Below are 50,945 nucleotides of genomic sequence, written 5' to 3'. Positions count from 1 at the left end.
TTTATTGATTTTTTTTATTCAATTGGGCAAATCTTCCATATTTGTGGTAAACCTTTTACTTCAAAATTAGAACTGTTTACCTTCGTTTTTAAATACAATTTTATTTTTTAATATAAGCATTTTTTTCTTCAATAAAATAATACATTCCATGTATTAGTTAAAATTTTCCTATATATCTATGTACCACTATACTACAGAATGAAAAAATTTAACTGAATTGAATTCATATGTGGAATGATTTTATTGATTTTTTTATTCAATTGGACAAATCTTACATATTTGTGGTAAACCTTTTACTTCAAAATTAGAACTGCTTACCTTCGTTTTTAAATACAATTTTATTTTTTAATATAAGCAATTTTTTCTTCAATAAAAGACATATTTTATTAATATATTAAATATATTTATTTAGAATCAACAGCATTAACTTGCCTTGAAATATTAAAATGCATTTCTTCTTGTAGTACCTTTCACTTTTAATAAGTTGATATTTTGTCCTCCTTTTACAATTTCAATACCTATTCAATACCAAATATAAACAAAACAAGTAAGTAAAGTAGAAAGTCGGGAGGGGCCGACTATATCATACCCTAAACCACCATTACAGAATTAGTAATCATAAGCTTTTGTGGGGAAACATATAGGTCTGAGAGATAAACCGCAGTTGAATATTTAAGAAAATTAAGGGGTACATGTCTATGGGTGCTTTGTGTCAATCTGACTATAGCTCATAGTCAATGTTGCCACGGAAAATGTTCGGTTTACCCTACAAGGACAATAAAGTTCCCTACTTTCCCATACATTCCCAAACAATTTTGCCCACTATATTTTTCGTTAAATTTAAAAAAAATTACAAAACTAAAATGGTTCTAAGTACTTTATTATCTTAAAACATGAATATGCAACGTATATAACTTAGAATATAAATTTGTATTACCACCACGGTTGCCACAGTTGGTAGAATTCTTCCCAAATTAGTAATCTTTTTTGTTAAAACTCTATAAAAATAAAATTTTGGAAAAAGTTTCTATAAACAAATTTTTGTGAAAAATTTTTCTATAGAAATAAAATTTTGACAATAAATTCTATAGAAATAAAAATTTGAGAAAAAATTCGACAGAAATAAAATTTTAAGAACATTTTTTATAGAAATAATATTTTGAAAAAAAAATCTATAGAAATACAATTTTGACAAAATGTTATATAGAAATAAAATGTTGACAAAATTCTCTACAGGAATAAAGTTTACCACACATTGTTAAAGAACAAGCCTTGTCGGCTTCTAATTTCCTCCTCTAGAGCCAGCAAAATGTAAAAATTATTACAAATTTTGTTGAGTGAAAATGTCCTACATTGTGGCCCTACGTCCCTACAAGACGCTAAATATTAGAAAAACCCTACATATAGGGAATTTCCCCTACTTCTAGCAACACTGGCTGTGTTGATATTGCGCCTACGGAGTTAGTATGCCACTAATATTGAGCCCATTATTAAAAAAAGAGAAAATCGTTAAATTAGTGTGGGTAATAAATACAAATTTGTAAAAATCGAGCAATATTCTTATGTAAGAGCTACAAGTACGTATAAGTACGATCGGCTAGTACATCAAAATTTGAAATTTGAGTAACATTGGTTAATAAATAAGAGTACTATGGCCAAATTTGGGAAAATCGAGCGATGCATATATATGGAAGCTATATCTAAATCTGAACCAATTTGCATAATATTTTGCGGGTTTGATTAATACCACAAAAGGTTACCTTGTGCAAGATTTGAGTAAAATCAGTTAAGAAATGAGGCCTGTATGGTCAAACATAAGGTTATTAGGGGCGAATTTTCCAAAATCGGGTGATACATATATAGGAGCTATATCTGCATCTGAACCGATTTCGATGAAATTTTGCACATATAGTTAGTACTATATAGGACTGGATCTAGCCAACTTTTAGTAAGATCGGTTAATAAATAAGGGTTCTATGGCCCAATTTGGGATAATCGGGCTATACATATATATGGGAGCTATATCTAAATCTGAACCGATTTCGATGATTTTTTGCACATATATTTAATGCTATAGAAGAATACATTTAGCCAAATTTGGGTAAGATCGGTTGATAAATAAGGGTTTTTGCGGCCAAATTTAGAAAAATCGGGTGGTACATATATATGGGAGCTATAGCTAAATCTGAACCGATTTCGATGATTTTTTACACATATAGTAAGTGCTACAGAAGATTATATTTTGCTAACTTTGAGTAAGATCGGTTGATAAATAAAGGTTTTGTGGCCAAATTTGGGAATATCGGGCGATACATATATATGAGAGCTATATCTAAATCTGCACCGATTTGGATGAAATTTTGCAGACTTGAAGGGCGATGGATCCCTTTTGTCGAAATCGGGCGATACATATATATGGGAGCTATATCTAAATTTGATCCGATTTCTTCCAAATTCAATAGCGTTCGTCCTTGTGCCCAAAAAACTCCCTGTACCAAATTTCATCAAAATCGGTTAATAATTGCGAACGGAATCCTGTGAACAACAAATACATGGACAGACGGACGGATGGACACCAAGCGCTAGATCGACACAGGAGGTGATTCTGAGTCGATCGGTATATATTTTATGGGGTCTAAAATCAATATTTCTGGTAGGCACATTTTTTGGTCGATCAAACTTATTATACCCTGACCACTATGTGGTTTAGGGTATAAAAATCCTAACCCAATTTTTTCACAAAAGGTTAGCGTCACTGAATATTACCTGATAATTTTGTTAGAGTTTTTTGAATTGCTTCGAAAAGTATACACTTGTAGCACCAAAAAAAATCGTTTGTTACAAAATTTTTATTTTTCAATAAAAAAAGTTATTTTTGAACCAACAACACACTCCATTTCGTTTATATCAAACACTATTCTTTTCTGACTTTAGGTCTTTAATAAGACACATTTTACAGTTCATACACTCAAAAAAGTGAACTCTCTATTTCACTAAAGCCAATTTAACTTTATTTTAGTTCATAGAAATATTATGTTTGGAGAAAGTTTTCTTTACTCTAATAATTTTTTGTGTACGTTAGTTAAATTAACTAAACCCGAGGAAAAAATATACTCAAATGAAGCATAAAGATTAACTAAATTCGTGTCTTCCACAAAATAGTTCAAAATTTCTTTAAATTTGTAAATTTTACCAAAAATGCGTCCATCGTGAACTTCGTATGTCACTAAAGACATTCTTGCAATTTTGAACTCCAAGTTGTTTCTTCAAACTACAAAATTTTCTTTAACAAGTGAAAAAACTTAGTTATGTCTAATAAATTTTCTTGTATTTGTCGAAAAATATTTACTTATTTTTATGACATCGGCGTGATGTCAACGTTTGTAATACTGTTTAGTTAAAATTTTCTACAAATATTCAAAATTTTCTAAATTTAACCGAAAGTTTTCTTCCTGGTGGGTTCACTGTTTTTTCAGTGTAGTAAAAATTTTATATAGTAGAATGTAATGTTGAACATTTTCCAACCATATCTGGAATATATGTAAAAAAAAAACTTTGGTCGAAGCAGGAATCGAACCCACGACCCTTGGCATGCAAGTCGGACGTAGCAACCACTGCTCCACGGTGCCCAACTAAATGTATTTTTCTGTTAAATAAACTTTGTTTAATCGGCTCGTGGGCGCCGCAAGCTATGCTATATAAATATAACTTATATGGGTAATTGTCTATTGATGACAATAACGGCTACATAGCTCAGTGGATAGTGTGTTGGCTTACAAATTGCATGGTCCGCGGTTCGATTCTCCGTCCAGGCGAAAGGCAAAAAAAAATTTTAAATGTATAAAATCGTATAATTTCTTCTACATTGTTTGTATTACAGAAAAGGGTGCTAAGAACTAAAAAACTTCGTGGAAGTGAGAAAAATGTGAGGGAAAATGCAATTAGCCAGAAAAAAAATTTTTTTGAGTTAGTCTTTATGAAATTGTTTTTACATCCTGGAAAATAATAAACGTTTATCACAAAAGGTATATACTTTTCTTCCAAATACACTTCCTTTCAACGAAAAGCAAATGAGAAACGAGCTTTGTTTGTCTAAAATTTCGTTTGGGAGGAAAGAATTATTTTTTTTGCGTGTAGTGTGTGGTTATTTCTAGTCGCCGCTCGACTTTACTTAATTGTTAAAGTTAGACCTAACTTCTTACTTACCCAAATTGTTCTAACAATATCGATTATTTATTTACAATTTTTGCTACTCAGCAGTGGCGATTTTACAAGGATATTGGTTAGATCTCGCCAAGATATGTGGTCAAGTGTGGGTTGTGATATATTATTTGGTCTAGTCGGGCGACTTGGAGCCTTATTTAAAAATCATCCGTTCTATGGAAATTTTGGCATTGCAGTGTGTAGGATATGGCTAAGATATGGGGAAATAATCACAGAATTTTGTGTAAAGTGTGATCCAGTCAATTGGAGGAAAATCCCATTGAAAATGGGTCTAAAATATGAAACAGTCTACCATATTTCCCCAACTCTGGTGTACGTATATATGGGAGCTATATACAATCTGAACCAATTTTGACTAAATTTGACATGCATAGTTAGAATAATAATTCTGCTATCTATGCGAAATTTCACGTAAATGGGAGTATAACTTTGACCCCCCTGGTCATATGAGTGCAAATCGGACGGGAGATATATATGGGAGCCATATTTAAATCTGCACCGATTTCAACCAAATTTGCCACAATTACCTATACTACTAAACGTACTCCTTGTGCAAAATTTGAACCAAATCACGGCAAAACCCTGGATTTTGAGGCCATATAAGTTCAAATCGGACGAAATATATATATGGGAGCTATATCTAAATCTGAATCGATTTTGACCATATTTGGCACATACAATAGTACCGTTAAAAGTACCGCTTGTGCAAAGTTTGAAGTAAGTCAGGGCAAAACTCTGGCTTTTGAGACCATATAAGTCCAAATCGGGCGAAAGATATATATGTGAGCTATATCTAAATTTGAACCGATTTTAACAAAATTTGACACACTTAATGATACTATTAAACGTACCCCTTGTGCAAAATTTGAAGCAAATCACGGCAAAACTCTGGCTTTTGTGGCGATATAAGTTCAAATCGGACGAAAGATAGATATGGGAGCTATATCTAAATTTGAACCGATTTCAATCAAATTTACCAAGCATTGGTAGAATGTCAATACTACCCTCTGTGCAAAATTTCGCGAAGATCGGTAGTAAACTTTGGCCTCTGTGGTCATATGAGTCTAAATCGGACGAAAGATTTCTTCCAAAATCAGTAGGGATCTATTCTGAGCCAAAACACATACTTGTGCCAAATTGACTATCGATTGGACTGAAACTGCGACCTAGACTTTGATTACAAAAAGGTGTTCACGGACAGACGGACAGACGGACATCGCTATATCGACTCAAGAGCCCACGCTGATCATTTTTGCCAAGGACACCATGTGTCTATCTCGTCTCCTTCTGGGTGTTGCAAACATATGCACTAACTTATAATACCCTGTTCCACAGTGTGGCGCAGGGTATAAAAAGCTGAAAAAACGAAAAATTAAAATTTGTTTCCTAGAAGCAAGTACACAAAATCCAAATTTAAAAGAGAATTGTGTCTTAAAAGTATCCTTACTTGTATTCTCCGCTTCTTTGGCTCGGAATCAATACCAAAATTTTTATATTAAAGGCAAAATCTTTGGAATCGGGCATGCATTTTTTCAGTGCACTTAAATAAGGAATTAAATTAGCTTGGCTGTTATCCTTTTCGTTTATTGCTCAATGAGCAACATTCAATAGGATTGTTGAACAAATCGATCGGAATTTATAAGCTGCACTTTCTTTATTTGATAAATAATATGTATGCGTATATTAATATATCTAAACATATTTAAATAATTTTATGAGGAAAAAATTGTATTTTAATACGGTTTCCAGTATTAATAAGGTTGGATAACACAACTGAATTGTGAAGGTAGCAGCAACCTATGCCATCGGTTTACACAACCAATAGCTCATGTTGTATTATTTGCATTGATCGAATTATTTGGAAGACACAACTGCCTTTTGATAATTGCTGTAACTGTCAAAAGGAGGTTGCTAGTAGAGGTCTGCATCGAATAACTTTTCACTACATGTATGCAATTCGCTGTCGAATATAGTACATACACTGTCTTTCTCTCAGAGCGCAAGTAGTGAAGTGAAGAGAACACTTGCTTGTCAAATACCACCAAGTACTTATCCGAAACAATATGTGTTCCGAAAAAAAGGAACAATAAAAATGTAAGTACTTGAGAAAAAGTACAACATGGATTCTCTTCACTTCACGTGGTACCACAAGTATTTCTCAGTTATATGCGAAGCAAAACTTTCCATTATTATTAATCATAGATATGTATGTATATCACATATTTCATATTTTATGTATGTAACACACTTACATTAACGTTTGCCGTTCTTTATAACAAACCAAAACATATATTATTGAGAGTAAGTGTTTTTTTATATTTCTGAAACTGCACGTGGTACATGGAGTACTCTATGAAGTTTTTTTTCTCAACATACTCGACGTGATCACTCTGAGTACACTTCAATAAGAGAGAAAGAGGAATATGTGTTTGTTGGTAGTGAAGACATCAGAGTAGCAACAAGAAGTTACTCGTGGCTTTTGGTGTTCATTAAAATGTGTACCAATAGTTTTGCGACTCTCTCAAATAGATGTACTCATGTAGCAAGTACACGTGTACTCTGCATTTACAAACGGAATTGTGCAGACCTCTAGTTGCTACAACCAATCTATATTCTCTGTGTAGTTATAAGATATATGTACACCCAGAAAAAAGTGCCTTCGAAACTAAAGGAAAAAATGTTTATCAATTTAGTTTAGCCATTTTATTTCCATTAAGTTAAATTTTTGTGTGAAATAATAAAATTTACTTGTTTCAGTAAAAAAAATCCTAAACTGAAAGCAGTTAGGAATAGTTCTTTAACTAGAATAAGGCATGGAATTTTACTAATACTGTTTTCTTCGCTGGGTATAAGATTTTACTGCTGAACAAGAAAATTTTATTCACAGATAACAAAACATTCGTAAAAATAAACAAAAACCGAACTACAATCAAGTTTCCTCAAATTTAGTAAAATTTCTTATAAAACAATAACACTGACTTCCTTTATTATAGAAAGATTATCATACATACGAATAACACTTGGCATAGAAAAATATTTTAGTTCATTCGTACTAAGAAGTATTCAGTCCTTTCAAAACTTAAGGAAACACACTTGTTAGAATATAGGAAAATTTTCCTATACTTCTTTTATCTACCTGTAATCGATACCTGTCATCGATGTAATCGATATGTTTGTGCGTGGGTTGTTATATCCTCCACCATAGGGTGTGGGTATATTAACTTTGTCATTCCGTTTGTAACACATCGAAATATTGCTCTAAGACCCCATAAAGTATATATATTCTGGGTTGTGGTGAAATTCCGAGTCGATCTGAGCATGTCCGTCCGTCCGTCCGACCGACTGTTGAAATCACGCTAACTTCCGAACGAAACAAGCTATCGACTTGAAACTTGGCACAAGTAGTCGTTATTGATGTAGGTCGGATGGTATTGCAAATGGGCCATATCGGTCCACTTTTACGTATAGCCCCCATATAAACGGACCTTCAAATTTAGCTTGCCGATCCTCTAAAAGAAGAAAATTTCATCCGAACCTGCTGAAATTTGGTACATGGTGTTTGTATATGGTCTCTAACAACCATGCAAAAATTGGTTCACATCGGTCAATAATTATATATAACCCCCATACAAACCGATGCCCCGATTTGGCTTGCCGAGCCTCTAAGAGAAGCAAATTTCATCCGATCCGGCTGAAATTTGGTACATGGTGTTGGTATATGGTCTCTAATGACCATGCAAAAATTGGTCAATATCGGTCCATAATTGTATATATCCGCCATATAAACCGATCCCGAGATTTGGAGTAGCAAATTCTTCACAATGAGTTCATTATACCCTGCGCCACACTGTGGAACAGGGTATTATAAGTTAGTGCATATGTTTGTAACACCCAGAAGGAGACGAGATAGACACATGGTATCTTTGGCAATAATGCTCAGGGTGGGTCCCTGAGTCGATATAACCGTGTCCGTCTGTCCGTCCGTCCGTCTGTCTGTGAACACATTTTTGTGATCAAAGTCTAGGTCGCAATTTAAGTCAGATCGTCTTCAAATTTGGCACATGTTCCTAATTTGGGTCAGAATAGAACCCTATTGATTTTGGAAGAAATCGGTTCAGATCTAGATATAGCTCCCATATATATCTTTCGCCCGATATGCACTAATATGGACCCAGCAGCCAGAGTTTCATACCGATTTGCTTGAAATTTTGTACAAACATAACACTTAGTCGTATAGTCAAGTGTGCAAAATTTAATTGAAATCGATTCAGATTTAGATATAGCTCCCATATATATCGTTCGCCCGATATGGACTAATATGGTCCTAAAAGCCAGAGTTTTGGCCCAATTTGGTTGAAATTTTGCACAGGGAGTAGATTTTGCATTGTAGCTATGCGTGCCAAATTTGATTGAAATCGATTCAGATTTAGGTATAGCTCCCATATATATCTTTCGCCCGATATGGACTTATATGGCCCCAGAAGCCAGATTTTTTGCCGAATTTGGTTGAAATTTTGCACAGAGAGTAGATTTAGGATTGTAGCTATGCGTGCCAAATTTGGTTGAAATCGATTCAGATTTAGATATATCTCCCATATATATATTTCGCCCGATATGCACTTATATGGACCCAGAAGCCAGAGTTTTATCCCGATTAGCTTGAAAGTTTGCACAAGGAGTACAATTGGTAGTATAGTCATGTGTGCCAAGTTTGATTGAAATCGGTTCAGATTTAGATATAGCTTCCATATATATTTTTCGCCCGATATGGACTTATATGGCCCCAGAAGTCAGAGTTGTGGCCCGATTTGGTTGACATTTTGCACTAGGAGTACAATTAGTAATATAGTCATGTGTGCCAAATTTGATTGAAATCGGTTCAGATTTAGATATAGGTCCCACATATATGTTTTTCTGATTTCGACAAAAATGGTCAAAATACCAACATTTTCCTTGTTAAATCGCCACTGCTTAGTCGAAAAGTTATAAAAATGACTCTAATTTTCCTAATTTTCCTAAACTTCTTATACATATATATCGAGCGATAAATCATAAATAAACTTTTGCGAAGTTTCCTTAAAATGGCTTCAGATTTAAATGTTTCCAATATTTTTTACTAAAATTGTGTTCCACCCTAGTGCATTAGCCAACTTAAATTTTGAGTCTATAGATTTTGTAAAAGTCTATCAAATTCTGTCCAAATCGAGTGATATTTAAATGTATGTATTTGGGACAAACCTTTATAAATAGCACCCAACACATTTGACGGATGTGATATGGTATCGAAAATTTAGATCTACAAAGTGGTGCATGGTATAATATAGTCGGCCCCGCCCGACTTTAGGCTTTCCTGACTTGTTTTAACTTAAAGAAGTGGTCACTTTTTTCTGGGTGTATGTCTTTTTTATTGGAAAGATCAAATAAATAAATAACATTGCACGTAGCGCCTGGTTATTATGTTATTATATTAACATGTGTAATATAATGAATTGTAATCTAAAACTATGATATAAAGCTCCCGGCAAATTTGAAGGACTTCAGATTGTAAAGACCGACTGTAGACTTTTCTCGCTGGTTTTGTCTTTAATTCTGAAAAAACACCATTTTTGAGGACTTTTTCCAGAATTGATAAAATACTTGCCTTCTACCATATTCTTGATTTCCAAGGACACAGCTGGTATGGTTAGATATATGTAGTACATATATCTATATTATGTACGTTACACGCTTTAATTAATAATAATTTGTTATATTATCAAATGCATTGTATTCCACAGCATTAATACCAGGAATTGTAATAATGTACTTTACTCATGTAATCCTAATGTGCAAAGTTTCTTTTGACATTGTTTCTAAACTGAGAAAGGTTGGTATGGTTAATTTAATTAAAATCGATGACTAAGGCAAAATTATTAATCCGAAATTTCATAGTAATGACATAAAATTTCATGTTGATATGCGACACAATTTTGAAGCATGTCTTTTTCCCACTGAATCACTAACAGCGAGCGTAATGGAATAATGTGAAAATTTTCCGATTGTTTCACTGTATATAAAGAGCGAAATTTCAGGATTCATGCCGTTAAAAATATAATTTTGTGTACCCCACATACAACATTGTGACAAAACTTTTGTACCCTAATCGTCGAGAGAAACGCATGTATAAATTTGACAGTTATCGGATAATTAAATGAGTTGCAGTATTTTGGGTGAAAAATCTGTTGTAAAAGTGTAAAAAAACTTTTTGAAAAGAATCTTCAAAATTATTTTATGAGAGGGCAAAATGCCCTTGACGCAAACACTTGGCTTAATGAAAAGTTTCCGGAAACTGTCCAAAAAACATGATATTGTTGTACTATATTTAGACGTGTGAATACAGTGGTCAAACAAAAGACGATGTTATCGATGGAGTTATTAACAAATATATACCCGCCGCCGTACAGTAGATCCAAATAGCTTTTTTGGAAATAATTCTGCAACTTTTGCTGGCGTGCGTCTGCGAATAGCAGTACAATTCTTGTTAAACCTTTCACCTTGTGAATTGTAATTAAATAGGAAAAAGTAAGGATTAAACAAGTATATACGGCAGTAAGTTCGGCCAGGCCGAATCTTATGTACCTCCACCATGGATTGCGTAGAAACTTCTACGAAAGAATGTCATCCACAATCGAATTACTGGGGTTGTGGTATCTTAAATCTTTTTAACATCGTTTTCTAAATTGTGAGTTAGTCCATACGTGGTATATATTAGACAAAAAAGTTATAAATAGGTAAGTCTACAAATAATTACGAATCGATATGGACTTTTTGCACGATACGTAGAAAGCCAGAATTGAAATATGTGGGTCGCTTATACACGCAAAGAAAAAAAACGTTTGGAAAACGTGTACCGAAAACGTTTTTCTTTTGTTAGAGTTTTTTGAATTGCTTCGAAAATTTTAAACTTTTATCACCAAAAAAATTCGTTTGTTACAAAATTTTTATTTTTTCAATAAAAAAAGTTATTTTTGAAATAACAACACAGTCCATTTCGTTTATATCAAACACTGTTCTTTTCTGACTTTAGGTCTTTAATAACACACATTTTACAGTTCAAAATTTAATATAGTACAATGTAATGTTGAACATTTTTTCGGAATCTTCCGAATATATCTGGAATATATGTAAAAAAAACAAAAGCAAAAAAAAAAAAAACTTTGGCCGAAGCAGGGATCGAACCCACGAGCCTTGGCATGAGAGTCGGACGTAGCTACCACTGCTCCACGGTGGCAAACTAAATGTTTGTTTCTGTTAAATAAACTTTGTTTATTCGGTTCGTGGGCGCCGCAATCTATGCTATATAAATATAACTTATATGGATATTTATCTATTGATGACCATAACAGGTACATAGCTCAGTGGTTAGTGTGTTGGCTTACAATGTGCATGGTCCGCGGTTCGATTCTCCGTCCAGGCGAAAGGTAAAAAAATTTTAAAAATTTATAAAATCGTATAATTTCTTCTACATTGTTGGTATTACAGGAAAAGGTGTTAAGAACTAAAAATTCTCGTGGATGTGAGAAAGATGTGAGGGACAATGCAATTAGCAAGAAAATAATGTTTTTTGAGCTAGTCTTTATGAAATTGTTTTTACATCCTGGAAAAGAATAAACGTTTATCACAAAAAGTATATACTTTTCTTCCAAATACACTTCCTTACAGCGAAAAGCAAATGAGAAACGAACTTTGTTTGTCTAAAATTTCGTTTGGGAGGAAAGAATTATTTTTTTGCGTGTATGGGGGCTATATACAATTATGAACTTGATATGGACCAATTTTTGTGCGATTGGGGATCGATTTATCTGAGGGCTATATATAACTATAGACCGATATGGACCTAGCTAGGCATGGTTGTTAACGGCCATATACTAGCACAATGTACCAAATTTCAACTGACTCGGATGAAATTTGCTCCAAGTGGCTCCAAAACCAAATCTCGGGATCAGTCCATAATCATATATGGGGGCTATATATGATTATGGACTGATATGGACCACTTCTGGCATGGTTGTTAAATATCATATACTACCACCACGTACCAAATTTCAACCAGATCGGATGAATTTTGCTTCTCCGAAAAGCACCGGGGGTCAAATCTGGGGATCGGTTTATATGGCGGCTATATATAATTATGGACCGATGTTGACCAATTTTTGCATGGTCATTAGAGACCATATACTTACACCATGTACCAAATTTCAGCCGGATCGGATGAAATTTGCTTCTCTTAGAGGCTCCGAAAGCCAAATCGGGGGATCGGTTTATATTGGGGGCTATATATAATAATGGACCGATGTGGACCAATTATTACATGGTTGTTAGAGACGATATACTAACACCATGTAGCAAATTTCAGCCGGATCGGATGAAATTTGCTCCTCTTAGAGGATTCGCAAGCCAAATTTAGGGGACCGTTTATATGGGGGCTATACGTAAAAGTAGACCGATATGGCCCATTTGCTATACCATCCGACCTACATCAATAACAATTACTTGTGCCAAGTTTCAAGTCGATAGCTTGTTTCGTTCGGAAGTTAGCGTGATTTCAATACTTTATATATACTTCATAATATATATACTTTATGGGGTCTTAGAGCAATATTTCGATGTGTTACAAACGGAATGACAAAGTTAATATACCCCCCATCCTATGGTGGAGGGTATAAAAAAGGATAGTGTCTGAGGGAAATCCCACCAAAATATTAAAAACTGATACTGGAAGTAAAGAAGAATTGATCGAAATTGAGATTAATTAATTTAATAAACTCCTTCCATGTCCTTTGTAAATGGGACAAGTTTATTTTTTTTTACATACTTTAAAAAAGTCTGGCAACCAACCGAGTTGCCACGGCGAAGCCTGAGATTGAAGATGTTGGAAAATGGACTAACCATCAAAGAATAATAGCTGATACGGTGTAATGACGGATTCCACAAAAATCTATGATCGTATATTTGAGGTGGCCATAGTTGCGAGAATGAGATTCTGATAATGATAATAATATTGTCATGGGTAAATGGGACTGCAGCACAGATACCAAAGAAGAAAAGTTGCTAAACCGATGGCTTGAGGATGGGACTTGGCTCAGACACCGATATATGTACATACTATTCCGAACACCGGACCACATCACAATCCTGCTGCCAGACGTGCGTGCTATAACGGAATGTATTAAATAGCGAATTATAGATTTTTTACTGATTGATAGAATTCTTGATGTTTTTGGTAGATTTAGCAAAATTCTTGACTAAGAGTTCTTCACAAATTTCCTCCAGAAATAACATTTTGAAAACATTTCCACCAGAAATAACATTTTGAAAACATTTGCTACAGAAATAAAATTTTTACAAAATTTTCTATAGAAATACAATTTGGACAAAATTTTCTATAGATATAACATTTTGACAAAATTTTCTGTAGAAATAAAATTTTGATAAAAATTGCTATAGGAATAAGATTTTGACAAAATTTTCTACAGAAATAAAATTTTAACAAAAATTTTTATAGAAATACAAATTTTGACAAAATTTAAAATTTTTACAAAATTTTCTGTAGAAATAAAATTTTTACAAAATTTTCTGTAGAAATAAAATTTTTACAAAATTTTCTATAGAAATAAAATTTGGACAAAATTTTCTATAAATATATTTTGAATAAATTTTCTGTAGAAATAAAATTTCGATAAATTTGCTATAGGAAAAAGATTTTGACAAAATTTTCTACAGAAATAAAATTTTGACAAAAATTTTTAAAAGAAATAAAAATTTTGACAAAATTTTCTATAGAAATAAAATTTTGACCAATTGTCATTAATCCCATGACGTCCTGCTATACTTTAGTAGTTCTCCACTCCTTTTCTTGTCTGGGTGACCACATAGTATTTTCGTCGGCCTTCCGACCACTTTCGCCGATTTATCGGCATTTTGACGATTTTTGACTTAAAAATAGCAGTCTACGATTTTTGCAACGAAAATGATGATAGTTACTCCTTTAAAAAAATTAGGCAAAATAGAACGAATTCGAAATCTGAACCGTTTTCGATTAAATTTTGCTTAAATTTGATCCGACTTTTTCCAAATTCAAGAACGTTAGTCCTTGTGCCAAAAAGGCACTGAACCAAGTTTCATCAAAATAATTGCCCCCGGAATACTGCAAACAATATATAGACAAACCGACCGATGAACGGACGAATACGAATAAATCGACTCAGGTGGTGATTCTGAGTCGATCAGTATGTTTTATGGAGTCTAAAATCAATATTTCTGGTAAGCAGATTTTTTACAGATCAAAGTTATTATACCCTAACCACTATGTGGGTTATATAAAATCTGGATGCATTTATTGTTTTTAATGTTTAGAAGCTGAAATTTAGAATATGCAAATAGTTATTGGATGCCGACGGCTCAGAATGCGTAATACAAACATGTAATATTTATGTACAATAGTATTGTGTATTGTGTGTTTGTATGTATATGAAATCTTTGTTTTGTTTTTAACGAAAACATATGTTTTATTTTAATATTATTTAAATTCCCGATTTTTTTGACTTTTTCGGGGACAAGTGATGATTTTTCTTAAAGTTTTATTGGCAGCCTTTCTTCCGACCGTTGTATTGGCCAACATCCCTCCCGTGCTCTTTCATCCAACTCGGGCCGCATTCCATCTATTGGCTTTCACTTCGCTATGTGTCCTAGCTCTTATCGCCAGTTCATTTGCCTTTACGTTTTCTCTTATTCCAGCCTGTGCCGGTACCACGGTTATTTTGCAGTGACGGATCAAATTTTATAAAATTATGTAGTTATTATAATTTGTTTTTTCGAATAAAACATCCAGAAAAAAGTGCCTTCGAAACTAAAGGAAAAAATGTTTATCAATTTAGTTTAGCCATTTTATTTCCATTAAGTTAATTTTTTGTGTGAAATAATAAAATTTACTTGTTTCAGTAAAAAAATCCTAAACTGAAAGCAGTTAGGAATAGTTCATTAAATAGAATAAGGCATGGAATTTTACTAATACTGATTTCTTCGCTGGGTATAAGAATTTACTACTGAACAAGAAAATTTTATTCACTGATAACAAAGCATTCGTAAAAATAAACAAAAACCGAACTAAAACCAAGTTTCCTCAAATTTAGTAAAATTTCTTATAAAACGATAACACTGAATTCCTTTATTATAGAAAGCTTATCATACATACGAATAACACTTGGCATAGAAAAATATTTTATTTCAAGAAGTATTCAATCCTTTCAAAACTTAAGGAAACACACTTCTTAGAATATACACAGAAAAAAAGTGTCTTGTAAATTTAAGGACCATTTTAACTTTCACACAGTTCAACAAATTTACTGTAATATAGTTCATTTTTCGTAACCACAACGAAAATTAACTTAGCTAAAGGAAAACTAATAAAAATTCAGTAAATGTTTTTTAGTTTACTAACTACGAAATGGGAAGGATTTTTCCTTAAATAAATTTCCAACACAGTAGTTAATGAATCGTTGATTCTATTATAAAAATACATGGGCAATATAAAAATCTTACTACGAAATGTAGACAATTTACTAAGAAAAAATTTTGTATGGAAAAAAATTTTTGTAGTAAAAATTAACTTAACGACATTACCGATTCGTACGATGGCTACCTACAGATTATTTCCCTTTTTATTATATGTTGGAGTGTTTTTACTCACAATGAAAATTTTAGATAAAGTAGAATAAAAAGTAGTTAATATAATCCTTGACGGGTGTATATAATTTTTTATAGATTCCTCATAGATTTGGTATATATTTTACCTTAACTTATAGATAGAATTCCAACTATCAATAAACGCGATTCTGGAAAATGTGAGTGCATCATGTGAGGGAGTTTTTAGAGACATTTTGTGTATATCTCGTATGATTGTTTGTGTTTGTTATTGCGTCATTTATGCTGTTGTTGGTTGTTTTGATTCTAGAGACAATGGAATGTTCCTTGTGTGTTGTTGGTATCTTTTGTGGTGAGAGTTGTTTTCTTGCAATAGCGAGATCAGAAAGGGATCGTGTGTGTGTGGAGTTGTTTTTCTTTACGGCAGGTATGTATCCTTTATGACTATTTGTATCTTTGAGTTTTATTACTGCATTCAGTTCTGTTGATGAATTTATGAAGTGCACACGTTGTTTTAATTTTGCAAAATTGTACGTGCGGTATTGGTGTTTACTAATGAAAACACATTTATTTCGAAGCATTTTGGAAACTGAGAAGTGAATGATGTGATGTTAGAGAAATCAAAAATGCTTTTTATTGATAAAAACAAATAACAGATTAAGGAACTCTATATTTCTGTTAACAGTTTAAAATTAGTGCGGATTTTTAATTGATTTACATAAAAAATATACAACATGAGTGGTAATAGGATGATCTATATTTATTCTACATCTGGATCACAGGTTGGAGATGCAACCATTTTTATACCCTTCACCACTACTGTGGTACAGGGTATAATAAGTTTGTGCATTTGTATGTAACGCCAAGAAGGAGTAATCATAGACCAACCTTTTAGTATACGGATCGGCTTAGAATTAAATTCTGAGTCGATTTAGCGATGTCCGTCTGTCTGTCTGTCTGTCCGTCTGTCTGTCTGTTGATGTATTTTTGTGTGCAAAGTACAGCTCGCAGTTTTAGTCCGATTGTCCTAAAATTTGGTATAGGGTCCTGTTTCGGCTCAAAGACGATCACTATTGATTTTGGAACAAATCGGTTCAGATTTAGATATAGCTGCCATATATATTTTTCACCGATCTGGTCATAATTGGCGTGTATATCAACCGATCTTCCTCAAATTCCGTACATCCGAATATTTTATGTGTCTCGAAAAACTTGCAAAATATCAGCCAAATCGGTTCAGATTTAGATATAGCTCCCATATATAGCTTTCGCCCGATTTACACTCATTTGCACACAGAGGCCAATTTTTTGGTCCGATTTAGTTGAAATTTTGCATAGGGAGTAGAAGTAGCATTGTAACTATGCGTGCCAAATTTGGTTGAAATTGGTTCAGATTTGGATATATCTCCCATATATAGCTTTCGCCCGATTTACACTCATATGACCACAGGGGCCAATTTTTAACTCCGATTTAGTTGAAATTTTGCACAGTGAGTAGAATTAGCATTGTAGTCATGCGTGCCAAATTTGGTTGAAATCGGTTCAGATTTAGATATATCTCCCATATATAGCTTTCGCCCGATTTGCACTCATATGACCACACAGGCCAATTTTTAACTCCGATTTAGTTGAAATTTTGCACAGGGAGTAGAATTAGCATTGTAGCTATGCGTGCCAAATTTTGTTGAAATCGGTTCAGATTTAGATATATCTCCCATATATAGCTTTCGCCCGATTTACACTCATATGACCACAGAGGCCAATTTCTAACTCCGATTTAGTTGAAATTTTGCACAGGGAGTAGAATTAGCATTGTAGCTATGCGTGCCAAATTTTGTTGAAATCGGTTCAGATTTAGATATATCTCCCATATATAGCTTTCGTCCGATTTACACTCATATGACCACAGAGGCCAATTTTTAACTCCGATTTAGTTGAAATTTTGCACAGGGAGTAGAATTAGCATTGTAACTATGCGTGCCAAATTTGGTTGAAATCGGTTCAGATTTAGATATAGCTCCCATATATATGTTTTTCTGATTTCGACAAAAATTGTCAAAATACCAACATTTTCCTTGTAAAATCGCCACTGCTTAGTCCAAAAGTTGTAAAAATGATTCTAATTTTCCTAAACTTCTAATACATATATATCGAGCGATAAATCATAAATAAACTTTTGCGAAGTTCCCTTAAAATTGCTTCAGATTTAAATGTTTCCCATATTTTTGTACTAACATTGTGTTCCGCCCTAGTGCATTAGCCGACTTAAATTTTGAGTCTATAGATTTGTAGAAGTCTATCAAATTCTGTCCAGATCGAGTGATATTTAAATGTATGTATTTGGGACAAACCTTTAAATATAGCCCCCAACACATTTGACGGATGTGACATGGTATCGAAAATTTAGATCTACAAAGTGGTGCAGGGTATAATATAGTCGGCCCCACCCGACTTTAGACTTTCCTTACTTGTTTTGAATCTATATTTTTTATGTTACGGCAATTCCTACAGGTAAGTACTAAGTTCGAGTTTAGCCGCTAAAATTAAAAATAAATCACTAAGAAAAATATAAAATTATACGTCTTCGATACAAATTTAAATATAACATGATGGAGAATAGCCCAAACCAAGTTTTTTATAAAGATTATTTTTGTATAATGGATTATTAAAGAAAACTTATCATGAAAATTGCGATTTTAGCCTCTAAACTGGAACTTAATATCCTCCTTAAATACTAAATGCTATACTGACAAGTGGAAATTATGTCTAATTTTATAATATTTTTTATTTCAAATATATTCTGAGAATAATTTCAAAAACGTCCCATTAGTCCATGGATATGATTCGAATAATGTACATACTGGATGGATTTTTCAGTATGGTAAGTTTTTCTATAAACCGTATTTTGTCCGTTTTTAATAAAACCAAAATTTCAATTTATTAAAAATAATTATTTTCATTTGCAGGTAGACAGGTCTTGTAGTGGTAATTTTTTTAATATTCTACTGTTTAATGCTAACTAAGCTGATATCCTTATTGGCTCTAGGAAATACTCTTGAAACCCGTAAGTTAAAAATCAATATGAACGATAGAATTTGATAATATTTTTCTTATATTTTATATAAGTTTGCAATTGCAGATGCTTATAAGACAAATCCGCCCAACAAAAGTTAGCCAAAATCGATGAAATTGGACAACAATTCAATGAATATAGCAACTTATGCTACATATATCTTTCATATGGATAGAAAACATGGAAATTTAAATTAATTAGTTTAGTGCTAATACCATAAATATTACTCTTTTGAAGAAGCAATTACTAACTACCGACAAGTAACTGCATCACACGTACGAATAAAAATATTTCCTTTATTGTATATCATAAGCCATAGTTTTGTATAATATAATAATAATTTTTTGAAATAAAATACTGGTGGTTATAGAAAATTGACTTGTTTTGTACGAAAAATTTCTTAGTGGTATACAGGCTTGTTATACCTTTGATTCCTCAATTTCTCTACTTTTTTGAAAATTATACTGACAAACAGTTTATTTCAAACCAATTTCTTAAAACAGGTTTCCCAAAAAATTTTTCATTTTTCCGGATAGCAGGAATATTTTGAATGAGTTTAAGTATATTCTTCCCACAGCATAGTAATAATGAACTAAAATACGATGCAATACATGAACTAGTTTATAAGAAAATCATGAACTTATCTAGATGAAAAAAATCTTTGGCGCCAAATCATGGTCATTCTTACTATGGATTAGTTCATTTTTCATAAAAAATAGTAAACTTGTTTTTCGGTGTAGGAAATTTTCCTATATTTCTTTTATCTACCTGTAATCGATACCTGTCATCGATGTAATCGATATATTTGCGCGTGGGTTGTTTGTTAGTTGGAATCGCGTTGTTATGGTATACGGAGAGATTGTTAAACAAGTATATACGGCCGTAAGTTCGGCCAGGCCGAAACTTATGTACCCTCCATCATGGATTGCGTAGAAACTTCTTCTAAACACTGCCATCCACAATCGAATTACTTAAGTTGCGGTAACGCTTGCCGATGGCAAGGTATCTTAAAACCTCCTAACACCAGCGTTGCCAGAATTGTTTCACCAAAAACAGCTAGATTTGTCCAAAAAATAGCCAAAAAAAAGCTAAAAAATTTTAAAAAATAGCTAGAAAAAAAGGCTAAATTTTTTTGTATCAAAAGTCACGTTTTGATTGAAATTTAACAAATTTAAAGGCTTTATTTCACTTAAAATGCATATTATTTTAATTGTATTCATTTTATTTCCATTTCTGTGAGACCGTAAGAAAATCTAAGTCATATTAGCTCTGTTTGCGTACTCGATACATTTGGATTACTATCACAAATTTTTACTGGAAGTCCTTCGTTTATATTTCCTAGTAAAAACATTTTTCCCAGTAAACTTGCAATTATCAGCTGGTTAATCATCAACAAGTCAAATGTGCGATATATTGCACAATGTCACATAGAACTGCATTCGAAAATATCAACATATTTCATTTTAACTGAATTAATGATAAATTCGTGAACGAGTACACTTCTCCTAATATTTCCCATTCTAATTATCTTGCAAGTTTATACCGAATAACTTTTATTCAAAAATTTCCCTACAAACCTATTGTTGTCCAATTTTCGTAAATGTAAATCCATTCCATTAATAAATAGCAGATTTTTTTGATCCTATCACTACGAATTTTTTATTGCATATTTTTACGTTAAAAAATAATACCACATTCAAAACTTTATTATTATTATTTTATTTATTATTATTATATTATTTCTATGTTCGGTTCCAAAGATTTTGAACACTAATGATTTTGGTATTGATTCCGAGTCAAATTTGAACTTTTTCGTTTTTTCAGCTTTTTATTCATGAACTACCACAGTGCTTTAAAAACGTGCTAACGAAAACTTAAATTTCCAAATTCAGACTCTACTTTAAGTAGAAATTATTCTATGTATACGTTTTTAAAATAAAATGTTGAAAACCCTCTTCTATTTTTGAACCCTATTTTGGTTTGTGGTCAAGATACAAAAACTCCACAAATTTAAAGACTATTTCATTAATTTTAAGAATTTTGTAGAATTGACCCTAGCCTTCTTTCATGTAAAGATACCCACTTTTAAGTTAAATCAATTAACTATAAGGACAAAACGACTTTATCGGCTTTTGGACAAGGAAAAAAGTTTATATTTATAAGAGAAATTCACAAATGCTATTATAACCAAAACTCGCGGACGTATTTTAAGGACATAAAATCTTTGGCCTCACGACAATGTTTTTTTAGTGTACAAAGCAATTCACATCTACTATTTTAGTTTACTAATATCATAATAAATTTAGAATATTATAATAACATAAAAAGGATAAACGAGTCAAATGCTAATATTCCTAATAATTTACTGACAGTTTATATAAGGAATTTGTATGGTAATAGTAGATTTAAAGTTTACGATAACTTTTACGAATACGAGGAAAAAACTTTACAACAAGGTGTATTTGCTCCAAAAATGCCCGGATAATGGCTGGAATAATTATTAATGCTTCAATTGAGCTTCGAATTATATCATATTTCAATAGAAACATGTCGAAAATAAAAAAGCCAAAAATAGCTAAAAGGGTCATGAAAAAAAGCCAGAAAAAAAGCTAAAAGCTAAATGCATTTTTTTCCCTCTAAACGTCTTTAAAAAAAGCCAAATCTAGAGGGAAAAAAGCTAAATTGGCAACGCTGCATAACACCATCTTCTAAATTGTATGTAAGTCCATACGTGGTATATATTAAATCAAAAAAGATCGATCCAATACGTATATAATTCAGTTTGACAAAATAGACATAAAATTTTGACAAAATTTTCTACAGATATAAAATTTTAATAAAATTGTCTATAGAAATAAAATTTTCACAAAATTTTCTATAGAAATAAAAATTTTCCCAAAATCTTCTATAGAAAGAAAATGTTCACAAAATTTCTACAAAAATAAAATTTTGACAAAAATTTCTATAGAAATAAACTTTTGACAAAATTTTCTATAGAAATAAAATCTTGGTAGATTATTTTTGGCTTGAGTAGCAACCATGATTATGAACCGAATAAAATTTGAAAAAAAATTTCTATAGAAATAAAATTTTGACAAAATTTTCTATAGAAATAAAATTTTGGTAGATTATTTTTGGCTCTAGTGGCAACCATGATTATGAACCGATATGGACCATTTTGTGTGTGATTGGACCTATTTTGGTATGGTTGTTAGTGACCATATACTTACACCACGTTCCTAATTTGAACCGGATCGAATGAATTTTGCTCCTCCAAGAGGCTCCGGAGGTCAAATCTGGAGAACGTTTTATATGGGGGCTATATATAATTATAGACCGATATGGACCAATTCTGGCACGGTTGTTAAATATCATATACTAACACCATGTTCCAAATTACAACCGGATTGGATGAAATTTGCTTCTCTTGGAGACTTCGCAAGCCAAATCTGGGGATCGGTTTATATGGGGGCTATATATAATTATGAACCGATGTGGACAAATTTTGCATGGTTGTTAGAGACCATATACCAACATCATGTACCAATTTTCAGCCGGATCGGATGAAATTTGCTTCTCTTAGAGCAATCGCAATCCAAATCTGGGGATCGGTTTATATGGGGGCTATATATAATTATAAACCGATGTGGACCAATTTTTGCATGATTGTTAGAGACCATATACCAACACCATGTACCAAATTTCAGCCTGATCGGATGAAATTTGCTTCTCTTTGAGGCTCCGCAAGCCAAATCTGGGGATCGGTTTATATGGGGGCTATATATAATTATAGACCGATGTGGACCAATTTTTGCATGATTGTTAGAGACCATATACCAACACCATGTAAAAAATTTCATCCGGATTGGATGAAATATGCTTCTCTTAGAGGCTCCACAAGCCAAATCTGGGGATCGGTTAAATGGGGGCTATATATAATTACGAACCGATGTAGACCAATTTTTGCATGGTTGTTAGAGACCATATACCAACACCATATACGAAATTTCAATCGGCTCGGATGAAATATGCTCCCGTTAGAGGCTCCACAAGCCAAATCTGGGATCGGTTTATATGGGGGCTATATATAATTAAGGACCGATATGGACCAATTTTTGCACGGTTATTGGAGACCATATACCAACACCTTGTACCAAATTTCAACCGGATCGGATGAAATTTACTTCTCTTTTAGGCTTCGCAAGCCAAATCTGGGGATCGGTTTATAAGGGGGCTATATATAATTATGGACCGATGTGGACCAATTTTCAGCCGGATCGGATGAAATTTACTTGACTTTTAGGCTTCGCAAGCCAAATCTGGGGATCGGTTTATATGGGGGCTATATATAATTACGAACCGATGTAGACCAATTTTTCATATACCAACACCATATACCAAATTTCAGCCGGATCGGATGAAATATGCTTCTGTTAGAGGCTCCACAAGCCAAATCTGAGGGTCCCTTTATATGGGGGCTATACGTAAAAGTGGACCCATATGGCCCATTTTCAATACCATCTGACCTACATCGATAACAACTACTTGTGCCAAGTTTCAAGTCGATAGCTTGTTTCGTTCGGAAATTAGCGTGATTTCAACAGACGGACGGACGGACGGACATGCTTAGATCGACTCAGAATTTCACCACGACCCAGAATATATATACTTTATGGGGTCTTAGAGCAATATTTCGATGTGTTACAAACGGAATGACAAAGTTAATATACCCCCATCCTATGATGGAGGGTATAAAAATAAAATAATATAATAAATAACAAATAAAATATTTGTTATTTTAAATTAGTGAGAAATTTTTTCGTTTTTTTCAAAATTATTGAACATAAACAAGTATATACGGCCGTATAGTTCGGCCAGGCCGAAGCTTATGTACCCTCCACCATGGATTGCGTAGAAACTTCTACTGACGACTGTCATCCACAATCGAATTACTTGGGTTGCGGTAACACTTGCCACCGTGGTCGTGGGTACGATTCCTGCTACGACCGAACACCAAAAAGTTTTTCAGCGGTGGATTATCCCACCTCAGTAATGCTGGTGACATTTCTGAGGGTTTCAAAACTTCTCTAAGTGGTTGCACTGTAAGGTGGAACGCCGTTCGGACTCGGCTATAAAAAGGAGGTCCCTTGTCATTGAGCTTAACATGGAATCGGGCAGCACTCAGTTATAAGAGAGATGTTCACCAATGTGGTATCACAATGGACTGAATAGTCTAAGTGAGCCTGATGCATCGGGCTGCCACATAACCTAACCTAACCTAACACTTGCCGATGGCAAGGTATCTTAAAACTTCCTAACACCGTAATATATACCACATAGTCCATACGTGGTATATATTAAACTAAAAAGGCCGATTAAATACGTATATAATTAGGTTTAAAGTTTCTATAGAAATAAAATTTTGACAACATTTTCTATATAAAGTAAAATTTGGAAAAAATTTTCTATAGAAATAAAATTTGGAAAAATTTTCTATACAAATAAAATTTGGAAAAATTTTTCTATAGAAATAAAATTTTGACAAAATTTTCTATAGAAATAAAATTTTGACAAAATTTTCTATAGAAATAAAATTTTGACAAAATTTTCTATAGAAATAAAATTTTTACAAAATTTTCTATAGAAATAAAATTTGGTAAAAATTTTCTATAGAAATAAAATTGGGAAAAAAATTTCTATAGAAATAAAATTTTGACAAAATTTTCTATAGAAATAAAATTTTAAGAAAATTTTCTATAGAAATAAAATTTTGACAACATTTTCTATAGAAATAAAATTTTGACAAAATTTTCTATACAAATAAAATTTTGACAAAATTTTCTATAGAAATAAAATTTTGACAAAATTTTCTATAGAAATAACATTTTGACAATGTTTTCTATAAAAATATAATTTAGGTAGATTATTTTTGGCTCGAGTGGCAATTATGATTATGAACCGATATGGACCAATTTTGGCATGGTTATTAGCGACCTTATACTAACACCACGTTGCAAATTTCAACCGGATCGGATGAATTTTGCTCCTCCAAGAGGCTCCGGAGATCAAATCTGGGGATAGGTTTATATGGGGGCTATATATAATTATGAACCGATATGGACCACTTCTTGCGTGTTTGTTAGAGACCACATTCTAACACCATGTTCCAAATTTCAACCGGATCGGATGAATTTTGCTCTTCCAAGAAGCTCCGAAAGACAAATCTGGGGATCGATATGGACCAATTCTTGCATCGCTGTTAGAGATTATATACTAACACCACGTACCAAATTTCAACCGGATCGGATGAATTTTGCTCCTCTAAGAGGCTCCGGAAGTCAAATCTGGGGATCGGCTTATATGGGGGCTATATATAATTATGGACCGATATGGACCAATTTTGGCATGGTTGTTAGAGACAATATACTAACACCACGTACCAAATTTCAATCGGATCGTATAACTTTTGCTCCTCTAAGAGGCTCCGGAGGTCAAATCGGGGTATCGGTTTATATGGGGGCTATATCTAATTATGGGCCGATGTGGACCAATTTTTGCATGGTCATTAGAGAACATATACCAACACCATGTACCAAATTTCAGCCGGATCGGATGAAATTTGCTTCTCTTAGAGGCTCCGCAAACCAAATCGGGGGATCGGTTTATATGGGGGCTATATGTAATTATGGACCAATTTTTGCATGGTTGTTAGAGATCATATACTAACACCATGTACCAATTTTCAGCCGGATCGGATGAAATTTGCTTCTCTTAGAGCAATCGCAAGCCAAATTTGGGGGTTTGTTTATATGGGGCTATACGTTTATATGGGGCTATACGTAAACGTGGACCGATATGGCCCATTTGCAACACCATCTGACCTACATCAATAACAACTACTTGTGCTAAGTTTCAAGTCGATAGCTTGTTTCGTTCGGAAGTTAGAGTGATTTCAACAACAACCCAGAATATATATACTTTATGGGATCGTAGAGCAATATTTCGATGTGTTACCCCCATCATATTGTGGAGGGTGTAATAACAAACAATAAGTCTTCAATGTTCGTGATGGTTTATAAAGAAAGAAAACAGCAACAAAATAACAACCCCTTCATTCGTCTTCATCTTGGAATCTACACACAAAAAATTATCACCAAAATTTTTTCAATTAAACACTTAATTGAATTTGGAAACTGATTCAATTAATATGTTAATTGATTCAATCAATTTGTTAATCAATTCGGAAATAATTTTCAATTACAAACGTGATTGAAAATTTTTCCGTTTCCAATTACACATGTGATTGATCTAATCACCTTTGTGATTGAAATTGAATAATTTTGAGCAATGGAAAGAGCGAAAAGAGAACAACAGAAAGGGTATTTATTCAACAATGTATGATGAGAGATCAGTCTGTGGAAGTAACTCGTAACGAACGGTTGGGTTTTTGTTTTTCGCGTAAATTGAAAAACATGATTGGCGACATTCTGTCTGCTGCATTCAAAATGTGTGCATAAATATTTTGAACGCAACAACAAATCATAGCAAAGGGTTGAAATAAATAAAGTGTGCAACAACAAATGGCCACGTGGTAAAGGTTTGAAAAAAACAAGTGTATACGGCCGTAAGTTCGGCCAGGCCGAAACTTATGTACCCTCCATCATGGATTGCGTAGAAACTTCTTCTAAACACTGCCATCCACAATCGAATTACTTAAGTTGCGGTAACGCTTGCCGATGGCAAGGTATCTTAAAACCTCCTAACACCATCTTCTAAATTGTATGTAAGTCCATACGTGGTATATATTAAATCAAAAAAGATCGATCCAATACGTATAAAGGGTGATTTGTTAAGAGCTTGATAACTTTTTTTTTTAAAAAAAACGCATAAAATTTGCAAAATCTCATCGGTTCTTTATTTGAAACGTTAGATTGGTCCATGACATTTACTTTTTGAAGATAATTTCATTTAAATGTTGACCGCGGCTGCGTCTTAGGTGGTCCATTCGGAAAGTCCAATTTTGGGCAACTTTTTCGAGCATTTCGGCCGGAATAGCCCGAATTTCTTCGGAAATGTTGTCTTCCAAAGCTGGAATAGTTGCTGGCTTATTTCTGTAGACTTTAGACTTGACGTAGCCCCACAAAAAATAGTCTAAAGGCGTCAAATCGCATGATCTTGGTGGCCAACTTACCGGTCCATTTCTTGAGATGAATTGTTCTCCGAAGTTTTCCCTCAAAATGGCCATAGAATCGCGAGCTGTGTGGCATGTAGCGCCATCTTGTTGAAACCACATGTCAACCAAGTTCAGTTCTTCCATTTTTGGCAACAAAAAGTTTGTTAGCATCGAACGATAGCGATCGCCATTCACCGTAACGTTGCGTCCAACAGCATCTTTGAAAAAATACGGTCCAATGATTCCACCAGCGTACAAACCACACCAAACAGTGAATTTTTCGGGATGCATGGGCAGTTCTTGAACGGCTTCTGGTTGCTCTTCACTCCAAATGCGGCAATTTTGCTTATTTACGTAGCCATTCAACCAGAAATGAGCCTCATCGCTGAACAAAATTTGTCGATAAAAAAGCGGATTTTCTGCCAACTTTTCTAGGGCCCATTCACTGAAAATTCGACGTTGTGGCAGATCGTAAGTCTATTCATGATGAATTGTCAAAGCATACTGAGCATCTTTCTCTTTGACACCATGTCTGAAATCCCACGTGATCTGTCAAATACTAATGCATGAAAATCCTAACCTCAAAAGAATCACCCTTTATAATTCAGTTTGACAAAGTAGACATAAAATGTTGACAAAATTTTCTACAGAAATAAAATTTTAATAAAATAGTCTATAGAAATAAAATTATCACAAAATTTTCTATAGAAATAAAAATTTTCCCAAAATTTTCTATAGAAAGAAAATTTTCACAAAATTTCTACAAAAATAAAATTTTGACAAAAATTTCTATAGAAATAAACTTTTGACAAAATTTTCTATAGAAATAAAATCTTGGTAGATTATTTTTGGCTTGAGTAGCAACCATGATTATGAACCGAATAAAATTTGAAAAAAATTTTCTATAGAAATAAAATTTTGACAAAATTTTCTATAGAAATAAAATTTTGACAATGATGAAAATTTTATTATGAACCGAATAAAATTTTAACAAAATTTTCTCTAGAAATAAAATTTTGACAAAATTTTCTATAGAAATAAAATTTTGGTAGATTATTTTTGGCTCTAGTGGCAACCATGATTATGAACCGATATGGACTATTTTGTGTGTGATTGGACCTATTTTGGTATGGTTGTTAGCGACCATATACTAACACCACGTTCCTAATTTGAACCGGATCGAATGAATTTTGCTCCTCCAAGAGGCTCCGGACGTCAAATCTGGAGAACGTTTTATATGGGGGCTATATATAATTATAGACCGATATGGACCAATTCTGGCACGGTTGTTAAATATCATATACTAACACCATGTTCCAAATTACAACCGGATTGGATGAAATTTGCTTCTCTTGGAGACTTCGCAAGCCAAATCTGGGGATCGGTTTATATGGGGGCTATATATAATTATGAACCGATGTGGACCAATTTTGCATGGTTGTTAGAGACCATATACCAACATTATGTACCAAATTTCAGCCTGATCGGATGAAATTTGCTTCTCTTTGAGGCTCCGCAAGCCAAATCTGGGGATCGGTTTATATGGGGGCTATATATAATAAAGGACCGATATGGGCCAATTTTTGCATGGTTGTTAGAGACCATATACCAGCACCATGTACCAAATTTCAGCCGGATCGGATGAAATTTACTTCTCTTTTAGGCTTCGCAAGCCAAATCTGGGGATCGGTTTATATGGGGGCTATATATAATTATGGACCGATGTGGACCAATTTTTGCATTGTTGTTAGAGACCATATACCAACACCATGTACCACATTTCAGCCGGATCGGATGAAATTTACTTCTCTTTTAGGCTTCGCAAGCCAAATCTGGGGATCGGTTTATATGGGGGCTATATATAATTACGGACCGATGTGGACCAATTTTTGCATGGTTGTTAGAGACCGTATACCAACACCATATACCAAATTTCAGCCGGATCGGATGAAATATGCTTCTATTAGAGGCTCCACAAGCCAAATCTGAGGGTCCCTTTATATGGGGGCTATACGTAAAAGTGGACCGATATGGCCCATTTTCAATACCATCTGACCTACATCGATAACAACTACTTGTGCCAAGTTTCAAGTCGATAGCTTGTTTCGTTCGGAAGTTAGCGTGATTTCAACAGACGGACGGACGGACGGACATGCTTAGATCGACTCAGAATTTCACCACGACCCAGAATATATATACTTTATGGGGTCTTAGAGCAATATTTCGATGTGTTACAAACGGAATGACAAAGTTAATATACCCCCATCCTATGATGGAGGGTATAACAAATATATGAGAGAACGCATTTGAAATTACCTGTGTTTGTGTTTTGTGCCATTGTAAAAATGGAAAACAATCTACGTTTATTAAAGGTAAGAAAATGTGAATACCGTTTTCCATTGAATCCTGTTTACATTAAACGGACTAAAATAATATATTTTTTATTCATTTCTTTTAGTGACCAATTTTATTTCGTGAAATTTACCAATTAATCCCATCGACTCCATCCTTTTATCAAATATATAAGAATATGTTTGCAATCAAAAAGTGGGTACACTCATAGTTTTCTTAAAACCGGTATTAGTTTGTTGGAAGATTCACCTTGAAGTTGCGAAGTAGCGTTGGCATTAAATTGCATTTTTGTTTTACCTGCCTTTTCCAGTTTGAACCCAAGTAGAGAGCAGTATATCTGATACATAAACTAATGAGCTGAATTATGTAATGGTAAAAAAGTTCTTTCTTTTGGATTTAAAAATATGAAAAATATCCGAAAATAATAAAAATGTGTATTTTCCATTTATATGTTTTTTTTATTTCCAGAATTTGCAAAGTATCATCAATATAATACCAAATATTACATTGCTTTGCCATTATTTTTGTCTTTGATTGGTTCAAATTTTAATAGACGATTTCAATGTGTGGAACTTTTGGAAAGGAATTGTTACTAAAATGAAATTACCGAGCTCCTTAATACACCTTTTTATGCTAAAAGACTACAACTGCAAAAGAAGATTATAAACCTGCAATCTGGAACTAAGAATTGAACTTGATATTCTATGCAGGTAATGTTTAACAAAATCAAGTCTTAATTGAACAAAATTAACTTCGAATTATTCTGTTTACTTTCAGAAAAACTAATTTAGCTTACAGGCTGCTGATTTATTGGAAATCTAGGCGCATCTACATATTAGAAGGAACATGCTGACATGGTTATTATAATGATTTATATAGTTTATTTATTCACCCTATAGTTGTTATTGATAGTAATTGTATGTGTAAGTTATGTTAGAACAGAACACAAATGACAAGAACCAAATTTATTTGTCTATTGCATAATTCAAAAAATAATAAAATATTAAATATGTGTTATTACCTATTCTTTTTTCTCTTTCTTCTTATTTACGACAACTGAATAGTTTAGTTTTCTTTTGTAACAAACAGTATATGCTTAAACACCGACAGGTGCATATGATCTAGTTATTAGGCACCTTTAAACTATATTTTGTAAATTTATTTATAAAATATTTTGCAAATAAAATAAATATGTTTTATAAGAAACACATATTTTCTTTTATTTCAAATAAAACTAAATACGATTTTGGGGTCGCAATATATAAATTTTTTGATTGAAATTTATAGCCAATTTCAATTAATTATTTAATTGAATGAATCAAATAGTTGATTGATTTTTGTCGCGAAATTAATTAAAATTTTAATTGATTCAATTAAAACTGTCATTGAGTTTTATGTTAAAAATCAATCACGTTTTTAATTGATTCAATCACACAATTAATTGATTCCGTGACAAAAGTCAATTAAATTTTTAATTGAAAATCGTGTTGGTTTTCTATCAAAATGGGTGATTGATACTATCATTTTCGTAATTGAAGACATTTCAATTAAAAATATGATTGAATCCGTGATTTTCGTGATTGAAATCAAAAAAAATTTTTTTGTATGTACACAGAAAAAAATATCACCAAAATATTTCCAATTAAAAAGTTAATTGAAGTTGAATGCTTTTTCAATTAATAAATTAATTGATACAATTAACTTTTTAATCAAGATAGAAACATTGAGTTAATTAAGTCAATGATTGAAAATTTTAAAATTTTTAATTAACAATTTAATTGATACAATTAACGTTTTAATCAAATTCGGAAGACTAAGTCAGTTAAAAAAGTGATGAACATTTCTTAATGCAAATAAAAACTCTAAGAAACAGAAAGTAATTGAAAATAATTACCTTTTTAAATAAAAAATTAATTGTGGTTTGCATTCAAAATCAATTAAATTTTTAATTGAATCAATTAAAAAATTAATTGAAAATTGCTAATGACATCAATTAATTTTTTAATCAAGATTTTTTTTCTATGCCCAATTAAAACTGTGATTGATACTATCATTTTCGTGATCGAAGACATTTCTATTAAAAAATTAATTGGATTGATTAATTTCGTGATTGAATCAGAAAATTTTTTTTGTGTACGATTATCAGGTAACATTCATACAGTGACGCTAACCTTTTGTGAAAAAATTGGTTTATGATTTTTTATATTTGTAGGTATTGAAATTGTAAAAGGAGGACAAAATCGTTACGCAGCATCTTATTAAAAGTGAAAGGAACAAGAAGAAGAAAAGCATTACGTTTACAGTTGGTAACATGGAATTTGGAAATAGTGAAATAATAAACTAATATTTCAAGGCCAGTCGATGCTGTTAATTCTTAATAAATATATTTAATATATTAATAAAACATGTCTTTTATTGAAGAAAAAAATGCCTATATAAATAAATAAAACTGTATTTAAAAACGAAGGTAAGCAGTTCTAATTTTGAAGTAAAAGGTTTACCACAAATGTGTAAAGTATGTCCAAATGAATGAAAAATGTTCAATAAAATCAACCCATATATGAATTCAATTCAGTTACATTTTTTCATTCTGTAGTATAGTGGTACATAAATATAGTAAAATGCTAACTAAAACATGGAATGCATTCTACCTAATTTCTACGAAAATCAAACAAATAAAAATGTCTTTTGCGTTATACGAAGTTCAACTTTCTTCACAATGAGTTCATTTTGAACTTAAAGAAGTGGTCACTTTTTTTCTGGGTGAATGTTTGTCAAAATTTTATTTCTGTAGAATTTGTTTTTAAAACATTATTTCTATAGAAAATTTTGTCACAATTTTATTTCTATAGAAAAATTTGTCAAAATTTCATAAACAAAAACTTCTCTAAAGTTTTTGTTTAAAAATTTGTCAGAATTATATTTCTATAGAAAATTTTGTAAAAATGTTATTTCTATAGAAAATTTTGTCAAAATTTTATTTTTATAGAAAATGTTGTCTAAATTTTATTTCTATAGAAAATGTTGTCAAAATTTTATTTCTATAGAAACAATTTTGTCAAAATTGAGATCACATCTCCTTCGTGACATTATATCCTCAATATGGTCTCAAAATGTTTGATTGTGTCCACGATTCCTGTCGAATATTTGCCAAGTGTATATGGTAGTTTAACATTTCTAAAATGAACCCTCCTTTCCAGGTGGGTTCACTTATTTTTTTTTGTGAGTGTAACTGTGTGTAGTGTTTGTGTAAATCGTATATACTTGTTCAAATTTGCATTATATAACCATAGCGTTTTACTTTATATGAGGCTACATAAACTCATCTCATCTGTATTTACATATTACAACTGCGAAAAAAGAACTCAGAATAGAAAAAAAACTTTCCAGCAGTTATGATTTCAAATTCAGATTGACTAAATTTAAGTGTCGTATCTTCGAAATAAAATAAAGAAAATTTCTATTTAACTTCTACGAAAATTTTTGGACAATAAGTTTGTCAAGAGTCAAAACATTACTGTCGAAACTTTTATGCATTACTTAAGCTCGATATTTTGTGTTTTTTTGTTTTTGCAGGAGACTTTTTCAAAAGAGAAGACAATAAACTCATAACTAAGCAATTCTACTAACTGGGATCTTCAATAATAAGAGAAAACAAAAAAGACAGAAAAACAAAAGGACTTGAGATTTCGAATAAAAATTTAAAGCTGTCAAAGTTTTTTGTGTTTTGCCTCTATATTATGAGTCGACACTTTGCAGTAAACTCTATTGGATACTAGCCGGATGGAATTGTAGACAATGAAAAGTAGCATAGAACCATTGAAGATTACCCTTCCCAAATATATTTGCTTGCCAAGTTCCGATATCAAAAATAGCCAAAAAATACCACATACTGTGAAGTGACTCGCATTGTGGTATTCTCCTGCAAAGCAATCAAGAAAATATGTAGTACGCGTCATCATCGTCAACCAAGGAGAATTACTTTTAGCAGATACTTGAACGAAGACAATGTTGCCATCCATCCATATATTTCTTTTAAGCCGTTGTGCAAGGTTTGACAAAAAACGGCCCAAATGAAATATTGCCCACAAAATGGAAAATAATTCTATTATGTCCATATGAGTTCCCCATAACTTATTTATAAAACAATATATGTACCTGTAAATAATTCCCCAAAATGTACCACTACTGTGGTACACGGTATAATAAATTTGTGCATTTGTATATAACGCTAAGAGGACCAGTCTGAGAGCCATCGTTTACCGATCTCTAAAAATTAAATTCTGAGTCGATAGCGATATCCGTTCATCTGTCATTCGCCAGATATTCACTTATATGGCCCAAAGGTCTGAGTTCCGTATTTATTTACTTCAATCCATATATTTCTTTTAAGCCGCTGTGCATCCATTCATCCATATATTTCTTTTAAGCCGTTGTGCAAGGTTTGACAAAACAAGTATATACGGCCGTAAGATCGGCCAGAGCGAAGCTTATGTACCCTCCATCATGGATTGCGTAGAAACTTCATCTAAACACTGCCATCCACCATCGAATTACTTAAGTTGCGGTAACGCTTGCCGACGGCAAGGTATCTTAAAACCTCCTAACACCATCTTCTAAATTGTATGTAAGTCCATACGTGGTATATATTAAATCAAAAAAGATCGATCCAATACGTATATAATTAAGTTTGACAAAGTAGACATAAAATTGTGACAAAATTTTCTACAGAAATAAAATTTTAACAAAATTTTCTATAGAAATAAAATTTTCACAAAATTTTCTATAGAAATAAAAATTTTGAAAAAATTTTCTATAGAAAGAAAATTTTGACAAAAATTTCTACAGAAATAAAATTTTAACAAAATTTTCTATAGAAATAAACTTTTGACAAAATTTTCTATAGAAATAAAATCTTGGTAGATTATTTTTGGCTCGAGTGGCAACCATGATTATGAACCGAATAAAATTTGAACAAAATTTTCTATAGAAATAAAATTTTGACAAAATTTTCTATAGAAATCAATTTTTGACAAAATTTTCTATAGAAATAAAATTTTGGTAGATTATTTTTGGCTCTAGTGGCAACCATGATTATGAACCGATATGGACCAATTTTTGTGTGATTGGACCAATTTTGGTATGGTTGTTAGCGACCATATACTGACACCACGTGCCTAATTTGAACCGGATCGGATGAATTTTGCTCCTCCAATAGGCTCCGGAGGTCAAATCTGGAGAATGTTTTATATGGGGGCTATATATAATTATGGACCGATATGGACCAATTCTGGCACGGTTGTAAAAGATCATATACTAACACCATGTTCCAAATTACAACCGGATTGGATGAAATTTGCTTCTCTTGGAGACTTCGCAAGCCAAATCTGGGGATCGGTTTATATGGGGGCTATATATAATTATGAACCGATGTGGACCAATTTTTGCATGATTGTTAGAGACCATATTCCAATATCATGTACCAAATTTCAGGCGGATCGGATGAAATATGCTTCTCTTTGAGGCTCCGCAACCCAAATCTGGGGATCGGTTTATATGGGCGCCATATATAATTATGGACCGATGTGGACCACTTTGTGCACGGTTGTTAGAGACCATATACCAATACCATGTACCAAATTTCGGCCGGATCGGATGAAATATGCTTCTGTTAGAGGCTCCACAAGCCAAATCTGAGGGTCCCTTTATATGGGGGCTATACTTAAAATTGGACCGATATGGCCCATTTTCAATACCATCCGACCTACATCGATAACAACTACTTGTGCCAAGTTTCAAGTCGATAGCTTGTTTCGTTCGGAAGTTAGCGTGATTTCAACAGACGGACGGACGGACGGACGGACATGCTTAGATCGACTCAGAATTTCACCACGACCCAGAATATATATACTTTATGGGGTCTTAGAGCAATATTTCGATGTGTTACAAACGGAATGACAAAGTTAATATACCCCCATCCTTTGATGGAGGGTATAAAAGATCGATCCAATACGTATATAATTCAGTTTGACAAAGTAGACATACAATTTTCTACAGAAATAAAATTTTAACAAAATTTTCTATAAAAATAAAATTTTCACAAAATTTTCTATAGAAATATAAATTTTGACAAAATTTTCTATAGAAAGAAAATTTTGACAAAAATTTCTACAGAAATAAAATTTTAACAAAATTTTCTATAGAAATAAACTTTTGACAAAATTTTCTATAGAAATAAAATCTTGGTAGATTATTTTTGGCTCGAGTGGCAACCATGATTATGAACCGAATAAAATTTGAACAGAATTTTCTATAGAAATAAAATTTTGACAAAATTTTCTATAGAAATAAAATTTTGACAAAATTTTCTATAGAAATAAAATTTTGACAAAATTTTCTATAGAAATAAAATTTTGACAAAATTTTCTATAGAAATAAATTTTTTTTAGATTATTTTTGGCTCTAGTGGCAACCATGATTATGAACCGATATGGACCAATTTTTGTGTGATTGGACCAATTTTGGTATGGTTGTTAGCGACCATATACTAACACCACGTGCATTATTTGAACCGGATCGGATGAATTTTGCTCCTCCAATAGGCGCCGGAGGTCAAATCTGGAGAATGTTTTATATGGGGGCTATACATAATTATGGGCCGATATGGACCAATTCTGGCACGGTTGTTAAAGATCATATACTAACACCATGTTCCAAATTACAACCGGATTGGATGAAATTTGCTTCTCTTGGAGACTTCGCAAGCCAAATCTGGGGATCGGTTTATATGGGGGCTATATATAATTATGAACCGATGTGGACCCATTTTTGCATGGTTGTTAGAGACCATATACCAATATCATGTACCAATTTTCAGGCGGATCGGATGAAATATGCTTCTCTTTGAAGCTCCGCAACCCAAATCTGGGGATCGGTTTATATGGGCGCCATATATAATTATGGACCGATGTGGACCAATTTTTGCACGGTTGTTAGAGACCATATACCAATACCATGTACCAAATTACAACCGGGTTGGATGAAATTTGCTTCTCTTGGAGACTTCGCAAGCCAAATCTGGGGATCGGTTTATATGGGGGCTATATATAATTATGAACCGATGTGGACCAATTTTTGCATGGTTGTTAGAGACCATATACCAATATCATGTACCAAATTTCAGCCGGATCGGATACAATTTGCTCCTCTTTGAGGCTTCGCAAGCCAAATCTGGAGATCGGTTTATATGGGGTCTTTATATAATTATGGACCGATGTGGACCAATTTTTGCATGGTTGTTAGAGACCATATACCAACATCATCTACCAAATTTCAGCCGGATCGGATGAAATTTGCTTCTCTTTGAGGCTCCGCAAGCCAAATCTGGGGATCGGTTTATATGGGGGCTATATATAATTGTTAAAAATTGTTAAATTTTTAAAATTGTTAAAAATTTTTAAGATATCTTGCTATCGACAAGAGTTACCGCAACCCAAGTAATTCGTTTGTGGGCGACAGTCTTTAGTAGAAGTTTCTGCGCAATCCATGGTGGAGGCTACATAAGATTCGGCCAGGCCGTATTACTTGTTAATTGGTAATTTTATAATTTGTTTGTTTCAAACAGAGCAAAAATTACAAACTATTTAAATTTTGTCGAAAAAAATGCTAAATCCATTCTAAAAAATTTATATATAAGTTCTTTAGAATGACGTCAATATAATTGACGTCAAAGGTTACAGATAAACGTAAGGCAAAGTACGAGCAAGCTAACCATTGAACCACGGTGGCAAACTAAATGTATGTAGTCTCTTTACATCGGCTCGTGGTCGCCCAAATTTATGCTTTATAAATAGAACTGTTTGACTGTTTAAGTTGCTTGTGCGTTGATGGCTATAGCGATAATTGTCTGTTGATGACAATAAGTAAGCCCAGTGGCTTACAAACTGTATGGTCCGAGGTTCGATTCTCCGTCCAGGCGAAAGGGAAAATTTATAAAATCGAATAATTTCTTCTACATTGTTTGTGTTACAGTAATCTACTAAATAAACCTCGTGGAAATGAGAACGATATGAGGGAAGATGTAATATGCTAGAATCTTTTTATACCCTCCACCATAGGATGGGGGTATATTAACTTTGTCATTCCGTTTGTAACACATCGAAATATTGCTCTAAGACCCCATAAAGTATATATATTTTGGGTCGTGGTGAAATTCTGAGTCGATCTGAGCATGTCCGTCCGTCCGTCCGTCCGTCTGTTGAAATCACGCTAACTTCCGAAAGAAACAAGCTATCGACTTGAAACTTGGCACAAGTAGTTGTTATTGATGTAGGTCGGATGGTATTGCAAATGGGCCATATCGGTCCACTTTTACGTATAGCCCCCATATAAACGGACCCCCAAATTTGGCTTGTGATTGCTCTAAGAGAAGCAAATTTCATCCGATCCAGCTGAAATTTTGTACATGGTGTTAGTATATGATCTCTAACAACCATGCAAAAGTTGGTCCATATCGGTCCACTTTTACGTATAGCCCCCATATAAACGGACCTCCAAATTTGGCTTGCGATTGCTCTAAGAGAAGCAAATTTCATCCGATCCGGCTAAAATTTGGCATATGGTGTTAGTATATGGTCTCTAACAATCATGCAAAAATTGGTCCACATCGGTCCATAATTATATATAGCCCCCATATAAACCGATCCCCCGATTTGGCTTGCGGAGCCTCTAAGAGAAGCAAATTTAATCTGATCCGGCTGAAATTTGGTACATGGTATTGGTATATGGTCTCTAACAACCATGCGAAAATTGGTCCACATCGGTTCATAATTATATATAGCCCCCATATAAACCGATCCCCCGATTAGGCTTGAGGAGCCTCTAAGAGAAGCAAATTTCATCCGATCCGGCTGAAATTTGGTACATTGTGTTAGTATATGGTCTTTAACAACCATGCAAAAATTGGTCCATATCGGTCCATAATTATATATAGCCCCCATATAAACCGATCCCCAGATTTGGCTTGCGGAGCCTCTAAGAGAAGCAAATTTCATCCTATCCGGCTGAAATTTGGTACATGATGTTAGTATATGGTCTCTAAGGACCATGCAAAAATTGGTCTACATCGGCGCCTCATTATATATAGCTCCATATAAACCGATCACCAGATTTGACCTCCGGAGCCTCTTGGAAGACCAAAATTCATCCGATCCGGCTGAAATTTTGTACATGGTGTTAGTATATGGCCTCTAACAACCATGCCAAAATTGGTCTACATCGGTCCATATTTATATATAGCCCCCATATAAACCGATCACCAGATTTGACCTCCGGAGCTCTTGGAAGACCAAAATTCATCTGATTCAGTTGAAATATGGTACGTGGTGTTAGTATATGGTATCCAACAACCATGCAGGAATTGGTTCCTATCAGCCCATAATTATATATAGCCCCCATATAAACCGATCCCCAGATTTGACCTCCGGTACCTTGTGGAGAAGCAAAATTCATCCGATCTGGTTGAAATTTGGTACGTGGTGGTAGTATATGATATTTAACAACCATGCCAAAAGTGGTCCATATCAGTCCATAATCATATATAGCCCCCATATAAACCGATCCCGAGATTTGGTTTTGGACCCTCTTGGAGGAGCAAATTTCATCCGAGTCAGTTGAACTTTGGTACATTGTGCTAGTATATGGCCGTTAACAACCATGCCTAACTAGGTACATATCGGTCTATAGTTATATATAGCCCTCAGATAAATCGATCCCCAATCACACAAAAATTGGTCCATATCAAGTTCATAATTGTATATAGCCACCATATAAGCGACCCCCCTATTTCAATTCTGGCTCCCTACGTACCGTGCAAAAGTCCATATCGATTCGTAATTATTTGTAGACTTACATACCTTTTGTCTAATATATACCACGTGTAGACTAACTCACAATTTAGAAAACGATTTAAAATACCACAACCCAACTAATTCGATTGTGTATCACAGTCTTTCGTAGAATTTTCTACGCAATCCATGGTGGAGGGTACATAAGATTCGGCCTGGCCGAACTTACGGCCGTTTATACTTGTTTTTGTTTTTTTTGAGTTCCTTATAAAATTGTTTTTACATCCTGTAAAAAATCAACGTTTATCGCAAAAAGTATATGCTTTTCATTCATACAAACGGCTTTACAGTGAAAAGCAAATGGAAAACGATATTTCTTTGTCTGATAGGTATTGACGTGTACTATAAATACAAGTAAGTGGTTTTCGTTTGCGAAAGCGTCTCAGAAATATCGATTTTTATCAAAATTATAATTACTGTGCGATACTTGTACTACATTTTTTGGTATCAGAAGTACTACAATTTTCATTTTCCAAAGCTTCATAGAAATGTCGATTTTAACCAACAAATCAAATAGTTTGTGCGAATTTTAAATGTAATATATTGAATATTAAATTGAATGGAATATATTGGAGAAATATTTGTTCTGTGTAGTAGAAATCTATTCACAGTTGGCTATGAAATAACATAATAATACTTTTATGTGGCAATACTGCATCGTAGTGAAAAAAACGGCGATTTTCAAGCATCACTTCTTTCAGCCTACCAATACAACATCTTCTATATGGTTATTTACTTACAAATAAACCCAAAAAGAATAGATTTAAAAACCTATAAAAATCACACAAAATTACTATTTTACATAAAAATGTCAAAGTAATGCCACAGTATGAAAGAGGCGACTAGAAGCCACAACAGACATTTATGGACGAGGACATACATAAGTAGTGTCTTATTGGTATTACTGGCAAAGATATCATGTGCCAAATCCCAAACAATTTTACACTGTTGTACATTACAAGAGAGGAAAATAAAACTTCAGCATCTTTTTGCTTCATATAATGTGAAAAGGACATGATTAAAAATACAATCATTTTGTTACCTCTACAGTCCGCGGTTACATTCATTAGTCGAATAGACTAAATAGTATAATATATAAATCGTATATAATATTCTAAATAATGTGAACTAAACTGAATTGAAACAGACATAAACCTCATCATGGAATGTGCTGCAAATGTCAATATCGACGATGGCTGGTAGTCCATTTTTTTCAATTAAAAAATTTTAATTTTGGTACTGCTTTTTCGTTTCTGCTTTTTGCACTGTGACTTTCATCGCCTTATCTGTTCAGGGTTTGGCATACACTCGCCAAACAGAATTTCGGTGCTGCTAAAGACATATGCTTTACTGTAGAATTCTTGACTGAAACTAACCCTATTTAGTTTCCTTCACTTTAATATTAATTGTGTACGTCAGTGAAATGAACTAAAAAGAAGAAGAAAATGTATACACTACGAAATTAACTTTAGCAAGTGAAAAACGTATAATTATGTCTACTAAATGCTCTTGTGGAAATATATTTGCTTACTTACTAGCAGAACCTGACTTTTTCAAATTGAGAGACTATAATATTGCATTTACTTGAAGTACATTCTTAAGGAATATTTTGCGTTTACTAAGTCTATCATCAAGTCAAGTGTCACCCATAGCATTATTAGTCGTTAAGCAGAATCAGGCAGCATATATGTTTAAGAGAGACCGATATTTAATAAAATTTTTATAAAAATGTTAATACAATTTGATAGAATGTGAATTCGAAAATTCTCTCGACAATGCATTACCCAGTTGGAAGCTGAACTTTAGGCTTAATATTGAAGAAAGGGCGAGGAGAGCCACGGTAGCTTTGTACTCGTGCAAAAAGGCAATAGGACAAAAGTGGGGACTAAAACCGAATATTGTGCATTGGCTATACACGTCAGTGGTTAGACCTATAATGCTATATGGTGTTGTAGTCTGGTGGCCGGCACTTCACCAGCCAACAAGTTTAGACAAAGTTCAGCGTATGGCGGGTTTGTGTATCTCAGGCGCATTCAGCAAGACAGGAACAAATTCCCTTAATGTCATGCTGCATCTATTGCCTTTAGACATTTTGGCCAAACAGTCGGCTGCAACAACGGCTGTGCAGTTGCGCGAGCTATCGCTGTGGTCGGAAAAATGTACGGCCACAGTTCGGTCCTTAAAATAATGCCATATATGCCTAACGTAGTTGATTACACTCTGGCGAAACCACTTTTCGACAAAAAGTTTGAAACTATAATTCCCAACAGTGAGGCGTGGTGTGCACAGACCCCGGAGAATAAAAGATATATATATTTCAACACAGACGGCTCCAAATTGGATGGAGAAGTGTGTTTCGGAGTATATTCTAAAGATCTGGAACTTCGAATAGCGAAAAGATTACATAATCACTGTAGTGTTTTTCAGGCTGAAATATTAGCAATAAAAGAGGTGGCGAATTGGCTGAGAAGTAATGTTCCAAAAATTGTTGGCATTAACCTTGTACGTAAAGAAAGGAAATTATTTCAAACAAGAAACAAGTATAAACGGCCGTAAGTTCGGCCAGGCCGAATCTTATGTACCCTCCACCATGGATTGCGTAGAAACTTCTACGAAAGACTGTCATCCACAATCGAATTACTTGGGTTGTGATATCTTAAATCGTGTTCTAAATTGTGAGTTAATCCATACGTGGTATACATTAGACAAAAAAGTATGTGTAGGTAAGTCTACAAATAATTACGAATCGATATGGACTTTTGCACGGTACGTAGGGAGCCGGAATTGAAATATGGGGGTCGCTTATATGGTGGCTATATACAATTATTGATATGGACAAATTTTTGTGTGATTGGGGATCGATTTATATGAGGGCTATATATAACTATAGACCGATATGGACCTAGTTAGGCATAGTTGTTAACTGCCATATACTAGCACAATGTACCAAATTTCAACTGACTCGGATGAAATTTGGACTGATATGGACCACTTTTGGGATGGTTGTTAAATATCATATACTACCACCACGTACAAAATTTCAACCATATCGGATGAATTTTGCTTCTCCAAAAGGCACCGGAGGTCAAATCTGGGGATCGGTTTATATGGGTGCTATATATAATTATGGACTGATATGAACCAATTCCTGCATGTTTGTTGGATACCATAAACTAACATCACGTAGCAAATTTCAACCGAATCGGATGAATTTTGCTCTTCCAAGGGGCTCCGGAGGTCAAATCTGGGGATCGGTTTATATGGGGGCTATATAGATTATGGACCGACCAATTTTTGCATGGGAGTTTGAGGCCATATATTAACACCACGTACCAAATTTCAACTGAATCAGATGAATTTTGGTCTTCCAAGAGGCTCCGGAAGTCAAATCTGGAGATCGGTTTTTATGGGGGCTATATATAATTATAGACCCATGTGGACCAATTTGTGCACGGTTGTTAGAGACCATATACTAACACTATGTACCAAATTTCAGCCGGATCGGATGAAATTTGCTTCTCTTATAGGCCTCGCGAGCCAAATCGGGGGATCGGTTTATATGAGGGCTATATATAATTATGGACCGATGTGGACCAATTTGTGCATGGTTGTTAGAGACCATATACTAACATCTTGTACCAAATTTCAGCCGGATCGGATGAAATTTGCTTCTCTTATAGGCCTCGCGAGCCAAATCGGGGGATCGGTTTATATGGGGGCTATATATAATTATGGACCGATGTGGACCACTTTTTGCATGGTTGTTAGAGACAATATACTTACACCATGTACCAAATTTCAGCCGGATCGGATGAAATTTCCTTCTCTTAGAGGCCTGGCAAGCCAAATCGGGGGATCGGTTTATATGGGGGCTATATATAATTATGGACCGATGTGGACCAATTTTTGCATGGTTGTTAGATCGGATGAAATTTGCTTCTCTTAGAGGCCTCGCAAGCCAAATTTGGGGGTCCTTTGATATGGGAGCTATACGTAAAAGTGGACCGATATGGCCCATTTGCAACACCGTCCGACCTACATCAATAACAACTACTTGTGCCAAGTTTCAAGTCGATAGCTTGCTTCGTTCGGAAGTTAGCGTGATTTCAACAGACGGACGGACGGACGGGCGGACGGACATGCTCAGATCGACTCAGAATTTCACTACGACCCAGAATATATATACTTTATGGGGTCTTAGAGCAATATTTCGATGTGTTACAAACGGAATGACAAAGTTAATATACCCCCCTATAGTGGAGGGTATAAAACAATCAATATTAAGAAATAAGAATTAGAGTAGAGTTATAAAAAAGAACCACAAGTTTTATTTTCCTTATACAAGGCACAATACTTATCAAAACTGGTGATCTGTCTGCTTCGGTGTCCAAAAAAAGAAGAATTTAAAAAATGCTAAAGTAATCTCAAGAAGCCTAATGTTTCTCTGCTACACTGAAAAAAAGCATGCCCGGTTCCAAAGATTTTGTCTTTACTTTAAAAATTTTGGTATTGATTCCGAGCCAAAGAAGCGGATACTTTTAAGACACAATTCTCTTTTAAATTTGGGTTTTGTGTACTTGCTTCTAGGAAGGAAATTTTAATTTTTCGCTTTCTGCGCTTATATGCTATCAAAGTCCTTTAAAAACGAGTAGACGACAACTTTATTTTCCAAATTAAGACTCGACTTGCAGTAGAAATTATGCTATGTTTCAAGTAAAAAACTTCTGCAAAAAGGCAACAAATTTAAAGACAAATTCATTAAATTTAAAAACTTTTTCTAAATTATTAAAGTCAAGTTGAACTTAGCCCAAACATTTTATCTTTCATGCTATGATACCCATTTTTAAGTCAAATCACTTAATTATAAGGACATTACGACTTCATTGAAAAGTTTATCGACTTTTGGACAAGGAAATAAACTTTATATTAGAGAAATTCGTCTTTAATGCTAAGCAAAATTTGCATTCGTATTTTTAAGACATGAAATCTTTGAACACACGACAATATTTTTTTCAGTGTAGATAAAAATGATCCATCATATCAACTCATATAACAAATTTATCCCCTCACTCACCATCGGTACCATAGAAGCTATTTGTTTTTATACCCTGCGCCACACTGTGGAACAGGGTATTATAAGTTAGTGCATATGTTTGCAACACCCAGAAGGAGACGAGATAGACACATGGTGTCTTTGGCAAAAATGCTCAGGGTGGGCTCCTGCATCGATATAGCCATGTCCGTCTGTCCGTGAACACATTTTTGTAATCAAAGTATAGGTCGCAGTTTTAGTCCAATCGACTTCAAATTTGGCACAAGTATGTGTTTTGGCTCAGAATAGATATCCATTGAATTTGGAAGAAATCGGTTCAGATTTAGATATAGCTCCCATATATATCTTTCGCCCGATATGCACTTATATGGCCCCAGAAGCCAGAGTTTTACCCTAATTTGCTTAAAATTTTGCACAAGAAGAACAATTAGTACTATAGTCAAGTGTGCCAAATTTTATTGAAATCGGTTCAGATTTAGATATAGCTCCCATACATATCGTTCGCCGGATTTGCAATCATATGACCACAGTGGCCAATCTTTTACGCCGATTTAATTGAAATTTTGCACAGGGAGTAGAATTAGCATTGTAGCTATGCGCGCCAAATTTGGTCGAAATCGTTTCAGATTTATATGTAGCTCCCTTATATAGCTTTAGGCCGATTTACACAAATATGACCACAGAGGCCAATTTTTTGCTCCGATTTAGTTGAAATTTTGCACAGAGAGTTGAATTAGCATTAGGTTAGGTTAGGTGGCAGCCCGATGTATCAGGCTCACTTAGACTATTCAGTCCATTGTGATACCACATTGGTGAACTTCTCTCTTATCACTGAGTGCTGCCCGATTCCATGTTAAGCTCAATGACAAGAGACCTCCTTTTTATAGCCGAGTCCGAACGGCGTTCCACATTGCAGTGAAACCACTTAGAGAAGTTTTAAAACCCTCAGAAATGTCACCAGCATTACTGAGGTGGGATAATCCACCACTGAAAAACTTTTTGGTGTTCGGTCGAAGCAGGAATCGAACCCACGACCTTGTGTATGCAAGGCGGGCATGCTAACCATTGCACCACGGTGGCTCCCTGAATTAGCATTTTAGCTATGTGTGCCAAATTTGGTTGAAATCGGTTCAGATTTAGATATATCTCCCATATATAGCATTCGCCCGATTTACACTCATATGACCACAGAGGCCAATTTTTAACACCGATTTAGTTGAAATTTTGCACAGGGAGTAGAATTAGCATTGTTACTATGCGTGCCAAATTTGGTTGAAATCGGTTCAGATTTAGATATAGCTCCCATATATATGTTTTTCCGATTTCGACAAAAATGGTCAAAATACCAACATTTTCCTTGTAAAATCGCCTGCTTAGTCGAAAAGTTGTAAAAATGACTCTAATTTTCCTAAACTTCTAATACATATTATCGAGCGATAAATCATAAATAAACTTTTGCTTTAAAATTGCTTCAGATTTAGATGTTTCCCATATTTTTTACCCTCCACCATATGATGGGGGGTATATTAAGTTTGTCATTCCGTTTGTAACACATCGAAATATTGCTCTAAGACCCCATAAAGTATATATATTCTGGGTCGTGGTGAAATTCTGAGTCGATCTGAGCATGTCCGTCCGTCCGTCTCTTGAAATCACGCTAACTTCCGAACGAGACAAGCTATCGACTTGCAACTTGGCACAAGTAGTTGTTATTGTTGTAGGTCGGATGGTATTGCAAATGGGCCATATCGGTCCACTTTTACGTATAGCCCCCATATAAACGGACCCTCAAATTTGGCTTGCGAGGCCTCTAAGAGAAGCAAATTTCATCCGATCCGGCTGAAATTTGGTCATGGTGTCTAACAACCATACAAAAATTGGTTCACATCGGTCCATAATTATATATAGCCTCCATATAAACCGATCTCCCGATTTGGCGTGCGAGGCCTCTAAGAGAAGCAAATTTCATCCGATACGGCTGAAATTTGGTACATGGTGTTAGTATATGGTCTCTAATAACTACGCAAAATTTGGTCCACATCGGTCCATAATTATATATAGCCCCCATATAAACCGATCCCCAGATTTGACCTCCGGAGCCTCTTGGAAGAAGAAAATTCATCTAATTCAGTTGAAATTTGGTACGTGGTGTTAATATATGGTCTCAAACATCCATGCAAAAATTGGTCGAAATCGGTCCATAATTATATATAGCCCCCATATAAACCGATCCCTAGATTTGACCTCCGGAGCCTTTTGGAAGAGCAAAATTCATCCGATTCGGTTGAAATTTGGTACGTGATGTTAGTATATGGTATCCAACAACCATGCAGGAATTGGTTCATATCAGTCCGTAATTATATATAGCCCCCCTATAAACCCATCCCCAGATTTGACCTCCGGTGGATAAGCAAAATTCATCCGATCTGATTGAAAATTAGTACGTTGTGTTAGTATATGGTCTCTAACAACCATGCAGGTATTGGTTCATATCAGTCCATAATTATATATAGCCCCCATATAAACCGATCCCCCGATTTGGCTTGCGAGTCCTCTAAGGGAAGCAAATTTCATCCGATCCGGCTGAAATTTGGTACATGGTGTTAGTATATGGTCTCTAACAACCACGCGAAAATTGGTCCACATCGGTTCATAATTTTATATAGTCCCCATATAAACCGATCTCCCGGTTTGGCTTGCGAGGCCTCTAAGAGAAGCAAATTTCATCCGATCCGGCTGAAATTTTGTACATGGTGTTAGTATATGGCCTCTAACAACCATGCCAAAATTGGTCTACATCGGTCCATATTTATATATAGCCCCATATAAACCGGTCACCAGATTTGACCTCCGGAGCTCTTGGAAGACCAAAATTCATCTGATTCAGTTGAAATTTGGTACGTGGTGTTAATATATGGCCTCAAACTCCCATGCAAAAATTGGTCGAAATCGGTCCATAATTATATATAGGCCCCATATAAACCCATCCCCAGATTTGACCTCCAGAGCCCCTTGGAAGAGCAAAATTCTTCCCATTCGGTTGAAATTTGGTACGTGATGTTAGTATATGGTATCCAACAACCATGCAGGAATTGGTTCCTATCAGCCCATAATTATATATAGCCCCCATATAAACCGATCCCCAGATTTGACCTCCGGTGCCTTTTGGAGAAGCAAAATTCATCCGATCTGCTTGAAATTTGATACGTGGTGATAGTATATGATATTTAACAACCATGCCAAAAGTGGTCCATATCAGTCCATAATCATATATAGCCCCATATAAACCGATCCCGAGATTTGGTTTTGGACCCTCTTGGAAGAGCAAATTGCATCCGAGTGAGTTGAAATTTGGTACATTGGTCGTTAACAACCGTGCCTAACTAGGTCCATATCCGTCTATAGTTATATATATATATCCCTCAGATAAATCGATTTCCAGTCACACAAAAATTGGTCCATATCAAATTCATAATTGTATATAGCCCCCATATAAGCGACCCCCAAATTTCAATTCTGGCTCTCTACGTACCGTGCAAAAAGTCCTTATCGTTTCGTAATTATTTGTAGACTTAACTATACATAACTTTTTTGTCTAATATATACCACGTATGGGCTAACTCACAATTTAGAAAACGATGTTAAGAAGTTTTAAGATACCACAACCCAAGTATTTCGATTGTGGCTGACAGTCTTTCGTAGAAGTTTATACGCAATCCATGGTGGAGTGTACATAAGATTCGGCCTGGCCGATTTTACGGCCGTATATACTTGTTTTTACTAACATTGTGTTCCACCCTAGTGCATTAGCCGACTTAAATTTTAAGCCTATAGATTTTGTAGAAGTCTATCAAATTCTTCCAGATCGAGTGATATTTAAATATATGTATTTGGGACAAACCTTTATATATAGCCCTCAACACATTTGACGGATGTGATATGGTATCGAAAATTTAGATCTACAAAGTGGTGCAGGGTATAATATAGTCGGCCCCGCCCGACTTTAGACTTTCCTTACTTGTTTAAATTGTATAATAGTTTCCAATAAAGTTATACCGAGAGAGTAGAGTTGTAAATGTACTATATGTTCCGACACACTGAGTGCAAAAACTAGTAACAACATAGTATGCACAAGCTTTGTCTGGACTCTTAGCTCTCAGAGAGCTAGTAACAACACTAGTGTTATCAGAAATATTTATATGAGAAACAAATGATTGAAAAAAGCTAAGTTTATAGTTTAAAACGATCAAAGGTAAGAATAAAGGAAATTATGTTAGTTATGTGGAAGCAGACAGATTTACACTCATGTTGAATATTGTAGCATCATTAAGTAATTTTGAATTAAATAAACAACTTAAAAAAATATGTTTTGTAAATTAAAACAAATTATTAGAAAATTAACAAAATTAAAAATGTTTAAGTAATTATAAAGAGGAAAGTGTTGGTTTTTTTCACCAACAAACATATACTCAGACAGTCAACCTGCAATAAAATCCTTGGACTCTGTGTTCCTTTACTCGAAAACGGCCATCGACTGCCGCAAATCTCTCACGAGATGGCTGAGCAGTACAATATTCACCTCATATATGGGTGCCTGGCCATAGGAACATACCGGGGAACTGTCAAGCAGATTAGTTAGCAAGGCTAGGAACTACCTTACATATTCCAGGGGAACTAGAATCTGTTGGTATGTCTCGGGCAAATGTTCGATGCCCCATCTCAAGACGTCAGATATCACTTCTGATATCTGCTATAACGGGTCGCTGCCTGATAGGCGAATTTGCAAAAACTATTGTATAAGCTCCCAGCAAAAAAAGCGTCGCCAAAAAAGTAATGAAAATGTTCTTTTGGGATCCGGAAGTGGTGCAAAATTGACGCAGAAGCGATGAATTTAACATGGGTTTGTCAGAGGACCGAAGTCCTCCATTTCAACAGCCGTTGCACTGAATTTGCATCACTTCTTAGGTGTAATCCGAATTCAATGCTTTGGATGTAAATTAAAAAATTCTGTGATATTTTGTCAAATAAATAATTTTTATAATTTTTTATAATTTTTAATGAATTCTAACGCTTGTTGGAAACGTTTGACCTCAAATATTTTCCAAAATGCACAATTTTTTCATATTGGATTTAGCATTTTTGTCGCCAAAATTTAAATGATTTGTACCATTTTATGAATTCTTACTCTGTTTTTAACCTATTTGAAAAAAAGTTAAAATTATCCATTAAAAAAAGTATGAAAAAACCAAGTTATAAAAAATTTAATGAAAGAACTTCCAATTTTTTTTGCTGGGCTGTCATGATGCGGAGAAACACCTCTTGTGTGAGTGTCTGCATTTGTGTAAGTCGTAAGTACATTTTAGGGGCATATAGCTTTAGATTACTGGCGGGCCTGGAAACGTTAACTAAAGCAGTCTGTTAATGTTTTTTGGAACAATATGGTTGGTTCAACAAAAGATAATAATAGAGAAGGTTCAGTGGTTAAAACTAGAAGTGCCCATATGTAATAGGTACTTTTAGTTAAATGTGGTATCACAATGGACTGAATAGTCTATGTGAGCCTGAAACTAAATCGGGCTTTAACCTAACCTAACCATTACCCAGTTTTTATTACCGGGTCGCTTTTAATGAAAATTTCAAGTTTCTTGACTCACAGTAAAATATGTTCCGAAATATAAGGTCAAGCAAAGGGAACAACCATGATGCAATGGTTAGCATGCCCGCCATGCATACATAGATTCTGAGAAAGATATGAGCGAAGATGCAAATAACAAGAATTCGATTTTTATACCCTGTGCCACACTGTGGAACAGGGTATTATAAGTTAGGTTAGGTGGCAGCCCGATATATCAGGCTCACTTAGACTATTGTGATACCACAGTGGTGAACTTCTCTCTTATCACTGAGTGCTACCCGATTCCATGTTAAGCTCAATGTCAAAATGTCAAAAGGAGGTCCTTTTTATAGCCGAGTCTGAACGGCGTTCCACATTGCAGTGAAACCACTTAGAGAAGCTTTGAAACACTCAGAAATGTCACCAGCATTACTGAGGTGAGGTAATCCACCGCTGAAAAACTTTTGGGTGCTCGGTCGAAGCAGGAATCGAACCCACAATCTTGTGTATGCAAGGCGGGCATGCTAACCATTGCACTACTGTGGCTCCCCTATTATAAGTTAGTGCATATGTTTTCAACACCCAGAATGAGAAGATATAGACATATGGTGTATTTGGCAATAATGCTCAGGACCGGCCCCTAAGTCGATCTAGCCATGTCCGTCTGTCTGTGAACACATGTTTGTGATCGAATTCTAGGTGGCAATTTTAGTCCAATCAACTTTAAATTTGACACAAGTGAAGGGTGATACGGTCAAAATTTGGTCAATATAAACTTGACGTATTTCTTTCAATTTTGCATTGAAAAAACCTGAACACCCCTCATTTTGAAGGTGTATGTGTGTAGAATGTTGCTCCTATTTTGATTT

At 34.1% G+C, this 50,945-nt stretch overlaps 1 long non-coding RNA gene across 1 annotated transcript; it reads left to right on the top strand.

Moving 5' to 3' along the window:
- Nucleotides 1-29,741: 29,741 nt before the first annotated feature.
- On the top strand, nt 29,742-30,369 carry LOC142236625 (uncharacterized). The gene is made up of 3 exons (XR_012722125.1): nt 29,742-29,876; nt 29,973-30,214; nt 30,282-30,369. It is a non-coding gene; the product is annotated as an uncharacterized LOC142236625 (long non-coding RNA).
- Nucleotides 30,370-50,945: the final 20,576 nt, after the last annotated feature.

Source organism: Haematobia irritans, chromosome 4 (assembly GCF_050003625.1).
Source record: "Haematobia irritans isolate KBUSLIRL chromosome 4, ASM5000362v1, whole genome shotgun sequence".
Classification (NCBI taxonomy): domain Eukaryota; kingdom Metazoa; phylum Arthropoda; class Insecta; order Diptera; family Muscidae; genus Haematobia; species Haematobia irritans.
This window is presented reverse-complemented; position numbering and strand designations above follow the sequence as displayed.